This window comes from Scardinius erythrophthalmus (assembly GCF_964197995.2).
Source record: "Scardinius erythrophthalmus genome assembly, chromosome: 1".
NCBI classification, from domain to species: domain Eukaryota; kingdom Metazoa; phylum Chordata; class Actinopteri; order Cypriniformes; family Leuciscidae; genus Scardinius; species Scardinius erythrophthalmus.
This window is the reverse complement of record NC_138221.1, coordinates 37,250,381-37,322,469: the sequence shown is the minus strand read 5'-3', so window position 1 is coordinate 37,322,469 and position 72,089 is coordinate 37,250,381. Positions and strand designations below refer to the sequence as shown.

The window sequence follows — 72,089 nt, the reverse complement described above, 5'->3', positions numbered from 1 at the left end:
TTATATCCTAAAAGGCGCATGTGCACATTTGTGTTAAGCCAAGAGAGTAAATTACCTTGTGCTGTTCCTGCCACTCTGAGATCAATAACAACAGCTCAGCTGAGTCTTTCTGGTGACCATGTAATCCATCACATAGCATGTGCAATAAACACTACCACATGTTGCCAGGCACACCCAATAAAACATGTGATTTAGGGGACAGTTTCTAGGGTCACTTCTTTGGATCTGATTACCATGGAAAGAAGCTGAATATGCATTCTCATCCTTGGGCGTCATATACTGACGTTTTTGACATTTCGTCTACATCGAACGCACATGGCACCCTTTAGCGTCAATATGAGACGCACAGAGCTTTGTTCGGTTATGGGTAGGTTTAGGTCTGGTGTAGGGTTAGGGTTAGACCGCTAGGAGGCGCCTTCTGGCCCATATCTATCTGCGTCTCATACTGACGCTAAAGGGTGCCATGTGCGTTCAATGTCGACGAAATGTCAAAAACGTCAGTATATGACGCCTTGGGATGAGAACGGGCTGAATATCTGGCTCTTTTGCCCATCTTCAGGTGGATAATAACATTTCCTGAAATGGATGGAAAATATCTACTGTGGAAGATAGTTATTTGCATCTGGGGACAGAGTGAGAGATTTTACATCCTCCATCATATAGATTCGACCCTACCTAATGATAACACTTTCAATATTTAATCATTTTAATATTGTTCCTCTAATTTGCACCTCTTGATACATGATTAAATGAAACCTGCTCTCTTTTCTTTCGCTCTGTGCATTTTAATGTAGCTCAAAATAAAGCTGGATGCTGGCTTAGGCATAAATTCAAAAGAGCTCAGATTCCAGAGTTCCAGAGTTTCTACATTTCTCCCCTGTGTTTGTTCATTAAACGTGATGGACTATTTAACTGGCTAGCAATTATGTTCTCAGCCTCACAGATCCTACACTGCTGGTGCGTCAACTAACGCTTTTCTCTCATTAAAACCAGGTCATAGCTTTACACATGCCATATCTGTTCTCTTAATGAGAAGCCACTTGCTAAAAACATACTATGTGCGTATATATAGCAGTTTTTACATTTTTGGAGAATGGGGGAAGATTCGTGTGAAATAACAGTTTATCAACGGCTTCATGCTAATAAACTTCAATCAAAGTCCTACAAGCCATATCATCAATTGTATGACTGTGTAAAATGTCGCACTCTTATCAAAAATGCCCCAAAATGTCAGGACGCGTTCTTCTGATCCAGATCCAGACTAGAGACAGCTCAAGTGTGCCATGACAAAGTAGGGCAATTTTTGGCATCATCTTTTGCTCTATCAACGGCTGTCAGGCATGCCTATACAAACCCATTCCTGCTCTCTTAATGAAGCATAGCCTGTGGGAGCGTGGAAGGGCTTTTGTCACAGTTTCAAGGCAGCGGAATCAGACAATCGATTCAGAACGTGGGTGTGCATAAGTGATAAAGAGTCTATTGAAATATAACCAACTTTAAGTAATGTCTTTTTTGTCCAATTCAGCTGTACAGAGGATGTGATTTTGCTGATGTAGAATCCTGCTGATTATTAATAGGGCTGAAAATCACAACTGAATGGAGTCATTATTTACTGACTGTAATTATATATTTGCTAAAACAGTTTTTCACTAAACATAAGCTTATCACTGGCCTACAGCTTACAAACCAAATTAGTGATTTGTAAGCTATCTGGCTCTGATTGTGGTTTGTTGGAGAGGATATGCTTTGTAATCTTTTCCATGCTGATAACAACTTTTTTTTTATGATGGTCTTCAGAAACTTCCTTTGTTGATGGAGCTACAATCACAATGCTATCAAGTTCACTCTGAAGGTGGAATCACGCCATGTCAAAATTGAGATTCTGACTTGTAAAAAGTGGTCATGTCCTTGTAGAAATCGAAATTACAACTACAGTACATTTTGAGACAATACAGGACAGTACATAGCCTGGTAATACCAAACTTCACTTTGCTTCGTAGACAGAGTCTGGAATGGCATAATAGAGAAGTGTTTTCTCTCTTGCTAGGGGGCGCTTGTCTGAAGTTTAAAATCATTGGTTACCCGTAAGCCAATCACATAACGTTTGGTTATGGCGTGTGTTATGCGCATGCTCAGCCGCATCTAACTTCCACTGTAAACACATGTATGATGCGAAAACAAAACCATCAAGCGAAATACCGGAATAAACATGGCTGTGAACGACTTTTGCAGATTATGTGAAGTAAATCTACGCATCCACGGTACAATCAGCATCTACGTCACGGCTCTCAGCCCGCCCTCTGTTCGTTGATTGGCCCGGCCGTCCGAAGGCCGATGGAAAACTGAAAGATAAGCTGCTATCTCAGACTGACTACAGAAGCGAAATGAAATTGAGCGGAAGTAGGAAGTCTGACGTAGTCAGGCTAGACAGTACAGACAGTTCACCCCAAAAAATTAAAGTTCATTCATCATTTACTTACCCTCAAGTTGTTCTAAACCTGTATACATTTTCTTTGTTCTGCTGAACACAAAGGAAGATATTTTGAAGATTGTCGGTAACCAAAACAGTTGATCGACCCCATTGAACATGAAATACAAAAAAATACTATGGAAGTCACTGGTTCCCCTTAACTGCCCCTTTGGTTACAAACATTCTTCAAAATATCTTCTTTTGTGTTTAACAGAACAAAGACATTTATTTGGAACAACTTGAGTAAATGGTGACATAATTTTAATTTCTGTGTTGTGTTATCTGTCCATTTAATGTCTTAATAATGCATGAATAATCTGTAAATAAATTAAAGGCAAACAATACAGTTTACTGTAGCTATAGCAAAGAGTTGTATTATCATGTATGTACAGTATGTATGTATTATTTTTAGTTCACCTAAAAATGAAATAAATAAAAATTCTGTCATCATTTACTCACCCACAAGTCGTTCCAAACCTGGGGTGCGTTTCCCGAAAGCATCGTTAGCCAACTATGGTCGCAAGTTCCGTCGTTATCAGCATAGTTCAACGATTTGGTGTTTCCCAAAACCATCGTTCCAACGAACGTTCGCAAACAGCATCGCAAACTTGTGTGGTTGGAACGACAGCTCTTGAGCTGTGGTTAGAAGCATAGTTTCTAGTTTACATGAGATGTAGACTGAATAAATCCTTATCTTTAGCAAAATAAGCAAGCTGACATTCAGTACAACCCGTGTTATTTATTTAGAATACATACAAATGTAATTTACGTCTTTTAGTTTGTCAAGAGATTTAAAGCACCGTTTTTGAAGACTGCGCATGTGCGAACGTGCTCTAAGAACGAGCCAAATATTGAGTCTGGTAATAAAGCAAAATAACTGAGAAAAATTAGAAATGGTCCTCAGATGCAATGTCTGTAACTTATATAACAAAATCTAGCGTTAATTCGATCACAAACAGATTAATTAAAATAAGGTATTACTCCACCACGTGCGAGACGTCATAAACCAACGTGGTTGAACGATACTTTGCGACATACGGTTTCGGGAAACAGTCGTGACTAGCTAGTTGATTTCTCCAACGATGCATCATACTATGGTAGTTAAGCAGCCAGCTATATAGTTGTACGGGAAACGCACCCCTGGATGACTTTCGTTCTTCAGTGGAACATAAAAAGAGATATTTGGATGAATGGATGACCAGATAATTTTGGTTCTTATAGACTTCCAGTGAATAGTTTTGTCCAAACTGTTTAGTTACCAACATTCATCCAAATATCTCATTATGTTCCACAAAAGAAAGTCATATGGCAGGTCCCACTAAATAATTTATAAGGTTTGCATAATGATTGTTACTTGCTATGTTGTGGTTTTGTCTACTGATTACTCAAATTTCACTGATTCATTTTGGCATTAATATTTTGCAAACAAATAATTCTGAATCAGATGAAGCGTACAGAAACTTCCTAGGTTGTCATCTAGTAATTACAGTAATTACAACACTGGCGTAAACGCAGCATGTGTGTAAGGGCAAAATCATCAAAATCAATCAAAAAACCCATATCACCGATTAACTCTTATACATGGAGTTGGGCACACAAACGCTTTTTTCAGATCTGAAGACTGCAATAAAATGCAAACACACACAACATTAGCAATGTGCACAAGCTCTGTACATCCTAAAAGGCATGGCTAACAGTTCGAAACAGAAGTTACAGAAGGTGTGAATTTAATAAACCTGAAAACACATTTTACGAAATGTGGCATAGACACATCATTTCAGACAGGCTTTAACATTTTCACATGCCGTAAAAAGCTGTATAACTGCCTTTTCTTATCAAATCTCAAACACAAGTTTGTCTCCAATGTCTTCCGCAGTCATGCTCACAATTTTGAGACAGCTAAACATGATCAAAGCCACACTCTAGCATAAAAGCAATTAGCCAAATGTAATATTGAGAATAATACATTCTCAAAGGGCATGCACTTCACAAGATGCTACTTCAAATCTGAAAGAAATGTATGTATCCTTTCCATGTCTCCATGTTTTATTCATCAACAATTAAGGTAAAATCAATGTAAATCTGTCTGAAGGTTTTTTTTTTTTTTTTTAGCCTGGCCACATGGCCTTTGCACAAGTTATTGCATATTCAAAGCTGTGAAGAAATATTTTTTTTTATATTCATTATTTATGTTAATAATTCAGGATGCGTCTAGTGCTTCAGCTTGATCTTTCCCTGTACCACTTTCCACAGGTCTTTGAGAGCAAAGATCAGCTCAGTCCACCATTTATTTTTTCTGTCGGCTGATCTGCCTTACTGAAAATAGTTTGCATGGCTCAACTGTTTTCACAATCCTCCTCCTCTTGAACAAAATTGTGCAGGTCTTAGGAGAGAGGAAGCAGATGGCCTAACTCTCTTCAGTTGCTCGTACCCCCATTTACCTATGCTATTCCCATGAAAAACATGTTTTGTGATATAATGAATATCCAGTTCTTAAGGGTTGATATATTTGCATTGCTGATGAGCAATCGCTTATGGGAGAGTGAGTAATTCAAAAACAAAAAGATTATTATCAGGAGAAGTTTTTTAATAATAATTGTTGTTTCCAAACCTACAGACAGTTACACAAGGCTTTGAATGGAAAAATATTTCACATATTCCAAACTTTTTCCATCACAAATATTTTTTCTTTATAGCAGCTTTTTGCAACCACATAATTGTTTTTTTTTTTCCTTTATATAAATATTTTCAATTATTGTACCATATGCAGCCATTTCAGATAGAATGCAAATGTCTTACCAACACCATTTCAATAGCATGGTTATGCAACATGAGCTCTATCATCTGTGACATGCTGTCAAGGGCTTGGTTTTCCATGAGGATTGTGCAATGCAAGGATGTAGAGGAAAAATGCAAGAGTTGAGCACATTCTGGCGTAGGAATCCATTGACCAATGTGAATTTCATTTAAGAGGATTCAGCTGTGCTCTCAGAAATCCAATTCACTGCATGTATTCCCCCTTGATTTCAAACTGACCCTGCTCTTTCTACACCTCCAAAATGGACCATATGCGTTCTTATCCATCAAACTCTCAATCTGAGACTTCTCTAGTGTGAAGTGCCAATGGCATTTTGACTAGTGTGAATTCGCTTGGCAACCTTGTGCAAGGCTATAACTGAATTCATGTCATGACCAGATCAACTTGTTAAAGGGGTCATATAATGTCATTTTTGTACAAGCTAATATGATTCTTTAGGGTCTAAATTAAAAGTTTGTAATATACTTTAATTAAAAATTCTCATTAGTATTGTAAGAAAACACTAATTTTACCTGGTCAAAAACAGCTCTGTTTTCAGCACGCCGTTTAAGTGCATGGGTCTTTAAATGATAATGAGCTTTGCTCACCCCGCCCCTCTGTTCTGTGCGTACACCGTTTGTAACACAATTTAACACAATAACCATAACGCGTTGTTTATTATAAACATGGGATTATGAATTATATTGAGAACGTCATACATAGAAAACATGCCATAATGTACCCTGAGTGTAAACAGCCGCATTCATTGTGAAGCGTGCAGCAAGCGATTTGCAAAGATTAATATAAAGATTAATATAAAGGTTAATAAAACGTTACACTCACTCACTTCTTCTGGAGGTGCAGCAGGAACACGAATAGTTGGTACCGATCCTTTTTTCAGGAGCAGCTTCTTAGCAAAACCAGCTTTATACTGACCCTCGTTTGTAAAGCAGTCTGGTGAAATGATTCGCGCAAACATGAAAGCATTGACGTTGATCGCGGGGAATTCCCTTCGAAAACAAACTCAGCCACTGCATCTTCAGCTGTACGGATTTAGGAACATCAATATGACTGCTGTGTTCGTTATTACCATTACACCCAAGAACAGTACACCACAATCGCTTAGACGCCATTCTACTCAGTGCTCCAGCTATCAGCAATGAACGCGCCGGTTGGCGCGGGCTATGATTGACAGCTCGCTCACGAGGGCGGGTCTGTGTTGAAACGCTGCTGTCAATCAACCATTGTGGGAGGAGCGTCGATTTTGTGACGTCACAAAATCGAACAGCTTGATTCAGGAGAGGGGGAAACATATAAGAAGATTTAAAAGAAACCACTGGATGGATTTTTATCATTTTATGATGGTTGTGTACAGGCACTGCCAACACACATTTCAGTACAATCAACTTGTAAAAGTGCATGTACCATTATATGACCCCTTTAAACTCTCACAGGAAAGAATCAAGAAGAGGCATAACTATCCATAAAGTATTATAGTTTACACCAAGCAAACTCCACTCAAATGAATTATGTTGGAAAAGCCGTTTAGTCACGTGGGTTTAAAGGGATAGTTCACCCAAAAATGATTTACTCAAACTCAAGTCATCCTAGGTGTATAGACGTTCTTCTCTCAGATGAATACAATCAGAGTTATATTAAAACATGTCCTGGCTCTACCAAGCTTTATAATGGCAGTGAATTGCTGTTTTTGTTTTGTTAAGTCCATTAAAGTGCATCTATCCATCATAAAAGTGCTCCACTCAGCTCTGAGGGGTTAATAAAGGCCTTCTGAAGTGAAGCGATGCGTTTGTGTAAGAAAAATATCCATATTTAACAGGTTACAAAGTAAAATTCAAGCTTCCGGCCAAACGATCATATGCAGTCTTACTTACGCCAAAAGCGCAACTTTCGCAACTTATGACGTCGGAAGTAGCGTAGTGCGTCATGGCTTAGCGTAAATATCAGCAGTACGTTGCATTACTCGAATAAGTTGCGCTTAGACTTAAGTCGAATCAGTATGTTTGTTTGGCCGGAAGCTAGTTAGTAACCCCCCTCGGAGCCATCATGGAGATGCACTTTGATGGACTTCAAAACAGAAACAGCGATTCACTGCCATTATAAAGCTTGGAAGAGCCAGGACATTTTTTATTATAACTCCGACTGTATTTGTCTGAAAGTCGTATGTCATATAAATGTCATATACACCTAGGATGACTTGAGGGTGAGTAAATTATGGGTTAATTTAAATTTTTGGGTGAACTATCCCTTTAATGTTCGCTATGTCCAAATTTGGTGGAAACATATTTAGTTAGGTTCTCATCAGTTCCCACTGCTTTTTAGTCTAGAGTGGTTCAAAGATTAACACTTTCTTTTGAGGAATGATGCTATAGAAGACAATGTTTGCTTGAACTCTATGTAACACAAGGTCTCCCTGCAACATGACTCAGTTAAACATACTATTTTGTATCTGTTTAACATGATTGCTGTCATGTTTCCAAGATTTTCGTATATTTAATTCTTACACAGGGCGGTTTGCACGTATGAGAGAGATTTTAACAGACAACTTGCATTGCTATATACAGTCATACATCTATGGATCTACATTCCTAAGTGCACAAATCACATTAAATAAAGAACAAATTTGTTGTGAATCTAACATTCCATCCTCACCAAAGCTCAAAGTTGTGTCTGATTTATTTCCAAGGTCACCAAGCATTTACACATGGCTCTGTATTCAAAGAGAAATGCACGTCTAAGTAAAGGTGCATTGCATACTGCTCATTATGAAAAGCACTGAAATCTCTCTGCAGGCTTTCTGTGTAGGTGTGAAAGTACACCGCATTTCTCAGAGATGATTCTCTTTGAACAGATTAGATGATAAGCAGTAAGACTGTAGAGAAGATTCTCATGGGAAATATATTTCTCTAATTATTTGTGGAAATAATGGAGGCTGTGTTTTGCTCATGTTTTCGCCACCTGCCACTTGACACATCTGTGAATTTTAAATAATAGACAACAAATCAATGGAATGAAGGCTTATTGCGTTGTGGTGTGCCTCAATTAAAAATATACATTTATATTCTAATTAAATCTGTGCAAATGCACATTTAAAAACAGATTTACATGAACAGATTCAGAAGCAGGGTACATGAAGACATGCCGTGTGTTTGTTTATCCCTCTCACTTGTTTGTTTGGTCATTTTTCATTTACATGTGTTCCTTGAATTTGCAAATAAATCAATAGCAGAAAGCAACGTAGTTCTTGAAAAATGGATGGGGAGGAGTTAAGACCAATTCACCACACTTCCCACACTCTGTTTCTCTGTACCTTAGGAATGAAAAGTGGAAATAAATGGTGCACTCTAGTTTGGATGGTTTAATTAAGGGGACACAGGCTGACACATGAGCAGAATTTGGTTCAATGCTGAGGGCTCTAGATTGATTTTCTCACTATACAGAGAGCTGTTGAGAATATTGGAAACCTGCTAAATAAATAATCCACAGCAATAATGCAGCACCACCGATATACCATTCTTCTCCCTACCTGGTAATAAAAGCTAGGTTAAAACATTTGCAGTTTGATTTTTGTAATGCAGTCTCATTTGTCAAAGAATCAAATGTGTTCATGCGTTTAAATGTAGTATTTTCTTTAATCCATTAACTCCAGATTATTGATTAAATTCTTCACTTTTACACTGAAGTGTGATGATGTAATTAACAGCGAATACATGTTTGAGAACAAAAACTCAAATTTACATTTATATTTGGCAGATGCTTTTATCCAAAGCGACTTACATTTCAGTTCTTGCTTTCCCTGGGAATCGAACCCATGACCTTGGCGTTGCAAGAGCTACAGGAAAGTTCTAATAATTCTAGACAATAATTGCAAACCTTTCATATGGTCAGGTTAATGTTATGCATATTTATATGGTGCTATATTTCAACAAAACTATTCTTGCAAATAAGCCTTTCATACAACCGCTCTGAGCCATGCAACAAATGTGTCCTAACCCAAAACCCTCAAAAGCAAACCAAAACAAAGCAATTCCCATAGCTATAATAAAACCATTCAATGCATCTTAAAAGTGTTGCCACAGTTATGTTATGAAAGCAAATCATGTTCCTGTAAATTCTGGATGACAGCCAGAGGTGGTGGGCTATTAAATATTATATTAGCGCCTGCCAGATCTGAACAAATGACACCAAGTACTTGAAAACATTTACTTGCACATTTCATGCGAGTCTGGCTGTAAATCAGAGTCGCCTGACTCTTATAATCTTATATTGGCCACCAGAAACATTTTTGAACAGTAGTTTATGGTCAATACTAACAAAGTCACAAAGAATTGGAACTCACCAGAGAAATTATGCGGGTAAAAGGGAATGGGGGGCACATGGTTGTTCAGGCGGGTACCAGTGGAAAAAAGGTGCGGTTGGCATTAAAGATTGGAGAATGTTGCACCTGTGTCTGTCAGCTGATGGGCTGTAAATTTGTAAATCCAGAATTTGGCGAGATGGACCACGCGTACTCCACTGTCTTTCTCCTCTGTCAGTATTAGGTCGCTTATTTGTTAAAGATTTTTAAGATTTTTCTAAAACTTTTTAAAACTTTGGCGGACAAATTCGTTTAGATATGCATACTCACTGTATGTAAAACTTTAGCGTATGCGCAGTCTAGTCGCCGAGTTTAGACACAGAATCTACCACCATCAATGAACAAAAAACAAAAATGAATAGATGTATGGTGGTGCACAGCATTACAAGAAATGATAGGCTATATTTTTTTTTAAGTCATGCTCAGGCTTTTTGTTTGATTTTTCACTTTGCCGTCACAGGAATGTCCAATATTTGTAAAAAACTACTGTAAAGTCTTTAGAGTGTTTTTTGTGAATTTTTAAAATGACTTCAGAAATGCCAAGCTAGCAGTGTTTGCTATATAAACTAGCCTTTTTTTTCAATTGGGGAAATGTACCTAATTGAAATGAACCTATTCTGCGAAGATTAATTTAGATTTTTAAAGAATACATTTCTGAAATGGCATATATGCGAATGGCTTGCTCTGATATAGGGCTGATGAGAACTTGCAATAAGTATACTGTTACTCTCTTTTGAATAGGTTACAGCCAGTCATAACAGAGTTTGTAATGTGTTGTAAACAAATGTCTCTTTAGTTGATCATAGAGTGGGTGGACATTTGTCTTGTAAAATTTCTGGTTCCCAAAAGCTTGACTTACATTTAAAACGTTAAAGCTTTTGAAAAGCAAACTTGAATTTAATTTTCAGTCCTGCCTTTTTACATCTGGTATTCTGTATCCAAGGTCTTCTCTCTTTAACTTTTGAATAGTCAATATTAAAGCTACAATCTTTTGTGGACTTGAAATGAATGTCTTCTACTTTTCAAAGGGCAAATGAAATACTAGCTCTATTTTCAGAGAAACCATCAACAATCCCACTAATTTCTTTCTTGTTTTATAAAGGGAAATATAAGTATATGGGAAGTCTAAGACCGATGTCCTCAGGATGCATGTGCATATTGAGAGGCCAGGCAATCAATGACAAATGACTTCCAGAGTTGACCTTCAACGGCAGCTGTTTATAAGCAGTCTGGAGTAATCAATCACTTCACTCCTCCATCATTTTGGAGGTAATAAAAATAAGCATGGACAAGTTCAATGTCTCCTTGAACTCAACTGATTTAAAAAAAACATCTTGGTCTAATATGTTACTTTAATAGCACAAACATGCATCTGAAACTGAATATCTGAAGCATTTCTGGCCATTTACTGTATGAGATAGGAAAAAAGAGAGATGAAAAAACACATGGAGCATTGCTGTAGAGTTTCAAAGAGGCCCATGTAATAGTTGGCTGTATTTGATAGACAGTTTGACAAGTCGAGTGACAGCAGTTGTCACATTGCACACAGATGGTGCGTGTGTTTACGATGGCTTGTATACCACCAGTATGGCTCTCTAGGTTGTACATCTCCTGAAACTCAAGCACTACTGATGAAGCTGTCATCAAGCGCAATGGCAAGATCAGTAGATTATTAGGCCTACATGTCTACATGGGCTTGAAGATCCTCTTATATGATTTTAGAAAAATGAAAAATAAAATAAAATGAATAAAGTCAGGTGCAACTAACATGTCAGAGAGATGACTAACAACTAATTAGAGAGAGTAACCGGTGAAACTCTTATGACTATATCAAGGCCGATAGGCTGCATACTGTACATATTATTAGAATTATATACTTTTATGATAGCAAGGTTGTAAAATGTCATATGGTACAACCACAAATAAGTTAATAATTCTTATTCATAAGCAGGATTTTCTCTACATAAGGATTTGACTTAATTCCACCGTCTAATGCTAAAGGTATTGACGTGAATCATATCTTAGAACGACCACCTCACTTACAGCAGTGCTGATCCATTAATATAAAAAATGATATGATCAATAAGTTATGACAACATATGTTTTTACATTGCTTTAACACATCAAAGTAAGTTACGCAATTTTCAACTTTTTTTATGAAGATGAACAAGTTGAACAAGATTCAACTCATTTTTTAAGTCAGTTTCATGTAATTTAAGTTAAACTGACTTAAACATCCAAATTGATTGTACTGAAAGATTTAAGGCAGCAACTTTTTTTTTTTTACAGTGGTGTCCTGCTGGTAACATGTGATGAGGCTCAACTAAAATCCACCGTCGTAAAATGCAGTCTACACCTCCTTTTAGTTTAGCACATTATCCTTTTGGATACTTTACTTCATTAACTTTAAGATTTATATTAAGTTTTATTTAAATCACATCTGATGTCACACCCATGTGTCTTCATTCACCCTGTTACAGACATTACCAGAGAGCTGTGTGTCTGCGTATGATGAATTGACGCACAGGTTATAGGAGTCCAATTGCACAGCTTATTTTCTGATTGCTCTTTCACAGTTTCCTTCACAGACTGATAGGATATATGACGTAAAGGCAGAAGTTCTCTTCCTGCAGTTGTGCAAGTACTGCACCATTGACATAGTCATTTGTAAGCGAGGCAGGATCAGACACTTTCATTTCTTTTTACACAAGTAACTGCAGATCTCTTTCCTTAGCAGATCATGCAGCGGCTCTACCAGAGCAGCATAATTGATAACCTTTGAATACCAGATGGTCAGTCTCCAAGAGGGATTGTATAATAGCTGTATCTTGAGGAGGAGGAGCATCTCTGAACACCACCGCATTGGTCAAGGTCTGGGTGAAGGCCAGGAAAAATAGCAGCACGTCAGAGATAGCATGTTATTCTTTCTAAAGTGGTACTCTGACTCTTCCATCTTGAGTATCATCCACTCTCATGTAAAAGTCACCTTTACTTCTATATTACTTTATACAATACAGATTGTTTCAAATCAGCTTTACAGTGGTAACATGAAAATGATTCAATGGCGCAAACAGGTCATTTCTGCTGTACAGCAGCTCTAAAAGAAAAAAAGAATGTGTCATTGTTCAGCTGAAGTCAGTTCTGTGTTCATTCAGTTCCATTATATAGATCATTTGTTAAATGAGTTCATTTTATTTATAAAGCAGTTCTGCAGAAAAAGTTCAGTTCTCATTCAATAGTGTTAATGCAGTCAAATCAATAATATTGCTCAGTATTAAAGGGATATTTCACCGCTGGAAAGATGAATGTGTATTTAAATTGGGTCATTTATGTAGTAGAAATGTGAAATTATTGGTGCCTTCTAGACTGAGAAAAGCCAGAAAATCTATTTTTGGCTCATGTGGATGAAAGACAACAACTCCCAGAATGCACTTACTTCGCTGCCCTACGAGGCCACTCCCAAGCCACGAATACCGGTTAGAAGAAATGATACAACTTGGCTACTAGTTGACTCGAAACTGAAAAGATGGCGTTTTATCGTGAGATCCCCCTATGGGCGGGTTGAAAACATGCGGAACGAGCTCCTACTACTGGCTGTAGTCTCTAGCCTCTGGACAAAAAAGCCTCCGATGACGCAAGGAGGGTTTTTTCCAGACACACAATACAGAAATCTCTCGTCTCAGGGGGACATGAGGAAGGGAAGCGCGGTCATTCGAAAATACTACCGGGTTTCTACTGATACAAAGCTTGATGCTAATCTGTAAAGTATTCCTTTAAATGAAAATGAGAAATATTGCCTTGGCAACTAATTCATATTCACTTAGTTTAACTTGATGTTGTCAGCAATGGGTTACAAAAAGGTGGAAATCAAAGAGCTAGATATATTCGCAAGCAATTTTCTTTTTAATCTAAATAAACTCAGGAACACACTTCTCAGGAAAGATCTAAGAAAGACTGAAACAAACACAGGGCCAGGAAAATTAGGGACTGAATGAGATAATTATCAAGACACAGGTGTAACACATGAGGGCCAATCAAAAGCCATTGCAACAGAAGAGCATGAACAAAGAAAACAAGGGAAACTGAAACGAAAACAGTGCAAAACTAAGGGCCTGTTTACACGACAAAACTGAAAAAAAAAAAAAAAAATTGTGTTTTGGTCGTACATTTATACAACAATTATATTTTGGGAGCCTGAAAACACAAACTTTTGAAAATGTGTTTCAAAGTGCACATTTTTGAAGACGACATCGTTATCTTCTCTATGTGTAAACTACAAAAACACGTATTGTGAAAAAGACTTGTTCAGTCTATAGGCGCATAGTGTTTCTTTACAAAGTGACATACGCCAACTACTTTTTTTGTCATTTGATTTATTTATATATATTTTTACACTTTTTTTACTGAAATTTTTATGTGGACCCAGTTTGAAACCCCCTGTGATATGTAGGCTAATATATGATATGTTTAATGAAATAATGTTAATTTATACATTTTAAAGATTACATTTTTCCATAATATTATTTACACATATAGTTTCATAAATAGTTTTACAATTGCTTCCAAACTCACTATGGTGTCTAAAGAGAAACTGTTTGAATCTGTTATAACATGTTTTAATTAAGCTCAGGAAAAGTGGCATCACTCCAGTTTGTTTATTTCTCCCCTAATGGGCATTAAAAGCACATTTATTATACAGCATTTGTTACACTTGTGTTGTGCAAGGACGTTGCAGGGGCTCCTAAATGAATCCATTGTTCCATCTACATTTATTTTTAAATAATTAGTCTGTGCAAAAGATTGAGAAGCTCTAATAGTCCCCATGGGATATGGGCTCTGTTACATAAATCACTGATCCAGGCACTTGTATTTTCCATAATTAATTCTCTTTAGATCTCCAAGCGCAAACATGACATCTCACCACAATTATTTCGAGCAGAAAGACTGATCTGATGTATCAGTATTTAAAACATGACTTGAGGAAATGTTATGCATGTCTTTCTCCATATCCTGTGTTCAGAAAGCATGAGTTTTCCGTGTGCTTATTCTCATATCATTGATCCCTTCAAGGTTAGTGGCCTTGCAGAAACCTTCCCTGACTCCCCTGCGATGAGACAAGAGCAGCATCAATGCTGCAAAAAGCACTAAAATGGATGTATTTTTCCTAATGCGCAAACTATCTAATCAATTCACAGGGCCACTGCTGATCCTTTGCTGAACGACAAGGATGTGATTGATTTTAGGCTTGTTAGCAGCACAACAGAGAGCTGATCCATGAAACGTACAGCATGAACCAAACAGAATTACTCTATTATTACAGTTCAGTAGTTTCGTCTTGTTAATCAATCAGAGATTCAGTCATTAGCACGTGGTTATGAATAAAATAAGGCCCAGTTCTTGATGTGGTGCTCCCCGTCTGCATAATTAACACATAATTTCCCACATGAATTAATGAGCAGGGATTATTTAAAAATTCAGACAGAAATGACATTTCTGGCATTTGCAGAAAGGAAAACCAAGACTTAGTGCAGGTTGTGTTGTACTTTTTGTGTTAAGGCAGAAAAGCACACTTTTCTGAAGGCTGTTAAATTGTTTGGAGCCAACAAAAACAGATCTGAGAGAACAGACAATTAAGAAGGGATTTTTAATACATCTATACATCTCATCTTGATCTGTATCTGAAAAGCATGATACAAATATGTGAATTGGTGCTGGCTGATGGAGAGTGTCACAGACGCTTCTTTCTGAGCAGGCATTAATTAGCATTTGGTGGTAACTCAAGTCAAGGGAAAGGGCTCCTTAATTTCGTGGAGAAATTATACAGGTCAAAAGAGGGTCAGCGAAAGGTCATGATAGTGCACATTACAAATTTAAATATAAAAACACAGCCGCTAATTTGCATGGTCCAAGTACCACTGGCTTATAGTGTGATTTTATGGCAAAGGCAGTCTCCATTGATAAAGGTTTGATAAAACAAAAGTTTGCTTTCATAAAGGCATAATAATTACAAAAAAAAAAGGATTTGAAAAAGATTATACCTAAAAGGATTTATAATAGGCCTAATGTGTACAGTCTTGCAGCCCATTATCTGTCATTTACATTGAGTAGGCTACACATTTTATACACAAAAACATAGGCTACATTTTGTAGTGCTTGAAGAATTTTAAGAAATAAGGAATTTTTATGCTAGCAGCTGATGCAGGGTTATTAAAATGTGAGTATTATAGTGCCACAGAGCTGCAAATAACAAATGCTAGGACAAACACAATATTACAAAAGAAATAAACAGGGCTTTAAGTATTCAGGTACAATACGTATATATTTACCAGTAGCATTCAAAAAGGCCAACTGCAGAAATTGAATAATGAAAATTAAACACTGAATAGCCTTCAAAGTACAAATTTCATTTTAATTCAATCTACTAAAGTTGTTCAGTCAAGAGCGAGTGATTTTTTATTTTTATTTTGTTGTTTGATTAACATTACATTAGGCTGCTGTCACTTGAAGAACTACAATATCGTTCAGTAATGTTCACTGAAGATATAACCGATTGTGTTTACATCAATATGCTGGTCAAGATGGGGGTTTTTTCGCGGTTTATTGCACTTACTCTTTTTAACATCAAGCAGTTTGCGTGCTGCATTTTCTCATTCATGCAAGTTTCTTTAAAGCGTGGCGAAAACTTTAAGCAGTCGCTGCACTGTTATATTTACATACCACCATATAAAGTACACAGCAAATATAATTAAATATGAATTATATCATTCAGAATTACCAGGTATGCATTCTGTTTTTTTTTTCTATTCTCATTCTCGTCAGCACCTCTGCTCGAGCCTTTATGACGTCACAAACCTCTATGACAATTAGAACGTGTTGCCCAGTATTTAAAGGCGAGAAAGACTCTTGCTCATTTTATAGGTTGACGTTTCGGGTTATTTGGAGTGACAAACAGTTTTATCATGGGGCAGCTAAGTTCACGCCCGAGCAAAGCGCTTGATATGGAGTGTGTACATGAACCTTGCACACTACTCAAATACACCACCAACATGGCGGAAAACCATCCTCATGGGCTTGATGAGACCCCTGTTGGTGCTTCTGAGATTGATGGAGGGAGAGAGGAGAAAAAAAGCAAGAAGAGTTTCTGGAAGTGGTCCACTCTCCACTTCCCTCAAAGCAGAGCTGCCAAATACGACCTGGCTGAGAAGGACTACCAGAGGGATGCTGGATTATATCGGAAACTTATTACAGATGGTAAAATAATTCACATGAACATGTCATTATGATACAAGTATTTGATTAATGGCTTATTCTTCAAGTCAAAAGTGCCCTTAAAGGTGCAGTATGTTATTTCTCAAAGTCGTTGCTGAACATTGTTGATATTTGAAATCAACCTAAACAAACATCTCCACCCATCTCTCTCCATTGCTCCGCCTCCAAAGCTCACCCTCCAATCCTAACCCCCCGCCCGCTAAACAGTAAACACCCCATTGACTATCAGTCATCAGCCTACTACACAACTCTCACTAGCTGGCCTCCGTTACACACGTAATGCTAGGGTAGATGACATGTCTATATTTATTGTAGCAGAAGCGCAACAAAATAATGCTTCACGAAAAATAAAGTGAACATTATGAACGAACAGCAAGGAAGCACAGAAAATTGACACTCCTACCACCCCAACAAAAGAAGTACACTCAAGAATATAGCAGCCTTTATATCCACAACAATTAAATTCATTTAAATTAATCAAAATGTATTTGCTCACGATTGTATATTTTGTGGATCAGACAGGGGGCTTAGGCTAGGTTAAAAGAAATTCCAAACCTTTTTTTTTTTTTATAATCACAGACAAAATGTTATACTTATTAATAAAACATTTGTACTGCTTGAGGCAGGGATTCATGAGAAAGTTGATGCAAGTATTCACTGATGCACAGCCATTGGCAAAAACGTAAATGTATTATAGCACCACCTTGTGGTGGATTCTCACAAAATGTTCAGTTTGACACTATGTACAGACATGTCAAAAGCATCTCATTAAAAATGATTTGGCTGAAATGATTCCTATGAATGGATCCCCAGCTGCAGCAACAGTAATGTATGGTATGGTTGTGATTAGAGGCCTGTTCTTTCACATTTAAATACAAAATGAGCTGATTCGTTTGGATCAGATAACTCATCTATAGAGAAATGCAGTAATCGTTATAGAGGTTTAGCAGAAGACACTACTTGGCCACTTAAGAACACTCGCACACCTCGTCTATTAATTCATTTGCTAACATTAATTAATAAATAACCTTGATTTTGAATGAGGAGAACAGTGACAGCAGAGTGACAACACATATTAAAGCACTACTGTAAATTTATGAGTTTTTTTTATATCCATGTGTTTTATTATTATTTTGGGGTATTGCATGTTAAATAACACAATATTTCAGTTTGTTCCATTTCCGCAGAGGTGCCTATAGGTAGAAAACCGAGTGCAGAAAACGTTTTGTAAAGAAAGATGTGTGCAAATTAAGTAAGTGCATATCAGGCTTCATAACTATACCAGCACCTAAGGCTAATCTCAACCTAAATATTTTCTGAAGCAAAAAAAAAAAAAATTATATATATATATATATATATATATATATATATATATAAACGCATATAAATAGCAGTATCTAGTTTTATCTCTGGTTAGATGGCTGAATAAACCTTCTTTTTGAAGGCAGGCACTGATCAACATCTGAGAGACATAACAATGTACAATCCAACAGCACTGGGACTTTTTACTGTTTCTATTGCTCATTCCAGACAAACTATAAGTGTGTTGAATCATCCATTCAACCAATTAATTCAAAAACACATTCATTCAGGAATGAAACAAGTGGTTGAATTTATGAATGAGTCATTGAATCACTCAGGAACAAAACACCATTATTGTGGTTCAAATCTGAATGGTTTTATGCAAAACCCAAAAGAATATTTTTTAATAACATTGGGGTTTAACATAGGACCCAAATACATTTTTCAAAACGTCTTCTTTTTTTTTTTTCTTCTTTTTTTTTTACAGAATAAATAAATTCATAGAGGTTTGAAATGACACAAGGGTGAATAAATTATGACAGAATTTTCTTTTCTTTTTTTTTTACTTAGATCAGTGTGGTGTTTTCAATATCTAACCTTTTAAAAAATATTTTTTATACAGTTATAAAATAGAGATGTGAATGAATTTATTGAATACAACAAATAACATATTGGATTTGTTTGCATTGTTAGTACTGTCAGAAGAATTGAACTGCTTGCACACATCTTTGATTCCTGCGGGAGAGAAATTTACCGTATCTATTTTAAGTGACACCCACATGATTTTCCTTTGAAGATATTCTTCTGTATAATCATTTCCTATCATATTCAAAGTGAATATTTTCAGTAGTTGATACATCGCCACTTGAATGACGAACACGGTCTACATCAGTGGTAGCAAAATTTATGCTCATCTTTTTGTACAGCATTTAAGGCATCATGATCAATGTACAGTAAAAGAGCAGTGGCACCCCACAGGTGTTCGAACATTTCTCTGAACAGTTCTGATGCTTTCATACTTGCACTGATCTTAAAACTGCTTTTAAAGCAATCAGTCACAACAGTTGCAGAAAATGGGCCAGAGCAGTTTCTAGGCTGAGTGCAGATACAGTACAGAGTAATTGACAATGTGCCGTATGTGTGAAAAACGTGAAATGGGCAATCCTGCTGCTGAAGAATGAACCCTTTCTGAGTAAGGTTAACAATGCAAAAGTGCGATCGTTTTTGATTCAGAATTGAGCGCTGACAAAAGCTTTCAATCTTTAAACGTTAGTGATCATATAACCCTTCTAAAGTATATTAAACAATATAGCCTGTGATGATAATAATAGACTATTGAACACAAACTCGTTTGAAGTGGGATTAACTTTATATTCTCTATATATTTATGCATTATGTACATATATATATATATATATATATATATATATATATATATATATATATATATATATATATATATATATATGTTTTGAAAGAAGTCTCTTATGCTTATCTATTGCTATCTCAAAGTTCTGGCCTATTTAGCTCCTAAACTCTGGAACAGTCTTCCTAACATTGTTCGGGAAGCAGACACACTCTGTCAGTTTAAATCTAGACTAAAAACACATCTCTTTAACCTGGTACACATAACACATTATCAATTTCTATAATTCAAATGATGTAAAATGATTATTAGGCTGCATAAATGAGGTCAGCAGGAACCGGGAACACTTCCCATAACACCTGATGTACTCGTTACATTATAAGAAGAACGGCATCTATGCTAATATTAGTCTCTGTTTATCCCGAGGTTTACCATAGACAGTATAAGAAGTGGACAGAGCCATCTCATTGGAACTCAATTGAGACAAGTGAAGCCCATTATTAGTGAATTTTTAGGACTTCCGTTCCTGACGCGCAGACTCAAACCAACTCAAACAGAGCTTGACGATGTAGAGGTGACATGAGCAACCTGTCTGTCTTCTAGTGGCTGTGCCAAGAGAAATCTGAATCATTCCCTTCCGAATCTTGCAGAGACTGAGAGTGTGAGTAGGAGGTGTCCATGAGCTATGAGCAAGAGCAACTTTTGCTAAGTATTCTGATTAATTATTTTGACATTTTGACTCCACGTCCCCCCGATTGCCTGCGAGCTTCTCCTCCTGTCAGTGTCTACTGTGCGACAGAGTCGCGTGGTTATGATGCAATCGTTAGCCTATTTTTACAAAAACTGCTTCTATGGGGCCATAACATAAGCTACAAGGTAATGGAGCATTTTATACATTGTCGTGTTTCTTTAGAAATAAATAATGGACAAATGGAGTCTTCAAACGCCTCAGATGTAAAGTTATTCGCTGTCAAAGTGACGCCAAAATGAATGGGAGTCAATGGGATGCTAACAGCAGGTGAAGTTCTGCTACAAGATGGTGGCATGCGGCCGGCTTCAACTTCCGGTCGACTTCCTTCCCGCTTGGGTTTACTGGATGATGGACCTGCGCCTGGACATGACCACATCGCATGCAGCCCTGAAGTGTCAGCAGAAACTGTGTCAACTAGACTATCCCCTGCGAAGGCCTCATCGACGCGATAATTTTTTTTTGTTTTTTACGACAAACGTTTTTCCTCTGTACAGATGAAAAAGTTTATCAAAATGATTCCCGTTCACACGGATCCGTGGAAATGACGGATGTCAAAAAAACGCTGTATTATGCATGCCAGACCAGTAAATGGCAATGCCACTTTGAAAAGAAAGACTACGCGCCCGCGCACATACGCATTCATACGCACATGCCTATAGACTAAACACGTAAGCTAATACGCGCGTATATGCATGTTTTTGAAGTTTATACGGGTGTAATGGTTTATAATGTATTGCTTATAATGGTATCGCTTTCAAAACTCATTTTCAAAAACTTGCACTTTGAAACCTACTTCAAAGTTTGCTTCTCAGGCCACCAAAACACCGATGTTGTGTAAATGATCAGCCAGAATGCATTCAAAGTTTTCTGTTTTCAGTTGAAAATGGTGCTGTGTAAGCGTGTGTGATGATTTTTACAAAGGAAATTAATCAATAAAAAAAAAAAGTACTTAAGCTAGACAATGACTTTCTTCTAGAGCTGCTGTACAGCCAAAACAATCTGTGTTGCATTATTTTCCTGTCATCACTGTAAAGCTGCTTTGAAACAATCTATATTGTAAAAAGCGCTATAAGGTGACTTGACTTGACTTGACTTATAAAGCCTGCATTTATTTGATCAAAAAATACAGAAAGAACAGTAATATTGTGAAATATTATTACAATTTAAAATATTTGTTTATTTTATATCATTTCTATTATATTTCTATTTTAATATACTTTCAAATGTCATTTATTTCTGTTACGCAAAGCTGAATTACTCTCATTAGCCATGCAGTCTTCAGTGTCACATGATCATTCAGAAATCATTATTCTAATTTGTTTTTTTTTGTGCGTACTTTCATCATCTGAATCACAGGTACAGACATTTGAGAAATGATCTTAGATCAAATGTACGCAAATGCACGGTTTCTACGCAACATTTTATAAAATGAGGCCCCCGATCTTTAAAAGGCAGTCCATAATGAAGCTTAACCAACCATATTTACTTTCACCCTTTCAAAGTCAACAGTGAGAATAATTATGCATACATTTCATAAAATAAACATTAAAAAACTCTACAGATTAGTGCTTAAAATCTGTCTCCACTGTCCAATGAATGAATGTTAATCTTAATTCAAGTTTCATATTAAGAATTCTTTGCTTATGGAGCAAATAATAGGACTGGTCCAATTGTTTCTACTGTTTTCTGTACAAAGATCAAATTTCCCTTTAAAAAAACAAATCAAATTTGGTCAACATCAAGGTTGGTTTTAAGTGCTGCAAAACAAAGACATGGAATTTTTATAGCCATGTATTGGAAAGACTCTAGCTTCTTTTGATTTGACATAACATTATTGCTTTATTGTTTTTCTACCCAGGAAAGCATCAATATATATACATTTTTTGGACGTTTGGTATTGGCTAATCTGTTAGTGACACACACACATATGCTTAGACTTGAGCTTTCTCTCAAAAATAATTAAATTCATCACTTATCACAATCATAACCTTCGATTTTAAACCTGCTAATGAATGAACTGCATAAATGTGGCTTTATTTAAAATAATAATATAAAAAAAAAATTCAATTAGTTTAGATTTAGTATGCATGGAAAGAACATCCATTTTAACATTAAATATTTTTTTTTTCTTCTTAGCGATCTACTCTCAGCCAGGAAAGAGTTCTGCTATTAGTGCCATTATGCAAACAGCAGTGTTGCTAAACCATGCAAAAAAAAAAAAAAAATTATTCACATATTCTAAATGTAAATGGGACCTATGTGTCCATCTGATTTTTTTTCTGACGTTCTAAATATTCAATTTTGCACTTTCATCATTGAAGCTATTAGAAACCTATGTGTATTTCAGTGCTGCGGTAACCATGGAGACTGCAGGATCCACTGATGTTAGGCCAGTCTTAAAGGGTTAGTTCACCCAAAAATGAAAATTCTGTCAGTAATTACTCACCCTCATGTTGTTCCAACCCCGTAAGACTTTCGTTCATCTTTGGAATCTGAGAGCTGGCTCACTTCTTCATAGGCTTGTATGGGATCGAAACTTGCCGGCCAAGAAAGTTAGTAAAGACATTGTTAAAATAGTCCAAGTGACTACAGTGGCTCAACCATAAGTTTATCAAGCGACGAGAATACTTTCTCATTTCACATAAGGGTGAGTGATTACTGACAGAATTTTCATTTTTGGGTGAACTAACCCTTTAACATTGTGCTCTGAGAGACAGCTTTATTCCTCAGGATTACACCTGAGATTTATGGATTTTTTTTTCTTCTTTTTTAATAATAGGAACAGAGACACTCAATTTGTTCTTCTATTAGACGATTATAGTCTCGTATTGAACATTGTGTGCTAAATATTTTATGGATGTAATATGTGAAGAAAAAGTCTGAGAAGTATTACCGGTATTACCTGTCCCAAATTTATTTATGTGAATGTTTTTTCTGCAGAAGTGTAACTATATAACCCTTTTTTATTATTTGTTAAGAGTCTATATTTCTGCATGGACCTGGGTGTTATCAGATTTTTCTGGTGATATAAAATATAACATATAGCCTGGCTAACGTCAGACCTCTTCTCATTGAGACGTGGTCTGGGAACCACATGTTCATTTTCTCGTATTTGCGGCGTGGTTTACGAATGCCCAGAGCCGTTTATTGGGCGCTACGAATGTCTATCAAATGCGCCTGTACGTAGCTCATAGCCAATCGTTTCAATTATACCAGATGACGTATGTAGAGCGACAGAAATTCGACGAGGAAGAAGACGAAATAAAGTTGCGTTCTAAACTACTTAGAACACTATCTAAGGCTGCATCGAAAGGTAACTTCGCGTCTGATGCCATGTTGGATCCATAGATATAAACAAACTGCTTCGGTGTGTCGCATAGACGTCATCATCGTCTTGCTGCTCCCTCCCCGTTCTGTGATTGGTCCCCTCGCTGAGGCGAAAATCTGGTCCATGGTGTCCAGGCTGCCTAGCAGTGTGAATAAAATCGTGCTGCGCGCAAGGCAGCATGGGGAAACCCAGGCTATATAACATCATGAATTTTGCAATTATTTTAATATGTCTTAATTGCAGAGTTCTTGTTAGTATGAGAGCATTACCCTGTAGTCAATAATTTGATCCCTTAAAACTCATCTTTGATCACCAAAATGGCATATTTAAACTTTTTTTTTTCTTGAAAAAGGTTTTTTATGCCTTAAAATAACTTGAATGGAAAGTTTTTTAAATTTGTTTTTTTCTTTAATCAAAGCTACATTTATTTGCTAAAAATGTTTTCTATGCTAATATATGTTAACATGTAGATTATATCAGAATTTTCAGCATCATTACTCCAGTCTTCAGTAAGACTACATGATCCTTCAGAAATCATTCTAATATGATGATTTGATGCTCAAGAAACTATTATTATAAATGTTGAAAACAGTTGCGCTGCTTAATATTTTTGTGGCAACTGTGAAACTTTTTTTCTGTATTATTTGATAAATAGAAAGAACACCTTTTTATAATATCATAAATGTCTTTGCTGTCACGTTTGCTCTGAAAAAAAAGTATTAATTTCGCTTTTAAAACAATCTTACTAACCAAGCTTTTGAAATGTAGTTTATCTTCAGAAAACACTACAGTTTAAACGTTTAAGGTAAGATTAAAAAAAAGAAAGAAAATAAATTAATACATTTGAGCAAAAACTGTTTAGCTATATTGTGCAGTCCCACTTCCTACTTCGTTTACCTCCTGAGCTTTGTGTGCTCAAGTGTGAAAACTGTTTTTCGGTGGTCGAGGTTATCACAAAATGGGCACACTGAGCACAACTCATACAGCACGACAAAATCAGTTTCTCACACACAACCACAGGGAGCCAGAGAGCTCAAAATCGTATTAAACCTGCCACAGCGGGCATGAGTCATCATTACTGAAGCCGAGACAGGTCCGGTGAGGATGAGAGAGGTACAGGTGGCCTGATCCGATCCAGCTTTAATCAGAAGTGTGAACCACAGCATCAGATCAGTATTTGATGAGTGAGGGTCTTAAATCAAACATTTACCCAGCAGCTTTGATCACAGAGGGCACAGTTGAGAAAAACACTGCATATGTATATCCTGGAGATGTACCATCTGCTAATGAAAGTCTTTTTGTTTTTATTTGGTCCTTCTAGGCTTGGGTTGATACTGCGGCAGGACACCCTAATGATCTTTCCTTTTCAATTAAGCATCTCAGTGTCCGTAACCTGAGCTCAGCACGGTGTTCCAGAGTTAATTGGAAGTCCAATACGGGAGAGTGACCTAAATCAACAAACCTCGAGGTACTGAAGAAAACATGAAACGGAACAGCACCCACACACAGCCTCTCGTACAAGCAAAGACCTAAGCATATGTTAGGGAACAGGCTCGATCGTTAAAAACCCCTTTGTGTTCCTCTTCGATGGAAGCAGCAGCAACCAATCAATTAAAAAAAAAATTTCATGCTATATCTACGATGTTTTCAAGTTAAATAGAGTCCATCAAGGTATGCATTTTTGTGGCTATTTTCTCCAAGGACCTCTTTAAAAACCCATTAGGTCTCAGAAGTGCCGTCTACAAAAGAAAGCCTCTTACCAAAGCACTCAGAGTTCCAACAGTGGCTGGACTTACTGGATGTCCACAAAGACCCAGATCCTATCGTATTACAAAGAAAAAAAAAAGGGTTTTGTTTAAAGACACCATGAAATAATTTTTTTTTTTTTTTTTTGGAATATTGCTGTAGGCCTGTTTATAATAATTTATCCATGCACATAATTTTTTTTTTTTAAATCACATGCCCTCAGTCTTTAATCAAAACATCCCCCTCCCTCTTGCAGCAACATCTCTTCTCTTCTCTGATGACGTGTTTACTGGCGTGAGGGCGGGGCAACCTGTCACTCACATGAGGTCGACCAATAGCAAACCACAACCATCCAATCAATTCCCCATGGACAAAATCAAGTCTCTCCCTATATATTTTCTTGTTCAAGAAGCCGTTACACTCATATATACGTCGTCACTCACAACGGGGAAGAAAAGACTATAGAAACTTCTGTTTCATGCTAAATTTAAAGTTGAAGTACACAAAAGTTAACATTAAAGCAGTGCGGGGAGGCAAGAATAAAACATTGCCAACCCAAAATTGTCTTTAAATGTTTAAAAGGCAGGAAATGTGGCATTCAATTCAGATCAATTTGAGGGGTGCTGGTCTGGTCTTGACTCTGTCCCACCCTGTCTTGGTCTCGGTTTAGGTGGTAAGTTAGGTCAGAACAAATAGATGTTCTGGGTGTTTGCTAAAGTGTTGCTGGGATATTCTGCGTGGTTGCAAGGCTGTTGCTATGCTGTTGTCTGGGATTATCTGGGTGACCTTCCGTAACATCCACAGACAGACATTTTGGTTTCACCTTATTTTGAACTACATTAAAGCTACACTATGTAGGATTTTCTCCCATCTAGCGGTGAAATTGTTTATGACTACCAACTGAATATTACTTTCTAGCCCCTCCCATTCCGAGGGCGTTTTAACTCCAACGGTGGCCGTATGATTTCAAATCTGCCGGCAGTCGCGAGTAATCTCCCCCTCGCATTCGTCACGGTGCCACTGAGTGTAAAAACACGAAAGGCGAAGCTTGAATTTCCAGGTATGTCCCTCTTTGGCTAATGTATTTTCAAGATGGAGGCGCATCATGGCTGCCACCATTCGAGCGACTCGCTCGTATGTATTCTAAATGGCAGAAGTAATTACACATTAATGAGTACATATCATTTTGAAAGAACAAAGTGTTTTTTGCAAAGAATCAACTTAAAAAATTACAGTGTAGCTTTAAAGTCACTTGTATATTAATACCCATTGGGCGCTGAACAAGTACACTTAACGTAACTTGATATTTTAAACAAAATTTGTGAATTTAGCACATGAGGTTGTACCAGACAGTCAGCTCTCTTTTATGTCATTATAAAATCTCCCGGTCCTTTATACCCCCGGTTTCACAGACAAGGCATAAGCTAGGCCCAGAGACTAAAATTAATATTTCAAGGTTTAACTGAAAGCAATAGTGTGACTAACATATTATCTTAAAACATGTCAGTGCCATTTTTTTCTCCCTCAAGATACACACCAGTAATGTTTATTTTTCAGTATTGTTTTAGTTTAATTAAACTAAGGCTTAACCCTGGCTTAGTCTAAGCCTTGTCAGTGAAACTGGGCCATATGGTTACCTTTGATGCAGCAGCGGCTCGCCCATAGAGGGCGCTGGGGCGCCGACCTCCCTGCCAGTTTTTTATTTTTATTTAATTTTTTATTTAATAATAAGAAGTTTTTAATAACCTCTCATTTTGAAAAATAATCTGTGTTAATGACATGCTATTAATGGTTTTACTTTAGAATGTTTTTATTACTCTCCAGAATGATATTTGCATTCACTTCATGTTGGTGTAGTATTAGCCAATAGGCTGTCTTCCCTGGGCTCCAGTTCGCTCAGCCCTACAGTGCTGGAATTTAAGCCAATGGTTACCCTGTTGCTACGCAAAAAAGTTTATATTTTGCCAATCATCGTCGTCGAATTTTATGGTTTGGGGGCTCTGAAAATATCGCCCGTAGTACCAAGATTAGATCAGTGCACCTGCTGCACCACGGACGGGACATTTACCTCAGAGGAGTGCGAGTGCAGTATGGCAGCGCCGGCGACATCGAGTAGCATTAGTTGAGTAAAGTTGGCAATAAATTCACAGATTCGAACTTCCCGGGTCAATAACTGGTGAGCTAAACGTTGTTACTACACAAATAACACCTCTTTTTAATCGTAGTAATGTAGACAAGCAGCAACCTAATTTTCCTCAAAACGAGCTTTCCCTCGCAGAACCCGAAAAGCCTTACTACGAAAACAGTCAATAACTTCACTGTCACACACTATAGTGTCAAATTCAGTTCACACATCACTGCTGTCCTGATGGTTATACTACAACACTTATTTTGTATAAATATCTTTTTGCATAATTTTTATGATTATTATTTATGAAAAATATTCAATAACTGCACTGTAATTCACTGTATTGTTGCCAAATTCAGTTCACACATCACTGCTATCCTGATGGTTATACTACAACGCTTATTTTGGAAAAAATATATTTTTAATTTTATATACAATTGTAAATGTATGATTCTTATGAAAAATATTCAATAATGCATGTTGCAATGCATTCTGGGTTCCACCAATCAAAACTCATTCATGGCTCCCATCATGCATTGCTGCATGAATAAATAATGAGCTTGTGATCAGAGGTGATCTGTTTGTCACCATTGCTGAGATTCATATGCTAAATCTTGATGTCTGTGTGCCTACATAAAAAAAATGTAATTTAATTGATCAAATCAATAATAAAAAAAATAAAATATATATATATATATATATATATATATATATATGAACCCAGAATGCATTGCAACATGCTTTATTATTGTCACCATTGTTGTGATTCACAGGCTGATTCTTAATGTCTGTGTGTCTCTTTTTTGTATAAGAGAAACTTTTTAGAAGTTATTTGGATTACATTGTAAAGGCCCTTTCACACTGGACGCGATTTTTACGCACGAATAATTCGCGCGATGGTTTTATTTTTTGATCAGCTCATTGTGTAATGAGTGCTTTCACACCGAACGCGAATGTGTTGTGGCGAAAAAACGACTTTTTTTTTTCGTTTCGATGTCGATTTTTTTTTCCCTTTTGCAGCGACAGAAAAGACTTCAGCCAATCATATACTACAAGGACAATGATTGTGTGGCGTAGCATTGCCAACCAACTCGGTTATCTCGACTGTGAGTATGTTATGTGATAGTTTTAGTTGTTGTGTAGTCCTGTGCTGTGTAGGCTAGCAGGCTAAACTACATTTGGGATAGAAAGCTAATCGTCAAAGATAGAGATAGAGACCGTGTTTACGCGGCTCATGTGATGGGTTTTGACGCGAACTATTCGCTTTTTCGTTACGCATTCGGTGTGAAAGGGCCTTAAAAGCTAAAAATATTATGCCGTACAAGGCCAGTGCTGCTATAATTAATAAAGTTAACCTAACTCAGAAATTGGACTCTATATGAGTTCAGTGATTCAGGTCAAATGATTGTGAAATAATGATTATGTTAAAACACAACCAACACCATCAGATCACATTTTCTATTTGTTCATCCGGCTGTTATAACTGAATTACAGCAGCCGAACAAAACTTAAAGTTAACTTAAAAACTTAAACTTAAAAACTTAAACTTAAATCATGGCTTTCTCCTTCAGTGATTCTGCTTGTTAACATCAGTTGTCTTCAATGTTGGCAATAAAAAAGAAAGAATTCTTAATTCAGATTTTTTTTTTTACATTTTTGTCATTTTAAATGGTTAACTTTTAAGGAATTATTTTAATTACTCAATTCTAATTTGTTAAATTTAATTAATAATATTGCTTGTAATCTGTTGCCACAATTTTATTGAGTAAATATAGTGTATTCATTTTTATGCTGTCATTCTCTTACTCACTCAGTCTCTCTCTCTTATGCCGAGTTCAGACTGCATGATTTTAGCCCCGATTTTGGCTCGCCGACAGGTTTTGAGAAATCGCCGACAAATGCCCGAAATCACAGGCAAATCGGTGCTCGTTCACGCGAGTGACAATCACACAGTGTGAATGAGCAAAGACGCGATCTGAGAGAATCACCGACGAGTCGCCGACGCCCGTGAGATATTTGGCATGCTAAATATCTGGACCTGTCGGCGATTCAAAATCCTGCTGTGTGAAAGTGTTCTGACTGAAAACTACATCGGCGATGACCGACAGCCAATGAGAGAGCCAGATACAGAGCAGCGGGGAGTTCGGGGAGGAGTTATAGACCACAATATCAGTATTTTAATAGATATATTTACAATTATATCAAACAGAAACAAAGCACAAACATTTGCTTGACCAGCAGCAACAGCAGCACATTGCAAAATTATTTATTTACCCCAAACTCTCTTTGCAGAACACACAGTCCTTGCTCCCCTTGTCTTCCCAGCCATTTCCTCATGCATAATGTTTTTCTTTTTCCCCTTTTCGCTGCAAATCAGTGCACAGGTAATTTGGATCGCAAGCTTCTTGCAGGCTATCATTTTTAATAACAATTTAAAACTCGCGCGAGAACTGCGGTCTTACGCACGCAGGATTTTGCGTTACTTCCTTATCACTTCTCGCGTGTGTTTGGTTGCGAAACGTAGTTTGCGGACCAGACAGAAGTTGTCGGCGATTCTTCCTCATGAAAGTCATGCAGTGTGAAACCTCCTGTCGGCGATGCATCGTGCAGTGTGAACACACCAGCAACTGAATGTTACCCTGGATAGTCATGCAGTGTGAAAAGAACAGTTACCCGACTACTTTGAAAATCGTGCAGTCTGAACTCGGCATTACTCACAGTCACACACACCACGTTTCACACACATTTGCCATTAAAATAGTGATCTCAATAGGAATGTAACTGTATGTTTGCTTTGCTTTTTTTTGTTTCGAAGTTCTGAGCTGGATTACTGTGTTTCTATCTGGAAACGGAGCATAATAAACATGCAACTTGTTCATTATCATTACCTGTGAAACTGTTGATTTCTACATGGCAGTTCAATTCATATGGTCTTTTTAGACCATTGGTATTGACTGGTTTGAGTTATTTTATTGGTATAAGCAAGGGACATGGGTGGCCTAAAATGCACCAGAATGCAGGAAATCACATATATGAAATTAAAAAAATTGTGGGGGAGAAGCCCCCAGACCCCCCCGCAAAACCAGCCCCACCTAAAATATTTTTCACCAGCAGCCACTGCTTTGATGGTAAAATTCGTAGACCTTCCTTCGTTTCGTTTTATCTTCCCGGCGCTCTTCTGTGTGATTGTCCCAGGAACTTTTCCCCCCCTGACCTGTTGCTGTCTGCGTTTCCATCGTGGTCTGAAGTACAGTGAAAATTAGGCAAATTAGTCCGGTGACGTAGGACTGCACGCGACTTCACGGTTTCCGCTGGATTTCGCCCTCCTTATTTTAGCTTAATAAAGCCTGAAGCTTGTCGTCGGTCCATCGGTCATATTTTTTAAACTCCATTGTTTATTTGAATCGCAAACCACTCTTACCGCACGCACGGCAACAGATTTAAAAAAAATGGTGGTTAACAACAGTGGTGTAGTCTAGTTTTTTGCAGTGAGTATACTCTAATACCCCCCCCCCCCCCGCGCCGCATACTCACCCATCCCAGAGCGTCACCCCATAAGCACCACCACTCACTAATGCATACAGTATGCATCGACATGTAATTGAGAGCATTATAAAATACTAAGTATCAATTTATTATAAGCAACACAAGATTTTAACAGCCAATGACATTTACAGCTGGGGAGACTGGACTGATTTTCTACTGTTTAGTGTTAATCACCATCTAACTCAGCCAGTTAAGAGCTACCTTTAGCCTTAGATGTTCTATGAATATGGTCCCTGAAGCACAGGTTTTATCAGCTGACAATTAAAAAAAAAAAAAAAAAAAAAAAAAAAATTATAGGCACAAATACAAATTTACTTTTAGAAATGGTGTTTTTGAAAAAAAAAAGTGTTATTTTAAAATACATTTTACTGTGCAATTTCTTTCTAATTAGTTAGACCGAACTTTTATTTTGGTGGGTTGTAGATATTTGAGTTTCTGTGTGTTTTAACTATTATTATTAGTATTATTATTACAATTATTATTATTATTATTAGGCCTGAAGTATACTCTACTGTGCAATAGTAATATATTTCTGTTATAATTTCTTCAAGTTATACCGAACTTTTATTTTGACAGGTTGTCGTAAAGACATAACAGTTTCTGTGTGTATGAAACGAATGAATGACGATAGTTTTATCAAATGAAATGGTGAAATTCTCATCAAGTGACTCTCATAGCTCTCTGCGATGAAATGCACATGTGTAGCTGTAGCCTACATCATGTCTCAATACTGTGAAACGCTGAAAACACAACGAGCGTGAGTCACCCGTGCTTCTGTGTGTGTGTGTGTGTGTGTGTGTGTGTGTGTGTAGTGGAGCACACATTGAGCGCTCATTCCCAGAGACGCGTAGTTGCAGTCTCTTTTAGCTTTAATATTCATAGACACTAGTCCATATCGAGATTTGATTCATTGTACAGCAGCTACTTTTGATTTATTCGTTCAAAAATAGTCAAAATCCGTGACGTTCTGTATTATATAGCAAGTTCCATTTGTGACTGGATTCCGCGATTCGATCCGTCGCTTCGCAAACACAGACGGGGTGAATTTATGAATGAAAGTGAAAGTTCTGACACAAAACGAAGTTGATACGTATCATCGCGCTTTTTTTAAGTGGGTATACGCAAATCCTTGGCCTTTTCTAGTGGGTATACGGCGTATACCTGCGTATCACGTAGACCAGTGGTTCTCAAACTTTTTTGGTCGCGCCCCCCTTTAAACCTTTAAAGAAATCTGCCCCCCCCCCCTCCCCAAAAAAATAAATTATATATATATATATATATATATATATATATATATATATATATATATATATATATATATATATATATATATATAAGGGCTGTCAATCTTCCTCTATAATAGGCTACTATTCGAATTCCATTCCTTATTGTAAATAATATTCGAATATTAAATGCTCAAATTCATCCTATTAATAATATTTACGACATTACACAGTCTTATGGATCGCAAATGCGTGATATTGATCGGTCTCATATCTTGAGATAAACCGTCAGTTTGTCTGTTATTGCCTTTTGGCGGACAGCTGGTATCAGAACAAGCCCCGTGATGAGGAGAGGCAGAACATAAGTAATTCTTGCCTGTTTTAGCGACGGTTCAAAAAAAAAAAAAAAAACGTATATTTTTCTCTCCGTTTTGGCCTTCCGTCCACAATGAGATGGCGTTTTTATTAATGAAAACGCACTCCAAAGTGGATACATTTGAAAACGACGTTTTCACGTTGTAGTGTGGAATGTGAATCAAATTGATCTCCGTTTCCGTGGAGACATTCCTCTCCGCGATTTTTGACAGTTATGATGATACAGCGTGGATAACGTGTTATGATTCAAAAACTTTGTTTATCAGACGAAACAAAAGCATTTAATATAAGCGGAACGTTTTTTTTTACAATGAAATATGTGCAATGATAAACTTACAAGTGATTTAGGAAATTATTGAAGGCCTGCTTTCTCTATTTCTCCTTGAAAAATAAAAAATTACAAAATAAAATAAAAACGTGCAATGCAAACAGGAATAGTTTTAATTTGTCATGTCATTGAATTAACAGTAGGAGAGAATAATAAACCAGAACTTTAACTTTTAATTCATAATTAAAAGTTAATTTAGCAGCTTTGGAGAGTGCTTCACGAGCTCAGCGTCTGGTTGGTCTTCTCACCAGAGCGCGCACGTCCGCTGAAGAGTTTTTTTTTCTTTGGCGAGCAACTTCTAGGTTGGGCTTGTTCCAACGGTCTGAAGAAGAACGATTCAGTGTAATTGCCGTTCATTGCCGATTTATAAAAGAAGAGCGCTATCACTACCGCTTTCACGCACTTGAACGCCGTAGTAACGTAACGGCTGTATTTTTTTTATTTATTTTTTGCAGATCTCCCGCGCCCCCCCTGCAGTAACCTTGCGCCCCCCCTGGGGGGCGCGCCCCACACTTTGAGAACCACTGACGTAGACTACACCACTGGTTAACAATCAAAATGCTGCTTGAACTCAACCAATCAGCATGTTGAGCGCCCAAAAAAGTACTACCTCACGAGCAGGGACTTTGGCCCGGTCCCACATGGCACACTTCGTTTGCAAAACTCAGTGCTTTGATATTTCGCCATTTCTTTCCAACATTAGCAAATTCAGAAGTTTAAACTTCCACTGAAACTTTAGATTTAGCTAGGCCTATATCATCCAAGTAATAATGATAGACCTACTCTTACAAACCTAATGACAAATTTGTTGAGTGTCCAGTGTTGATTCAGAACTTCCCAAGTTTATTTTACCTGAGGGAATAACGCCATCTCTGGGTTGGCTTTAAATCCTTTCATGTCTCGGAGTTGTCACCATCTCTGAAAAGCAGTCGGATCTTGATACGAGTTGTATAATGGGCTATAATTTTTTTTTTTCTATTTAGCTTGTAGCTCTTCGAAGGAGGGTTCTTTGTTTTACTAACGGATGATTCCTCAGGTGGTTGCCTTTTTGAACGATCAATTGTGTTAATTAATGATTCTCATTAGTTGTGGCTATAAGCTGTCAGAACTGACACGCATCACATGGCGTTTTCTTTTCTGAAAATCTGACATTTCCCGCAAAATCCGTCCCGACTGCTCAAAATTATAAATCATTATAATTATAAGCGTACCGGTGTCGAGTCGGTGTTAACTGACTACAATAATTGATGTTAATTTTTATCAAAAGGAAATAGCTTCTTTTATATGATCTGTCATAATTCATTGTTTATATGGCACCTCAGCCATCGGCAGCTGCATGAGATATTGGCAAAGCTCATGAAACTGTTGCTAGGAAACAAGAGCGCCATCGTCTGTTTAGTCTTTGTAAAAAAAAAAAAAAATAGGAAGTCTTAATAAACTTCAAATTATTGGAGAAAAAGTCAAAATAAGCATTGAGAAAACAACCCAAATAACTGCAAACACAAATATAATTTATAAATAAATTAATACAAAAAGTAACAAGAGAACTACACATTTCTTTTATTACATATCTTTATTGTCCAAAGTACCATAAAATGATAACTGTACAACTCGGCACACTTAAGCAGAACCAGGGCACTAAATATCCAAATTGGGTTGCTGGTTGTAGTTGAAGACGCATTAAAAAAAAAAAATGTACATATTTACAAAGACTTTTAAGTGTGTTGATGCTCTTCGCATAGGAATCTAACAAAAAAAAAGTTCTTAAGAAACTTAAAAACATAATGCAAGTCCCTGGTACTGGATACATGGAGTGAGGAGAGCAGACAGTGGATCAGAGATGAGAATGGTCAGAAAGGCACTCTGTGATGTCTATGTACAGGTCATCCATCATTCAGTGAGAAGAGCACACATCCAGGCTATTCACAGTAGTTAACTCTTTACATCCCAGTTGATAATTACACCGTAATTAAAATGAGTCAAAACAAACATGAGAAATGTTCCACATTTTGCATCAAGTACCCATATTGTTCAAGTTGATGGAGGACCAAAATAATTCCAATTGAATGAAGGTCGAAAAAACACAATCACTGAAAAAAAAAAAAAAACATTGACGACAATGGCAACTTAAATCAAACTACACCGGGAATTTTAAATGTTAAAACTAGCATTAAGATGGGACGCCAGAACAACAACAAAAACATTCTAACGTTACAGCACCACGTCTGGCTCGGTCTCGCCAGGCCTTCCCTAGCGGTTACAACACTTCTCAGTGTTTCGTTACAACACGCAGCCTGAAAACTCTACAGAGGAGCTTCATTTTTGTTGCTGAAACAACGCAAACGGATTTAAACCGGCTCCTGTGATAGATTGTTCTCTTTGGTGTTTCATGATCTCAACGAGGCAGACCACGTTAGGCTAAAACTACATTTTTTTTTAAAACCATTCTCGCCAGGCACCACGTTTAGCCGTGTTAAACTGAAAAGGCTACAATTCTTGATTCGTTTCTTGTTCTGTAATACATTAAGGTAAGTGTAAACATGATCATTATATTGTCCAATGGCACTCGGTAGACGATGGACCCCAGGACGACCGGAGCGTCGTGTCCTCTTCCACAAGTCTCACATTCTCCTGCTCGTAAACAGGCGTCAGTGCCGCTGTGGGTCTTACACACTCGCGAGCACCTGGAAAGCAACCTTGCAGATTTTGGATATAAACTACAGACCTATAGTTGTTCCACTCAAAAATCTCAAGATATTTGTTTTGTAATGTCGGGACATTCATCCTTTGCCCTCGCATCATGGTGTGCGTGAAGAGGGGAGGGATTATGCATTATGCATGTCATGACATCACCGAAAGACACGGAGCAATGTGAAGGCATCGTCGTATAGGACTTTCGCTCGGAGCGATTCCCCTTTGACATCAATGCATAATGCAGTGAAAAGTGCAGCGCCGGCTGACTCCTCCCTCTCCGATGTGGACTGATTACAAACCGGTTTTATGAGTTAAAAGCACTTGGTAAAGCGTGGGTTATGATTTCCTCTCCTCGAACAGCCTCCGTAACCGCAGCTTCGTGAAATCTACCACCGTTTCGGGGTCAGGTTGATGCCGCAGCTTTGATATGGGTTAACATGATTTCTCTCTTTTTTTTAATGTTTTTTGTTTTTTTAAATATTTAAATAGATATAAAACTTTCTCTTTTTCCTTTTAAACAGACAGTCTGTACATATCTGGTACCAGTACATATAAAATTACAAGAGTTGTTAAATTAGAAAGGATATGTTCCTTCTGATACGTCATATCAAAAATATGCAGCTTTAGTAAACATATTCTCATAGTACTTTTTTTCTAGGCTAACTTTACATTGCTACATTACATTTTTCAGAGTTAGAAATATAGCAAAAGTGAGAGAACGCTGCCTTGCGCTTTCGTCTCTGTGAGTCCAAGGGCTCTCTGTGCACAATGCAGTGATCTTGAGCACTGAGCAGCTGTTTGACTCGACTTTAAAAGCCGTTTGTGCAGAGGTAGAAGCCTCGGAGTAAATAGTGTACTTTCCACAGCAACCTTCCCTGTTTCTGCACCTCTCGCTCTCCCGCACGTCCACGTTCGCTGTACCAATCTCAGCACCTGCTCGCTCCTCTGCAGACCCGATTCCCTCTCTTCCCGTCTCAGTCGATCTTCTCGACTTTCCCGATGATCTTCTCCTCGAAGATGGGCAGGATGGCGTCGTCTTCGCGTACCTCCTCGAACACCACTCCGCAGTCGAACTCGTCGCTCACTTTCTTGAAATAATACCTGAGGTGTGGTGAGGGAGAGGGATCGTGATGGTTTAATTTCATCTATGTCAGTCAAATAATTCGGTTTCATTGACAAAAGTATAAATCAAAACATTGTATAATTAAATGGTATTATACAGCCAAAAGTGATATCTGGAGGAGATATTTGTTTATGACACTACAAGTTCGATTAAACCATAAAAATGAGGAAAATTTCATATTTTTAAAATATAAGATGAAGAACAAAACACTAATCTTGGTTAAAGTATGTAAACAGGCAAACTACTGTTACAGGTTTTATTTTACTACACAGAAAAATTGCATGGTAAAGCAAAGAGCTCACAGGAAAAGCATACTCTGACTGCAACATAATCGGTTATTAATGTGTTATTGATTCTCTCGTTTTTGTGGGTGTTCATTATTTCTTTGTTTGTCCAAAAATGATGTATGCACAATTCATCATAAATTAAAGAATTAACTCCAAGCACAACTACACAATATATTTCCAAAATCTTTAACAAATGTTTAATATTTGAATAAAGGGTGAAAATGTCAATTTTCCTAGGCTGGACATCACTTTTGGCCACTACTGCATATAGCCATTTGATACTGGAAATAAGTTTAAAGAAATAGTTTGTTATCTGTCATGATTTACACATCCTCATAACCGTTTTCTATTTGAATATATTCTAAAATTCAATTTATTTCTGTGATAACAAAGCTGAATTTTCAGCATATACATTTCTGATTATTATTATTATCAATGTTAAAACAGTTGTGCTGGTTAACATTGTTGTAGAAACAGTGATGCATTTGTTTTTTTCAGGATTTGATGAATAGAAATGTCTTTAATGTCACTTTTGGTGCATCCTTGCTGAATTAACATATTCATTTCTTTCTTTCTTTAAAAAGAGTGATGTAAAAGTGGTATGAAACCATTCTATGATACTTTTATACTGATATGTGATGCGATCTGGGAAAACCCACCACATAGTGAAATTTTACCTATTACAGGTTTTGATATCATGTGGAAGCTGGTATCAAGCCCTTTCCAAATCTGTTTTTATTTTTATCATAGTTTGTTGGTAGCAAAAGTTATGTTTATTTGAAGTCGGACGTTCGCTATGATTTTCTGGAACGGAATTTTGAGAAAAACAGGTTTAATTAACTGTCACCGTCGAGACGCTTCTTGTCCATCTCGCGACTGTTATAAAACTGCGTGACGTTATAGTTTAAACAGGATTGCCGCGAAATGGGCACTATACACATTCACTGTACATGTATGTGGTTTATTTTAAAGGTAAACTATCTTAGTAGTGTTAAGAGACGGACAGGTGGCGATTGTTTTTTTTTTTCACCTCTGCCGGGCGTTAGAGAAAATGGTCGCATAGAATGCATTAGAGAAAGAGAGTATTTTCATCTTGACACTATAAATCGCTGTTTTTCTGCACTAAACAAGGGAATTTTGCCAAGATATTTTCAGAGATAAGAGAAAAGAGATGTTATAGAATAATAATTTAATGGAAAAAAAAATTGACAAAAAAAAAATGACATTCAAACTATTTTGGAATTTACTGAAAACGGCCCAGCGCGACATCCGACGGGTTTTCCCAGATCGCATCACATATTTCATCCTTTTTGAAAGCTTCAGTCCAGGAGCGACCCGCACAGCGTTAAGAATTTCTCTTTTTGTATTTCACAGAAGAAAGTTAGTTTGGAACGACATGAGACCAGTAAATGACAGAATCTTCATTTTTGGGAGAACCATCCCTTGATCATCTGAACTAAACACTACAGACGGTCCTCAAAAACCTACTGATGCTAAGAACAAAAAGTGTAGAAGGTTTACCTGTAGCTCCCTTTCTTGGTAAGCAGCTCCTTGAACTGTCCCAGAGTGACGATCCTCCCTTTGACGGACGTCCTGTACGGGATGGGCTCTCCGCAGAAGTAATAGGCCACGGTGATGTTCTCACAGGGCTGCTTCTTCATATTCTTATGCCTGCAAATGAACCGAAAGGCACTTGAAAAACAAACCAAAGCATTTATTCCATAATAAGATGGGATAAAATGGTGTGTTTTAGCAACAAAATGAGAATGTCCTGAAGGCCGTATCTGAAAGCCCTTGTTCGTGCTCTACTGGGTTTGAAGTGGACACGAGTGCTGGCGGTCAGCAGAGACTCGGTTTACTGTTGCCAAGTAAAATGAATTCCAGATGTCTGAAAAAAATGTTCCTCAGAAGAAAAAAAAAAACATTTGCACTGTTGTGGCGCTTTCATCTCATCCACACCAAAGCTTTGATGTCACCGCATATCTGCATTAGCTCTCCTCGAGCCGATCAGTGGTTAATACACTGGAACCAACCAAATCTGTGAGGAACTACGCGCTAAGACTGGTCAGTCTATATTATACTCTTGAAAGCGCTACACACAGAAGCGTTAGTGAACTACATGAAGGCACAGCCCTGACAAACACATGCAAGTGCATGTATCGGTAGCATGGGATGGTGAAAGGAAGGGCTACGCTCTATGAAGAAGTACTGGGAACATACTCTGACTCGGAGAGCTCCGTGTCGGAGACGGCGGGCACCACACTGAGCGTGGGAAACAGAGCGGGCCTGACAGCGGTGCGACCCCTCTGGATCACCTCCATCACATACCTGAGGAACAACCCCGAGTTTAGACACACCGGCTGCGTTTGCAGGCTCACGCCGCCTCATTACACGCATGCACCTCAGCCAGCCACAGTGTGTGCCGGAACAGGGCGGGGAACAGCCTTGCATTGTGCATTATGGGTAATAGATGGGTCACTGACAAACGTCCAATAGAAAGAACAATTTTAAGTTTAAATTGCATATGCAAAATGCTTAAAAACAGTCTCTGGTTTCATGTGGATTTTAAAAACGTTAATAGCATTTTCAACAAAAGAGTTGATTTACTGACCTTAAAAATGTCAAGTGGTGGAACCAGCAAGTATAAACTAACATTTTCCTTACACCTCAAATAGATGCAAGTCTTGCTTAGTCAGTTTCAATAAAACTTTACAAAGGTAGAAAGTATTTGAGGAGTCACACCACATGACCGGAATAGGCGAACCTTGCCTTGTCATAAAAAGGTCAAGTTATTTGACTTATTGGCCTTGACACAGTCATGAGGGTCTAAAGGGGCCCTTACTATGACATCATTTCCGGTTTGGTTTTCCGATTGTTTCAGAACATTGGTCTAACTAGTTTGATTTGGCAGTAGTTTTTCTTCAAATATTTTAACAAATCCAAAACAATTCAAGATTAAAAACCGAATTAATTCTAAATATTATTATTATTATTATTATTATTATTCAGTATTATTATTATTATTATTATTAATGATTCTACCATCATTACTACTAATAATAATAACAAAGATCATAACAAACTACTTAAGACTTTCTTTTCAAGAATCTCATTATTTTAGGATGTTTATTTCCATACATTATGATATTAGGAAAGTTTCACCCTGACATCTTTGATATTATGCTCCCCAAAAAATGTATTTAAGCTCAGAAATTAAAAACTCAAAGTTTTAGTAAGTGCTTTTGATTTTGAATAAATGATCCAAGTCAAAACCTGAGTGTCATTGACCCACAGCCAAATAACGTGATTATTTTAAAGGGGTGATGAACTGAGAAATCAAATTTTCCTTGATATTTTGACATATAAGAGATCATAATACTATAATAATATCCTGTAAGTTTCAGAACTGAAAACTACCTTGTTAGTCCAATAAAAGCTTTTATAGACACCAGGCTCAGCAAACGACTCCTTTTTCAAAGTGGGGAACTATGACGTCAAAGAGGATAAAACACCGCCTCCACAAAAGAAGATCAACGCCTACTTCAACACGGCCTGTTTAGCCCCGCCCACCGATTCGCCCAAACATGCTAAATAACATAGGACGACATGATGATTGCTAAACCGGATCGAGCTACTTCCAAGCAATAAACATGCTGTTTACTAAATATTGTGCGTGCCTGTTTGTGGAAGAAGACAGTCTGCATAAGCTTCCTTCGGATTCCAGCATGGTTAAACTTTATTAAATCAGTCAATCACAATTTCCCGACGGATCTGCCAGCAACATGTAAGTAACCATGTGTATTCTAATGCCTGATCTGCGATCAGTGATTTCTGATGTGTAATTATTCAAGTTCAGATATCTTTCTCTTAAAATCGTTCAATACTGTTTATGCATCAGTGACTAAACGATCAACTTCACATAATTTCTCGTAGTATTATGAAAATAATCTTTTTTAAACTGTTATTAAATTATATACAGAAAGCGATCAAAGAACGATCCCTTTCCATTCGCCCAAGCTGTCAAACAGCACAGCGCGAGCCGCGAGAGCTTATCTGGACACTTACCAAACTCGTGATGAAATAATGACACTGTTACACTACACAACGAAGCTCTTACTGTGTATTCACATCGTGTTTGCATTGTGATTTGGTGTAAGCATTTGTGAGAGTGCAAAAATTGCGTTGCAATGATAAGATCTTTATTCACGCGATCAACAGACTGTCTGTCATCTGCTCAGTGCTCATCATGCTGCAACCTTTCATGCGATGTAATAGATTTAAATATAATGCTTTAAACGATACTTTTCACGATTTGTTAATCTCGATAGCTGTAATAGTAAAAACGTAGTAAAAGTTTTCGAGAGAGTTCATGTAATACTAGCTATTTCATATGCAAGCATGTCAGCCAATCACAGCAGTGGGCGTTTGCACTGCAGTCTCACAGCAGACACGCCCCTTAAAACGGAGCTTTCAAATCTGAGGCTGAAATCAGGCTTGGAAAAATGGCTTTTATTTATAAATTATGACAATTTTTGATGTAAAAATCATACTAACATTATAAGGGCACCCCAGGCAACATTATAAAATAATAAAACAATCCAGTTCATGACCCCTTTAAAGCAATAACAAATCCGGCCACTGTGTTTCTTCTATGAATTATGACCTTCTGTGGACGCGTCCGCTCACCTCTGCTTGGCCTGCAGCGTTCCAGACTTCCTCCTCTCTTCCTCAAGCCGCCTGCGTGCCTCTTCCAGCTGTGTGAGGGGGTTGGGGGCTGGGTTGGGGGGCATGGTTGGGTCCTGGATGAAGGGATGGGAGGGCTGCACGCTGTTGCGGAGCTGAGCGGTCACCCAAGGGTGCACAGCCCCCGGCCGCTCCACCGAACTGGGCCTCGACACCTCGTGGCTCGGAGCTTTCTTGGAGCCGGAGATGCTGCTACGGAATATGCAAGACCAAAAGAGCTTTTACATGATTCCTTTTGAAAAACAGTGCTTTTTTAAATTTTTGCATAATTTCTAACAACTAATTGAATAGCTGGTCAGACATCATTATTGAATAATGTCTCTAGATTATACACTAAGAAAGGCTCTCACCCGTAAGGGCTCCTCTTATAGCGTCCAGCTTCCTTCTCACCCTCCATCATCCACTGCAGTATCTTCTGGTTCCTCTCCATATCATCCAGGGGCAAGGGCTCTCGCATCTCATAGTTTCGACCATCTTCCCCTTTTCTGACCGGCCGCTTTGACAGAGTGCTGCCTTTACTGCTACAGTGAGACACAAGAACATCAAAATCACTGAAGATAAACGGCTTCACTTAATGATCCCAATATACACCGTAGTTCAAATGTTTGGGGGTAAATGTATGAGCAAATGTATTGCTCATTGTTAGTTATTCATTAACTAACGTTACCTTAATGAGCCTTATTGTAAGGTTACCTTACAATTTTACTGTTTTTGATTTATCATCAAGTAAATGCAGCCTTGGTTAGCAGAAGTGAGTGTAGAAACATTAAAAAAGTCTTAACCAACACCAAACTTTTGAATGGCAGTGTATATGTATATATAACAAAAGCCACTGAGACACATACCCGTAACCCATGGGGTCCATGCCGTTGGGACCGACGCTCATTCCATCTGCATAGTTGCGTGACTTGGATCCATAGTGGTGTTGCTCCGTGTTCCAGGCTAAGCCCCCGTGCACCTTCGAGGGTTCCACCTCCACCTGTTCTTTGGGCTTCCCCCCCGCGGCATAGTGTGTGTGGTAAACGTGTTTGTGATGGTGCATGTGCGCCGCATCAGCCTTCGGGCCCAGCCGAGCCTGGTGCTTGCCTTGGCCACCAGACAGTGGCATTATAAGCCCGGGATTCTTGCCCGCCGGCAGCCCGTCTGGGGAGCGGGACTTTGGAGAGTGACGGCCCGTGCCTGGAGATTGACAGCCGGGGGTTTTCATGACACGCTGCACATGTTCATCCAGGATGCTCTCGGGGTTTTCCTCGTGTGCATCCCGTAGCTGCAGCCCGTTGTAGCTCGTTTCAGAGTAGCGACCGCCATAATGCTGCATGTGGACCGCGGGAGGAAACCTGTGATTGGCCAGGGAGGGAGCGGTGGAGACGTCTGCATCGTCACCTTCTTCTTCCTGCATGACACCGAGATTATTCAATGATGACAAGATACTTTTTCAAAATCTCAGACGTTTAGTATAATGGATGTGTATATATATAAAAAAAAAAGTTACACACACACATACACATTTATGTGTGTGTGTGTGTGTGTGTGTGTGTGTGTGTGTGTGTGTATTTATACATATAAAAGACAAGGAAATCAGCCAGGTGAGCAAGTCGATTATAGAAAATAAATAGGCTGAAGAATCACTGTGCAGTAACATGTTTGAGCCAGCAGATGTCGCCCTCTCAAGCATATATTAATTGGCATCTGTCATGGTCACATTCAAAAACGCACAATGACCTGAAACAGAGCCATGAGAGAATTCTCTTATCACTCAAAACATGACTTTAATATTCATTTTAATCATGATAATATTTCTGGACAAACACAGACCCTCTCTTCATCAAATTATAAATGATCTGATATGTCAGTTTTCTGTCCTAACCCTGTCAGTTTTAATTTAATACTTAATATTTTACTTGCTTATTTGTTCTGCCATTCTCTCTGATTTTTTACTGGCAAACAACACTGAATCCTGTTTGACAAATTTAGTTTCAGTCAGTCTGGTGACTAAATTACATATATTAGTCACATTCTGTATTGTTAATTTTAGACAATGAAATGTGTAGTTTTGTCTATGAAAACAGTCCTAAATCTGATTAAACTAATCGTGTTTCCACCATACAAACTCTGCAGTGTTACAGGCTAATTACTGGATATAATATCTTTAATCTGCATAGTATCCAACATATTGTAGCTTAAGGTTGTTTCTGACTGTTTTTCCCCATAAAATGAATAATTTGTGTAACTGTTTTAAGCAATACTAATTTAATAATAATTTCAAGTTATCACATTTTGTTAGTTGTATTGCAGTGTTACCATCATTACACTTTGTTAATGTGGGTTAAACTATGCATAGCTTTCTTCACAGAGTATCTTTTCTGCTAGTTACTAATTCAAATAAATTTTATATGAATAGATTATAATTTATCAGTCCACATTACAATATTTCACAAATTGACTAGTCATACACATTTCACTTGACTGTTGAATTGTACGAGTTGAATTGTACGAGTTGAATTATACAAGTTTTTTTTATTATTATTATTCTATTTATCAAGGATGCATTCAATTGAACAAAATTGACAGTAAAGTTATTTATAATTGTTACAAAATATTTATTTTTCATACAAATGCTGTTCCTTTGACATTTCTATTCATCTAAGGATCCTGAAAAATATATAATTGTATTACCTGTCCACAAAAAACATGAAGCTGCATAAATGATTTCAACATTTATAATGTTGATAAAAAATATTTCTAAATAGAAAAGTTATAGAATTTCTCACAATATTACAGTTCTTACTTTATTTTTGTTCAAATAAATGCAGCCTTGGTGAGCAAAAATGGTGAGTTTTGAATGGTAGCTTGTGTATTATTTAAAACTATGTTAACAACACAAGTACATTTTACTTCCAGCAAATTTCCTTCTTCAAACGTGCCTTTTCATTTGGTTGTCTTCTCATTTTCATAATGGAGAAAGTCAATAAAACCAAAGCCTCAGCAATGCTTTGATTCTCTCTCCAGGTAGCGAAGTCCAAGGAGAGAAGGAATTCTGAGGACTTGGCCTGAGCATCATTTTATTTTTACTGAACAGCTGTGCAGGTCAGCGCTCTGGATGATCTTTGACAGATCATGCCAAAAAAAAAAAAAAAAAAGGTGGGAGACAACACAAATCCAACCGCAATGCACAAACCATCCAATTCCCATTGCGCCGATTCAACCTCTAAAAACTGAACCATCTGAAAACGACCAGAAAACCCTGAAATCATCTTTCTGGGGTGTTATGCACACTCGTCAAGGCTCAGTAGCTGGCAAAAGCATGTTTAACTGTCAGAGTCCTTCCTGCTCAGTGGACCAAAGAGCACAAGTGCTGTATATAGAAGACAGTCGCTCAGCTGATAGGTAAAGAAAACTTGAAACAAGTTTGCTGAAAGCTGAGGCACCGGTGAGAATATCAATTAAGAGACAAATGACATTCCTCCTTCGGCTCTTAACTCAAAGTCACTGTTCTGTGACGGAAGTTCCTCTTACAGGAGGCCAAACTACATAAATAATCTGCCTTGAGACTTAACACCTGGCTTTGAGTCGGGAAAAAGATTCCCATTTGCGGTGCGCGCAAGCATTTCTTCACGCCCCGACTGACTTCAAACAAAGTCATTACACTGAGGCAGACTAGCAAGCAGCTCAATCTCGGCAAGTGAATCACCTGACACTGAAAAAAAAAGACGAAAGAAATGAGCGGAGTCCCCTTGATAAGACAGGGAGTCTTTATAACACATCCGCCTGGTTCACTCGTGATGAGAGGAGGCACAGGCCTCAGTGTTTGATCTATCTGCTAAAGCTCGAAGTGCAGTGGAGACGTGACGATTCCCTGGCATGTTTGGATGCACTACTCACCAGTCGAACCCTCTTGAGCCGCTCCTCCAGTTTTTCTTGCGCCTCGCGTTCCCTCAGCACCCCCTCCAGCCTGCTGATCAGCTCCGCCGCAAACTTCTCCGGCTCGACGTGAATATCCTTTGGTATCCGGTTAGTGCGCTGATGGGAAGACAATGCGTGTCAATACTCAAGGTCACCATTAACATTTAATGCAATGCCCTTTAAAACAAAACTTCAGCTGCTGATTAAACAATAACACAACAGTGTAAAATACAATATTGAAAGCAGGAGAACAGACAAATAAACACATTTTTGGATAATGTGCTATTGAGAATTAATGCACTGATTCTGTACACACACACATACACACTACAGTTTCAGTGTAACAACATCAGCTTAAAAGGACAAACAAAAGATAGCAGATAATATAATACAATATCGTTGCTATCACTTTGCTCGAAAACAGATCCACCGAATAGGTTAAACGGTTGCAGGCATGTGATCAGTTAAAGACAAAAAATAAGGAAGATGGTTTAGAAGATGGGAAGATGATTGGCAAATTCGTTCCCAAATGCAAATTATAAGCGACTCAAACACACAGCACTTGCAGAGTCGCGTTTAATGCAAGTCGAACCTGTGAATGAAAATGAACACAGTGCTGTGATTTGGCTTTACTCTGAAACATGCAGCGCGTGAGAATATATATATATATATATATATATATATTCATAGAATTAGATCATAACTGGTGTGATTTGACGATCGTCAAAATTCATTCAAAAAGGTTAGTGGGCAACTTGGAGGCTGAATTTAATGAATTCTTGCCTAAAGTATTAATATAAATACAATTACATTATTTTTTTATTATTAATAATATTACTGACTCCAAACTTTTAATGTTTAGTTAAGTTTACTTTGAAAGGTAATGTACATTTCTCATAGTCTATACATGTCGTCGGATAATTTTGGGAACTTTCAAACTGAAAATAAAACTAAGTATTAAGTAGTGCTGCACGATTAATCGTATCGCAATCGCGATGTCAAGCCTACGCGATTATATGAGGCAAAATGTTGCGATTTTATATTAAATAAACAAATTAGCGCTGTTAACGCACTTATTAATGCAAATGCTTTTAAACCATTCATGCGCGATAATACATAAAAGAACGAACCGCCTGTGAATGTCCTCCACACACACACAGATAGACACGCGCCAGTATCAAGTTCTCTTTCGCGGTAGAACGAACAACACACATGTATGCCAAAATGAACACGCTGCCTGTGAATGTCCTGACTGTGACAGACAGAAAGACTCGCGCTAATATCGTGCGTGCGCACAAAACAGCATGACAGAATACAGTTCTCTTTCGAGCTTGAACGAACAATAACACGCACAATTATGCCAAAATGTCTTTTTGTCGAGTGTCTTCATAACATAAGAGTAGTCTTATGATGAACATGAAGAGTTGTGATGACTCGGGAAAGAATGAGGCGCGTGTGAGATCCGCGTCTCTGACAGCGGCTGGTCTTAAAGGGACAGTACACAGTAGCCACTAATTACATCTGTCGCTAAAGTTATTCTATTTTTTTTTTTTTTTGCTTTTTTTTATTATTATTTTTCTTTACCCCTGACATGTATGGTTATATGTACTCTTGTTTGTAAATTATGTTTTGTTCTTGTTAAAATGCAATCAAAAAAAAAAAAATCTGTCGCTAAAGTTAATCAAAGAACAAAGGGAACAGGGAAAAACACTCACTGCTCTTGACTAAAGAACTTTTTTCTTTAGGCTGATTATCACTAATCTGTGTGTGCATTTATTTTCCTTGAGAACCAAGCAAGTTGACTCATGAAACCATTTGTTTATTATATCGCATATCGCAATCGTAATCGCAATATTGACCTCAATTATCGCAATATGACATTTTCCCCAAATCGTGCAGCCCTAGTATTAAGTAAACTACACTCAAGCACTCTTTCCGCCTCTAGTGTCGACTGTGACAGCACAATGATCCGTGCCCTAACAGAATGATGCCCTATTTGAAACCCCATGGTAAAGAACGGGGCAGAGGAAGCAGTCAGAAAACATACAACTGGAAATGAGAAACGGTGAAATGCACCAAAAATCAATCCACCTTCATATCTTGCACTTGCAACATGAACCCAAAACTTGTAACAAAGAAGAGCTGCCTATCAGATAATCACTCTTCATCTGAGCAGATCATGTTGCACAGGGGAAAGCTGCATATAGATCTTTATTGTACCATTTTCTCTCCTAAAACCAATGAAACTCCAAACAACAGACATCCAGGAAATGTATTATTCCAGAAGTCTGGAAGGAGAAAAAGAGAGACGGGGGAGGAGGACAGACACATGAAGAAATATAGTTGCAGGCAGTGCCTGGACAAGGTCTAATAAAACCCTTACAGGAGCCGTTAAAATTTTGATTACAGGGCCAAATCTGATCTAAAGTCTGTTCCAGCTTTCTTTGTTCTGGCCTTCTGTTTGCTTAAGATTCATCAGTCTCCTCCGCAGCCCACACGGTTACATGCCCAGTGGAACTGCAGAATCTGTCAAGTCTTGACAAGGCGTTTTGGTTACTAACACTGCTTCCCTGCCGCAGACCACGCTTACAGAATATAAGAGAGCCTTTTAAACTTAGAGACAGAATGGGAGAAGACAACCAAAGGAGAAAAGAGAAATCCAAGCGAGATAGTGTTAAAGGTTTAGAACCATAAACATGTGTGAATGCAATGTAGCAAGATGTAGCAATAGGAATCAATGGTCAACAGTTCAGCTAAAAATGAAAATTCTATCATCATTTACTTACATAACGTTGTTCTAAATCCATATAAATGTTCTTTATTTCTTTGAACGAAAAAACGCAGATGTTAGTCAAGTCGCTTGCTCGCTCTTAATTGAGGAACAGGCCAAAATTTGTCATTATTCACTTTTAAATCTCATTTGTGTGATTTGAATAAACACTACTATTGTTGTACCATCATTGGATAAGGGATGTCGCCAAAGCCTAAATCTGAATTCGAAAAGGCATGGAAAATGAGAAGTGCATTCTACGGAGCCCCTAAAGGGACATTGCTAGGGTTGCAGCGGTCGGTTACATTACAGTACATCAGATTTCATGTGACGACAGTAAGGAGAGATGACTGACAGGACAAAGGTGGAGGACTTGGTGTGCAACTTGTTAAGCATCAATGACAAATATCTTCTCTTGTAAAATGTGAGGTCAGTACCGCCACTCCCTATACACAGAGTACGTGTGATCGCAAATTGGGAAGTAAAAAAAAAAAACCCGCGCGTTCAAAAGCAATTCCAATACCCTGCATATTAAAAGCGGCTCACTGATGCCCACAAGTAATATACAATAAAATTACCCAACTATGTAATTGTGAGAGAAAGCAAAAGCATTGAAATGTTATATCACCATGTCCCTTTAAGGGCTCTGTAGAATGCGTCATTTCCTTTCCAAACATAGTATTCGCTTCAGGCGCATCTCTAAAATAAACTGTTATTTCCGGTTCTCGAATCTGATTGGCTGAGAGCCTTTTTTCTACTAATAATCACACGGAAAATTTGGCAAAACTCCGCTTGTTGCCGGATCTACACTGGCAGCATTTCTCACAGAGAGGGTCAATGGCAGAGGAGCAAACCCACTGTAATTATGCAAATACTACTGTTATTGAGTCACATGAATATCCTTCTAAACTTCATTTTGTGTTCAATTAAATAAAGCAAGTCAGTCATACAGGTTTGGAACGACATGAGGGTGAATAAACAGTGACAGAACTCACATTATCAGATGAACTCTCTCTTTCGGAAAGTTTGTACAATTGTGGTTTTGATAATCAGATATTGGTGCACATGCAGAAAAATTAGTCAAGAGCTTCCCATACGTCATGCACGTACGAGCTGAAGTGTCTTCGCTGCCTCCACAGCTTTCAGTCTCTATAGGATGAGTGAAAGGCCCCAGTGAGGGGAAGTGTATGTTTGCTCTGTTAAATTGGGCTCTATCTCAGAGGCTCCAATTATGCTGGAGCCGGTACAGTGGGAAAGCCGAGCCATCAGACGAGGCGGCTTCACATCTGCTGGGGCAGAGCAGGCAGAGCTGACGAGAGCATCAGGAACGCTTTAGACAGCACACTCGCGCTCTCTCACTCTCCATCAGCTATTCGCCGGCACATGATCAAAGCTCCCCAGCCACCGCTGTGCATCTTAAGAATGCACATTCATTTTAGGGGCGATGGGAGAGACAAGGCAGGGGGAAGAAAAGAGAGAGTAAGAATGACAGGGAAAGACCAGAAGATGATGGACGGAGACAAGGCACAGAGAAGAAAATAAAAAGAAGGAGTGGGGGTGGGTGAGAGAGAGAGAGAGAGAGAGAGAGAGAGAGAGAGAGAGAGAGAGAGAGAGAGAGAGAGAGAGAGAGAGAGAGAGAGAGAGAGAGAGAGAGAGAGAGAGAGAGAGAGAGAGAGAGAGAGAGAGAGAGAGAGAGAGAGCACACACACAAAAAGTGTTGTAAAGTCAACAAGGTGTTCTGGAAATCCAAAGCATACTTACAGGAATATGAGGTAGTGGCACTCGCCCATTAACTTTGGCACTTTCGTGTATCTCGCGTCGATGCGGTTTACGATACCTATAAGGTGGGACCCCATCTCTGTAGGGAAAAAACATAACAGGATTTTAATACTGAATCTGTGTCAATATACAAAAACACCGTACATGAAACCATCGTCTTCTACATTACACATTTTGATGGTCCAATGGTGGATGGTGGAGTAAAGAAATAATCTCAAGAAAACAAAACAAAAACAGATGTCAATTTACTCACCTGTATGACTTTCTTTCGTCCGTGGAAATCAAAAACATGTTTAGCAGAATGCCTAAGCCAGTGTTGTTATAGTTAAGCCTAAAACTATTACAAATCGTTTTCGGTAACTGAAATAAAACTAAAATAAAATATAAATATTAGTTTATTGTTTCAGTTAGCAGCCAAGGCAACATTTTTCCTTCAGGTTTAAGATTAAGTACTTATATGACAAATATGAAAGCAAAAAAAAAAATATATATATGTTTATATATATATATATATATATATAAAACTAACAATAAGCAATATATATGTCAGTATTTACTTATATTTGTTAATGATAGTTAAAAACAACTCTGTTACTTCATGTTAGCTCAGACATGCCCATTAAAAAAATATTAATATATCTAACTTTTAATCTTAATAATGTATTATTAAATGCTGAAAATAACAGTGACTGATGATAAATGCTTAGTTTAGAAGCATTTTTACTGTTAACTAATGTAAACTATTGGAATCTTATTGTAAAGTGCTATCGCAAAAACTCATAGAAATGACAAATGACTAAAAATGAAAATATAAAATGTATATAAATATTAAAATAACAATAGTCTAAGCTGCTCTTTTCCATTCAGTTAAAGTAAATGGAGACCGTGGCTGTATAAGTCTAAATTTCAGTGAATATTTCAGTCTGTTTAAAACGCTTTAGAAAATATGACTTCAGAAGCCTTATGAACTTATGGATGGTGCTTCTAAGGCACTTTTTTTGCCCTTTTGGAGGCGTGACATCAGACTTAGACATTCGGCTAAAAAAAGTCTCAGTTCCATATAACACAGAAAGTCATACAGGTTTGGAATCACACGAAGGTGGGTAAGCAACGACAATTTTCATTTTTGAACAACCATAGTATCGTTTTTCTAATCTCCACAATATGTCAGTTTGCAAAGCTGGCACTTGGTGAAAGCTTCATCATTGTGTATTTTGTGATGGTAAGTAACTGTGCTTGCTAAATACAAAATGTTACCTCACTAGCATGTGTTACTTATAAAGAAATGTCAGTTTTACAGGGAACAAAATGGTGCTGTTGATTCGTAACAACAAATATGTGCATACAAGACAGTCCTTGTGTGAGAACAGACCCCAGACTGCAAAGCTAAAGTGATTGCAGGTGTTTACGTTTTTGTTGTGGGACTGGATATGCGAAAGCAGCGTCCTCCTCCTCCCATCTAACTGAATCCCTGGGGCAGTGGCAGCAACCGCTTCAGAGCAGAGCATGTTTGGGGTCCTTCATTGACACATGCACAGGGAGTCTTTAATCCCCCCGGGTCCTGCTGCGGACCCCCCTGCATCTCTGCCTGGCAAACAGCTGATAATGGCCTCTAATCTAGCCCACTTCAGACACATGTTTTTGCCCTGATGTGCCTTTAATGTGTTTTTTGTATAACAGCCATCTCTGAACTCGGCACACTCCCTGTTGCTGCCTCTCCAATCGAAACCCTCCCGAAAAGAACGAAAATGTACGATTCTGCTAAACGACAGTCTGAAGGTATGGTCACATTTACCATTGTCCGGTTAATTTTTCAAGGGCAAAATCTAGTTATTTCCACATGAATGGGAATTTCAGGTGAAAGATTTTCCCATGCAGATTTTGCAAGTTGGTCATGTGGATTCGTTGGCCTGGGGTGCGTTTCCCAAACAACGATGTAACTCGCTGCTTAACTGCCATAGTACGATGCATCGTTGGAGAAACTAACTAGCCAGTCACAACTGTTTCTCAAAACCACAGTAACTTTGTCGCATATCCTCGTTGGAACCACGTTGGTTAGAACTGTTGTTGATGACGTCAAGCACTTTACAACACTTTACATTTTTTGACAAAATAAAAGACGTAAAAATTTAATTTGTATATACACTCCTGGGCAAAAAAAATGGGCCAAGCCCAAAATGGCTAAACACTAAGATTAACCACAGATAATTGGTCAGGAAATTAGTAAAAATTTAAGCAAATGCACCGTTGCGGTCTCAGAAAAACATCAAAGACAGAATTAAATTTTGGCAGAATGAAGCACACGTTGCATTGTGACGCTCCAGAGCGGTGTCTTTGAAAATCTGGAGAAAAATATAATAATAAATGCATCTCTAGCACAGTGAAGCATGGAGGAAGAGTGTCATTGTGTGAGAGCCTTTTTAGCCGCTAGTATTGGTGAGATACTTCACTGTCAAAAGTAATTTAATGCTTTGGGGTACAGGAGAATATTGCAGAATGGCTTGCTTCCCACAAATGAAAAGTTGTGATCTAAAGAGGAATGATCAGATGTTATTTTTCATCAAGAAAATGCTCCGGTCTAAACTGCAAAGACAACCAAGAAGTGGCTTGAAAACAAGTCTATCTGGCTCATGTTTTGGCCTGGTCAGAGTCCAGATTTAAACCATATTGTGGATATTTGGTCTCACCAGATACTTTATCTACAGTATTTGTGCAACTTGTGCTAATTTCCTGACCAGTGAATTGTGATTAAAATCATCAAATATTTTTTCCATTTTTGGCGTGGCCCATATTTTTTTGGCCAGGAGTGTATAAATAGAATGAAAGATACAAAATACACAGCATGTTAGCTTGCTTATTTTACTAAGAACATGATCTGTTTAAGTTCACATGTCATACACAAGTTCACTGTCATGGCGTGAAGTTTCGTACACAGTGACAAACAGGAGTGCAACATTCTCGAAAAACAATAAGCAGAGTGGACTGCCATAGCATAAATGAAAAACATTACCTCAGTCTTCAACATGGCTGTGTTTACGGTTAGAAATGTCAAACAAATTTCGCCTACGTTGGCGATTGTAGACGCGTAGCCCGAATTTGTATCTGAATGCATGAGACTGTCTGCATACCGGCAGAATTCACAGTTTTGTAGTAAAAAGAGACGCATTATGCAGAAGGATAATTTGCTGTTATGTGTGTTTGTCAGAGCCTGCAGTTGCTGTGTGACGCGCGTTCGCTGCGGGCGTATCGTGACAAGATCGTGACGAGCTGGACGCGCTCCGAGAACAGACCGTTAAAATTGATTCCCTATTTTCGTTTTCGAAACTTGCGCTGGTTGGTCCAATCGATTGTGCAATCGATTTTCGAACGTAAAGTGACAGCCCTAGTAAGGACGCTTTCCTGTCAAATAGCCTATCACATAAGCGAATTTCTAATAAGCCCAAAGAACGCAGGTTAATGTGTTTTACATCCCGGGAGAAATCAGGGTAAGGGGCAAAAATCTAGAGTAGATCGGTATATACTTAAACTTAACTTTTAGCTTTACATTGATTACCACTCCCACGTAAATGGAGGGAAAATCATTTCATATTGCAATATTTTCTCCAGCAGACCACGTCCTCTTGTGTCAGGCATTTAATTGCATGAAACCAAAAATATTTTGGTAGCCATGAAATGAGACAAATTTGATTACACCTAAGGCCAAAGCACAGCTTATTCTTTTATGAGCTCTTATTTTCAGGCCTTGCTTGTTTTCAATATTTCATTTCCTGTTCCCTTCTGTAACCTGCTTGTGTAGGGTACGGCGTGAAGGCCATTTCCTTTGTTTTCAGGGAAAGTTAATTTGAAGGAAAACAAGTCAATGCCTTCAAATTACAGCCTGCAGCGCCTCATACCTCCCAATTTGAAGCTCTATAATTAGCATAAGTAATGACATTTAGAAGCTTTCATTGGTGTGGATAATGAGCAGATGGTCCTCCTCAGAGGAGAGCAGATTTGTTTCTGTTCCCAGAGCAGAGCTGGGGGAAAATGGCACTGATTCTGCATGCACTAGACACTGCTCTGAGACCAGCCTCCACTAACAGCTGCCAATGACGTTACATCGAGCTTTGTCTGCGCATCTTCCGTCCGACGGCCGAAATATCTGGGCTTCTGCAGAACTGGCTGCAAGTTTCTAGGAGGAGGTAAATCCTGCTAAATTGACTCGGGACGACGTGGTGAAATTGAATCGCTCTAAGCTCTCGGACGGAACGTTCCGCCAGCTTGCGGTGGTGAGAATGGATCTGTGTGTATCTGTGTGTCTATAGATGTGTACGTACACACTGCTGTCGGTCAGGGAGAGAGTGTCTGCATCACTGGACATGCTCTGCTGCTCGCTGTCATTGGCACTGGTGGCAGGAGCCAGCGCATAGCCGGTGTTCACGTAGTACGGATTGACTGGCTCCCTCCATGATGCGTGTCTGTTGATGAGAAATGGGACAGAGGAGATTCCTGTTAAACACGTGATGAAGAAAACAATACTGGTCATTTCAGTGAAACACATTCCATTCATTCATTTCTGAGTATCAGACATAACGGCATATGAGGGATGCTCAGCTGATTGTAATCACTTTCTATGGCTTGATTGTTGGTTTCTCAACTTGACCAGTACGATCACATTTCAATAATGCAATAGACACCAGCCTGCTTTAAGAATTCAGCATCACCTTCCAGGGGCAACAAATAACAGAGGTAAAAATATACCATCAACATCAACCAAATGAAAAGGCAAGGGATGTAAATTCAATTTACAATCTTTAGACATTAAATACAATTGGGTAAGTTTAATAAAAGTAATTAATAAATTATTAAATGACAACAATGAAAAAGTTACTGTCTATCATGAACAGTGTGTGTCACCCACATCAAGTGTTACACCAATGAGTTATCAATGTAATTATTTCCTCATAGGCCCATGTATGCTAATATGGATATTTTGCGTGGGCTTATTTGTTCCTTTTAGGCCTGTTAAAAAAAAAATATTTTAAACTTAAAATCATCCGATATTTGCCATATTTTACTTTTCTGTTTGGCCGATGTGTTGGAAGCGGGACTTTTTTGACGAGGCTGAGAACGCCAGCGCTCCCATTCTCAGTCTTCATTAGTTATGATCCGTTTAACAGTTTTGTCTAATAGTCTAGACATGATAGAAAAAACTGTTAAACAAAGAAAGTAACTATAAAAGCAAACGCTAAAACACCTTTTCGTATATATATTATTAGTAACAGACAGGCAAACACTATAATACTTTCTCATTTACCGTCAGCATTCAACAAGTAGAATATGCATTTAATTTAAACAAATCTTTAAATATCAAATTAACATTTCATTTCACAAACCTTGTAGACTTAGTCGAATAAGAGCTGTCAGATATTCTGAACAAGTGAGCATTTGTAGCCTGCATGAATGTGTGCGTCTGTGTGAATTGAATGCAGACAGGAGAGTCAGTTTTACTGGATATGTACAATCGACAAACTTTAATGCCTTTGATTTCAAACTATGCTGTACTATATTCAGTTGCCCACTGTGACATATTCTTGTCATTTTCATTGTGCTGTATGTAAAGTGTTACCTTGTCTTTATTAGAAAAAAATATGATTCCCAGTCCACACAAACCGTATTAGCCAGATTAGCCAACTGAGTGCCCTGTTGGTTACAGTGTTTACTTACTTTGTATTCTTTTTTTTTAAGACAATTTCTTTATTTGTGAAAAATACTGTAATACGATTACAGAATCAAGAGGTTGCCAACTAAAGTCAGTCAGTTTTATTTAGAGATTTTTTAATTCATTTTCAAATTATTTATTTCCAATTGATATGTGCATGTTGTTCTGTGAATAATCGATATTAAAAACACTCATGTTTTTATATATTTTATAATGTAATATTTTCACCGTTAATCTCCAAATTAATGTAGAAACAACATAAAGACAGTGTAGTTAACATACTTGTTTAAATGGCATCTTTTTATGAATGAAGGCCAGTCTCACTGCTACTGATTATCGATGAATATATACATTTCATTTTTATTTTAAATAAGTGTCTGTAAGCAGAGAGCTTACAAAAACATGTTATGACGGAGCTTCTGAGAATAACAAACAAAAACAAATAAGGATTGGTATCAGACTACACAAAACAAGTTTGTCAGCTGTAAAAACCTGAAGCATCCTTACATCATACAATTATAATTACATACAAAAATGTCTTAAGACAAAATGTTCATAAAGACAGCATGTGCCCTACCAGATCTGTCTTATTCTTGAAGACAAAATCCTTTAACAAAAGGACTTGCCTTCTATTAATGATAGCAAACAGCTAATCAAGAGTTTCATCATCTAATTAACCTTAAACATTTTCAAAATTAAGTTTCAGCTGGGTGGAGCCGTGGAGGCAAAATGCAGACAATCAAATTCTCAGAAAACCAAATTATCTTGCGCCGACAAAGAAGAATAACATGCCACACAGTTGAGGACACCGTCTTGTCATGCGAAAACTGCAGCATGAATAAGTGTAACACTGTTTAAATGCTCTTAAAATATTACCTGGTTAATGCCTGATCTCTATAGCTACAGGGTTCCTGCACATTTTCTATTTCAAAATTCCATACTTTTCCAGACTCAAATTTTCCAAACCTCTCTGTAGATTTTCAGACCACATTTCCTCACAGAATTACCTTTTTAAAGAACAATTCATAAACAGTTACTTACATAATTGCCCATTTTATTTTATTTTTTTACTTGGACTCTGATCAGCTTTGTAGAAGTAGTAAATAAGACTTCTGAGCTATAATCCTTCTCTTCTGAAATGGTCACATTTATGCATTTTGGTAGATCAGTGCTCCAAACTGCGACCATTTTTCCTGCCGGTGCGACTAAATTTGTTAAAGGTTGCATTGGTCTGGTGTCACCACCACTAGTGTTGCCCAACTGATAAGAGCTGCACATTTTGTTGCATATAAGAAACATCAAATGGCAAACGAAAGGTAAGCAGAACAAAACCACGCTACTCGTTTGAGCTGTGCAGCGCAGACCTCTTATCTCGCAGCGAACAGGTTTACTCGTGGGCCGATCTCGATCACGCGACACCATTACTACGCAGCGCTGGGAGATCCAGTGATAAAGTGTTAAGAGTATTTACATCTCAGCGAGATCTAGTGAGGAGCATTCAAATTCTGTTATACACCACAGATATCAGATTAAATAGCGCTGACGTGGAAACCAGGAGAAACATTGTGCCATGAATTAACAAGTTAGAGATTGCTTTTCAAACCACAACGAAACGACGTTAGTCTGTTATAGGACAACTTAGTTTGAATAAACGAACAGACACTGATTAGGTACTTGATCACCTAAATAAAAAAAAAATAAATAATAATATTTGTGTAGTATTCAATGTTGTTATCGATAAAGATACGCGGATGGAGTATTATTTCATCCGCAACCTTATCACATAGGCTAACTCATCATCCGCACCAACGTTTTTTGACCAGATTTCAAAGCCGCACCCGCCCGCCATCCGCTGATTGTTTTGCGGTCTATGGACGATGCAATGCTCTGCTGATGCGAGCCGCAAGAAAGCCCTTGTCTGTTCTAGAAATGATGCAGCAAAGATATTTAATGCTAATGTATTAGGCCTACGCTGAGTTTCATTCATTTACGATGAGATGCGCTCTAGTTCACAATGCAATGCAAGTGAACGCGGCGCACCCGCGCCTCCATGTCACGGTTATTATATTGTCTGCTATAGGCTATTTGCTTTTTATTTATTAAATACATTCAATTGGTTGATGAAACATTTATTAAAATTAAGATACAATTTGTACAAACCGAAATTCGCATTAAAGAAAGGCTTTCTACAAAGCAAAACTTAAAAATCATGTCTGACGATTTACAAAACAAAACTTCATTAAGTGGTAAAAACCATGTCTCCCGATTGCAAATGTTTATTGCTAATGTTTATTATTGCAAATGTTTTTCATTTGTTTCATAAATCTCATAATGATGGCACATCACTATATCATAGCTGTTATTTCTATCTCAAATGATTGGCGGTCGGTCAAGGGGTACTTGGCAAAGAATCAAATACAGTTGGAAACGACGTAGACCATTAATAACAGACTGTTAACAATTGTTTTTAATTAGTATTTAAACATTCTCTATGATAAAAAATGTTTGTAAAAAATATTTTAATAACACGGTTTTGGCGGTTATAGAGTTCTAATGATGGTGTTCAACTATAACCGTCGGTCTCACGGTTATATACTAACCGTCACACCCCTACCCCAAACTAAAAGCTAAGATGTAGGAAAACTAACGCTTGGCAAGCAAACACTTTTGTTTAAAAATAAAAAGACATGAAATTACCACTATAAGCCAGTATTGTTTTAAATAGCTTGAAATACAATTGGAATCACTCCAAAAAGGAAAATACAGTTAAGTGTGACATGTGCAGCGCAAGCCTGTCATATAGGCTACTTACAATTATAATGAGAGCACTACTGTAAAAGAATGTTGTGTATTCTTTGTACCGCTTGTGCAATTGTAAGTTGTAATGTTTATTTTACACGATTTCTTATATAGGATGCATTTGGTTAAAGGAATATTTCCCCGCTGGAAAGATGAATGTGTATTTAAATTGGGTCATTTATGTAGTAGAAATGTGAAATTATTTTAAGTTGGTGCCTTCTAGACTGAGAAAAGCCAGAAAATTTATTTTTGGTTCATGTGGATGAAAGACAACAACTCCCAGAATGCACTTACTTCGCTGCCCTACAAGGCCATTCCCAAGCCACGACTACCGGTTACAGAGGGCAGTATCGGAAGAAATGATACAACTAGGCTTCTAGTTGCCTCGAAACTGAAAAGACGGCGTTTTATCGTGAGATCCCCCTATGGGCGGGTTGAAAACATGCGGAACGAGCTCCTACTACTGTCTGTAGTCTCTAGCCTCTGGCCAAAAAAGCCTCCGATGACGCAAGGAGGGTTTTTTCCAGACACACAATACAGAAATCTCTCGTCTCAGGGGGACATGAGGAAGGGAAGCACGGTCATTCGAAAATACTACCGGGTTTCTACTGATCCAAAGCTAATGCTAATCAGTGAAGTATCCCTTTAAGTTAATTAACGTGGTAAAAAAAACACTTTAGTTTACCGGTGATCATGTAGTTTCAGCGCATGCAGCTCAGACAGCAATGCAAGACATTAATAACTTTGATTAGGACTGTCACATATCACAACATTATGAGAATACTAGGCTATTGTTACAAAACGCTGTGAATTATTTGGGTTTAGTTATCGTGTTTTAGCGTGTTGTTACGGGAAGAGCGCATCCACCCCAGGAGATCCACACATTCTGACTAGCACGTAACTTCAAGTTCAATTGTGCATACGCATCATTTTGTGCAGATATAAGTTGTAATATTATGTTATGTTAAACATCTGAGTAATCTCATATAGGATGCATTTCGTTGAGTTAGGGTGTGTTCACACTTGTAGTTCAATTTGTAGTTGCCAATTCAGGAGCGGCAGTTGCTTGATTGGTAGGTTCATTACTCTTAATGAAAAACACAACAAAACAGTACAATGACAAACTCGCTTAAATAGGCGCTTTTCCATTTCGCTTTGAAACCAAATCTTCCGCCATCGTCTTGTCGGTCACACGTGATAAATGAAATCTGACTCCTGCTACTGATTTGTGCTGCGACTATCGGCTCACGCTGCATTGAGCAGACACGTTCGGTTTTTAATTGTAGTGTCTGTTCTCTCTAACTGAACTAAATTATTTTTTATTTCTATAAAAAAAAAAATTAGCGACGGTGGGTGACGTTGCCACGGTGTGCAAGTTACAACTGAACACTGGCAACACCAACTATTGCAGCAAGCCTAACACCTGGTAGAACTGCCAGTCCGGAGAATGTTGTGGAGCATTTTTAGCTGTGCAGAACAACTGTCCAGCGAGTTTTACATCATCTGATCGGCCTTCATAGAAACCAACGATCAAAACTATAAAGCTATTGGCCAATAGCAATCAGAGCCTGACCTTAGTTTTATTAATTCAATTGATTGAACACGGTTTTTGATTATTAAAATGATTGAACATTAACACTACCATAAAAATGGAACGTAGAAAAACTAAAAAGGAGATTTGGAAAAAATAAAATAAAATGGAATTCAGGGGGGTTTATGATTTCATAGGTCCCTTTTTCAGTAAATATTGTTTTAATTACTATTATTTAATGGTTCTTTTTATGGCACATAGCCAGGTTTTTCCTCATACATTTTTTTAATATTAATATTTCACTTTTAAAATAAACAAGTGTGTTCAAAAGCACAGTACTTTCTGCTGACATATTGAAAATGTCATACGAAAGAATATAAAACTATTCCCTTACATCATTGTAATATTAATGACAGCATCCTCTGCTCAGAATGAATTCCCCCAGCTAACACACATCATGCCAACTGAGGACTGAATCCAGGATGGCCAATATGAGCATGACAGAGATGATGTAAATAACAGCAATGGAAGAATGTAGTCAACCATGCAATACGGATTCCTTCTAGGAAGAACAGGTATGACAGAAATGAAAATGCTTCTCTAATTATTCATTACTGCCCGCATGTAATTTTAAAGCAACCACAAAAGGAGCAGGATGTGTTTTGAAATGTACCAGACGATATTATTTCAGAATATGGCATTCTCACTGTGTATATAAGAGCGATACAAGGCTTGTTTATTGTGTGGCACTAGGGACCAGCTAGGCGCTGCTTGAACCTCTCACAAAACGAGACAGAAACATCTCTTTATGACCAGCCTAAGCAGAGGGGCAGAAAGAAACCGACAGAGGCAGATAGAACAGGAAAAATGGAGGGGGGAGAAGAGAGGGAGAGAGAAAAAGAGAGAGTGAGAGACCCAGGCTCTCTGCAGTCTCCAGTGATTATCCCTCGCTCTCAACCCATCCACAGTCTTCTAATGATTCAAGCAGCAGCAATGTCAATATTCACCGTATAAGAGATACCCAGAAGCCTTCAGAGACGATCCCGAGCCTTCAGCAGCTCTCTCCACATGCCCAGCATTCCCCATTCCATTTGATTCTCCACAAAACAAAGGCTCTAAAACAGGCAGGGGGCATCTGGAATCTCTGTATCATTACTGCGTTTCAAAACGAATCGATCTGCTTTCTCTTCCCCTCAATAACATACACATGCCAACATCCAACTGAGCGAACACATTAATTACTGTGACATCTCCTACAAAGAAAAAGCAAGCTCTCTCTAAGGTAAAAAATAAAAAGCACAGACACATTAGGATTTAACTGGCTCCCCTCGCAGCCCATTACCACTTAAAAATCCTTGCATCCAAAGCCAGCTTCACTGGGACAAAAGCACGATGCGCATTTGAAAGGAGCCATTACCTAGGCACAGGTTACATTGCTGGAGCCATTACCTAGGCACAGGTTACATTGCTGTGCCTAAGATTTGTGCACCTCCCCGCACTCAGAATAATTATGAGCTCTTTGTCATCCCATTTTACATGTGATCACACAGACTCCTACAGATTAAACCCTCAAAGGCAGATCTGCGCTCAAGAGTACAGGTAAAAGAGAGAGGCTGAGATTCAGATTACACTTTCCCTCTTAGAGAGCCACGTATCACACAAATGAAAGAGAAATCACTGACCGGCTAATAAACAACTGTCTTTGAGATAGTGCTGGGCGGTTTGACCAAAAATCAACATCACGATTTTTTTCTAAATTATACCGGTTTCACGGTTTTTACCGTTTTTTTTTTTTTTCAAGCATGATGGGTGTTAACCACATTTTCTACTGAGTGAGAGAGGAAATACTGCAGTAGATTTACTTATAATGCCATATTTTATTGTCATGAGTGAATATTATAGAAAAAATCCACACTAATATTAATAATACAGGTTTGCAAGGCTGTTTACAAAGAGGTGCCAGCAGGACGCGCTTTAGGAGCGGCAGAAACAGTGGTTTCCCCGGTAACGGCTGTACACAAAGCAGCAACGCTCATAAACACTGCTTTATCAGGAAAGATAAAGAAAGATTCAATCGTAATAACAAAGAAACTTTTCTAAAGACCGTCAGTTCACTTCAGATACGTTAATACAGTATAAAAACACGCGCGCCGCGAGAAAAAAGACACTCTCACCCCCACACGTCTCGTGCCCATTCTAGTCAATGCTTGTGTTTCAGATCGAAGCTTCCGGCTCTCCGCGCCGCTTCGCTAAATATAGGCGCCTAGTCTATTTTGACGCACCGCGTGGAGGACGGAATAAAACCTTGTCGCAGCTGTAATGCGCCGCCCGCAGACGTGTGTTGTAAATGAGGGGTGAGACTGTGTCGCGCAGCGCCGCGTTCCGATTAAAGCGACATACACCGGTATTGCGGTATATTAAAAATTCATATCGTAACAAAAATAAACACCGGTATTCGGTATGAACCGGTAAACCGCCCAGCACTACTTTGAGACTAACCTGGACATATAAAAATTACAATCTCCCTAGTAAAACACATGGAGACAGCTTGACATTCCACTTGACATTTCATCTTGATATTAGATGTAGACTGAGTGAAATCCGATTCATCAATTAACAAGAACTAACACCTTACTTATGACCATATTAATCCTAAATGCAAATTACAATTAGATTTACTATTAGGGATTCACAGATATTAAATTTTGGCCAATCCGACACTTAACTGTAAACCCTAATGTTGTCATTACTAAAGTTATCATAACATTACTCAAAGGTGCAGTATGTAATGTTAACAGCTAAAGGTTGAAATAGGTACTGCAGTCGCCTCCCCCTCCACCTTGCACGGGTTGCCAGATTGAGGACGTGCAAAAGCAACGAGCGCAATGGACGATGGAAAGCCACAAACCTCACACAAAGATGATCAGCTAATGTATATGTTCACATTGTTTATATTGTAGAGGCTTTTTAGGTCGGGGAGAATCTACGATCTCTGACCCAGTTCATGTACTGGCTTTCATGGCTGCAGTACGCTGTATTTTCCACCAACTGGCAACCAGGGGTGTCAAGACTACTGGGTAACTTGGCAGTGGACCGGATCACACACATCGTAACAAAAGCAGACATTCCTAAGAAGATTGGAATTTCAAAATAGAATAATTGGCTGTAACATTGTTTTTCAGATAAACAAGTATTTGAACTTAGTATATTTGCAGAGATTTGGGAAACATATGGTATTTGTATGCTTTAGTAGTACAGTCAAAAAACATAACATACAGCACCTTTAAAATACCATGTTTTGACATCAAAAGTCAAACAGGTGTGTTTAACTTATTTGGCAGCAAAATCTTTTGAATTAAAAAAATGTAAGTGTTCAGAACTCAAAATTGAGTTCTAAATTGTTATTATTAAGTATTATTATTATTACTTCCAAGCTTTATAATGGGAGTTAATGGGATTGAGATTTTGAAGCCCAAAAAAGTGTGTTCATGCATCATAAAAGTAATCCATATGGCTCCAGGGGGTTGATAAAGGCCTTTTGAAGCGAAGCCATGCGTTTTTGTCAGAAAAATATCCTTATTTATAACTTCATAAACTATAAATCACTGGCTTCCGGTAACGGCCGTATGCGAGTCAAGTTCTGGAGGAAGACTGACTTCTGACTCGACGTAGGATGTAGGAGTAGCGCAAGCTTAGGTGAGAGTAGACGTCTCTCATGGTTAAAACAAATAGGGCTGGACAACAAACTCAAGCTCCTCTTTTTATATCGAAATACTCAGACGTTTCTCTTTAAAAAAATCTTCTTTTAGACTTCTAATTTGTGACCGGTGTTTTGTTTTGATTTGTAAGGATTTTTGTTCCTCTGCGCTTCTGTATTCGTCATTAGGTATGAGTTCACTCTTCACAGTGATTAAAGGTTATAACTATATAAATCTATTTAAATATATCTTTTTTCATACAAAAAAGCATCGTTTCGCTTCAGAAGGCCTTTATTAACCCCCTGGAATCGTATGGATTACTTTTATAATGGATGAATGCACTTTTTGGGGATTCAAAATCTCAGGTAACATTCACTTCCATTACAAAGCTTGGTAGATATTGCCAGGATATATTCTTTTTTATATGTCTCAGATTGTGTTTGGATGAACAAAGAAAGTCATATACACCTATGATGGCTTGAGGGTGAACTAACCCTTTAATATGCTGTTAAATCACTATTTTATTCAAGTTTGGCTATGAAATGCAATAAAACTTTAAAGCTGTTGATGTGGAGTAACAACTTGTTTTAAGCAAGACAAACAAAAACATTTTCATAATGAGTCCTGCTGGACCAAATTCCTCTTAAAATGTCTAGACTTAGGTTTATATTTTGATCTTGGTTGGTATAGCCGAGGAATTATTTCTAGAGTTAAAGATGCACGTTACAGACAATCACTGTGGCCTTATTACCAAAGAAACTTCTGAATTCCCTCACTTCCTAGTTTTTGCCAGCAAATCAAAGACATATGACTCCTGCAAAATTTACATGCATGAAACCCTAAAGCATTTACCTAAAAGGCTATTTAAAAAATAAACGTGATGTCTTTCTGTAATTCCAGCCAAATACTTCATGTAGGCCTAATGAAAAAATCATTTGAACACAGCCTCACAAATGCATTGCTCCCGCTAATTAAAAACACATCAGGTCCAGAGGCAATGGAGAATAGGTTGAGCTGGGTGGAGTGTAGAGGGAGTTTCTGCAGTTTAACAATATCTATCCGTCATTGAGTCTTTCGTTTTGTCATTTAAAATTATTATTATTTTTTTTTTAAGTATCCTTTAACAACATCCAAAAATTAAAATGCTACACAAAGCCCTCCGAATGCTAAACAAACTGTCGGGAGAAGATGCGAGTCAAAAGGAGGAAAGGAAGAAGATGCTGCAAAAACAATCTCAAAGAGAGGCGCATTTCCTTTCAGAACACTCCTGGGGATGTTTCTCATCTTTATACCTCACCTGAACATCTAAAGCTCTGAGGTTTTGGACAGAACAGGGTTACTGCACCATCAACAGATGTCAAGGTTTGTCTCAGACAGTTGAGAGAAAACTGGGTCAACTTCTAGGGGTAGATTTCCGCAATTTTCAATCTCTTTGCGGGAGGAGTGCCAGCAGTGAACACAGTGCAGTTGAGCACATCAGAGCACAATGTATGCTTGAGCATTTTACAGAGGCTAAATCAAGCTGTGTAAATCCTCCTCCTGCTCCTCCATGCCTGCTTAGAATTTAAGCTTTAGCTCCGAGAGGGGAAAAAACATGGTGTACAAAATAAATAAAAAAGAGAGACTTCAGGTTCAGTTCCTTATAAAACACCACTTTTAAAATTAATGTGGTTACTAAGTTGTATCACATCTGCAAACAGACAACAGTATGACTATTTATTCTGACTGTTATGATTAATATGATCTATTTTTCTGATCTCTGTTTTACTGTATCTTACAGTCTTAGTTTTATAAAAGCAATAAGCTGCTCAAAGCTGTGCATTACAGTAAATGCATTTACATCAGTGGCCCGGGTCCACTAGGGTCCTCAGCAAACTTCCAAGAGGGCCTCAAGAGGCCTTAAAACTTATTTAAAATGAGACAAAAACAACCAAAAATCAAGACATTTCTTATTTTAATTCACTTTCTCAAGTTTTTGTTTCTTTCTTTCTTGAAAAACCTATATGAGGTAGCCTCATTTTTAATGCGTTATAAAAATTTTTATCACACAAAGTGTGATTTCTAGACTTGTATAAGTGATCCATGGGCATTTTTATAATTGGATATTTTTCTAGTTATGCAAACCTGCAAAATATTTTTATCAGGTAGAAATTTAGACTAAAAAAAAAAAGATGTAAAAATTATTATTCGTAATCCTCATCCAGTAAATCATGAACAACTGAAAAAAAAAAACAAAAAAAAAAACAGGGCCTTTGAATATTGTTGTGGACAATGGCCGGGGCCTTGGAGTCAAAAAGGTTTTGAAAACAGTTGGACAAAAATAATAATTTGTCTTTTTAAAATGTCATGCAAGCACTGCAGTCTGGCTGAAATCGCACCAACCCGGGGATAGTTTGCCCAAAAATGAAAATTCTGTCATCATTTAACCCTCATTTTGTAAAAAACCTGTATGAATTGCTTCTGTGGAACAAAAAGGAAGATATTCTGAGGAAAACTGGTATCCAAACGGTTTTGGTTACCATTGGCTTCTATTGGAGGGACAAACAAAAGGGCCATTTCTCAAATCTCTTCTTATTTGTTCCAGAGTAGAAAGTCATACAGGTTTAGAATGACATGAGGGTGAGCAAATGACAGATTTTTATTATTTTTGAGCGAACTATCCCTTTAAGTTGGAATATCAGAGCTGGATAATGCTATTTTAGCTCAGCTTTGTCCAGCATGTATTCAAATTGTACTACAATTTGGCCTTTTGTGCATGCTCTAAAAGATAGAGGTCATATGGCAACATGCATATCATCCATCAAATACTCAATTATGCAATGCATCATATGTATAGCTGAACAGCTAAAGCCTGTAGCTTGACTGCACAAAAAATTGCTGTAGCTTGATTACAACACCGCATGTAAATGTAAAAAAAAAAAAAAAAGTTGTTTTACCATGGTAAAAGCCAAAAAACAACCCATACCTGGAGTGCCTTGTTGCTTTGATATCTCATTGTGAAAGCACCTGTCGATATATTTGCTTTTAAATCTAGGGCGGAAAGCTTTGTAATCTTCAGCAGAGGCTGTTCAAAGGCCCACATGCACCGCTTTCTATTCCAGCAGGACAAGGATTAAAGTATTTAGCAGTCACATCTCTAAATCCCATTTTGCTCATATGGAGGGACTCGAGGCTCTGATGCATCAAGTGATTTGCTGTAAATTTCACAGCACGGCTTAAAAAAAAAAAAAAAAAGCACGTCCTCCAGATTAAACGATGTTGGTGCGATGCACGATATGAACGAGAAAGATAAAAGAGCACAATGGGCCGTCACAACTGGTGGTGAGGAATGCCTCGGGAATATCTGAGCACAAAAAAAAAAAAAAAAAAAAAAAATGCATTGCAAAACACAATACCTGAAGCATACATTCCAATACGCTCGTTCGCCGAGCAAACTATGGGTGGTATGAGAGATAGAGATCTAAACATTCAGAAACACAACAAATCCATACGCAGCTATGGACTTCAAAGGGCATTAAATCAGATACATAAACCGTCCCCGAATGCATCTGTTAAATCTATACCGCAAAACTTTTTGGAGAGTGCACATTCTTTCTTTCTTGCTTGCAAAATATTCAATGCAGTTTCTGCTTTTGTGCACATTCTAAAGAGAATCCATGTTGTGGTTCTCCTGAAGAAACCTTTATTCTGCTCCAAAGCCTGCCATTCAAGAGACACCTGCATGGAGAACACAAAGAACACCCACTTGCACCAACTCGCAGTAGGCAAAGACAACGCTGCGACCCAGTATCTGTCTTGCTACCTCAGTCGCAGCTACTTAGAGGTTTCTGCCTATACTGCATTCCTCTCATCTCCTGTGGAAGGCTGTGCTTAACTCAGATTCCCTTTTTATCTTTTTCTTCTGACTGCGATTGCACCACGAGGGGGGGAAGGGGGATGGAAGAAGAGAGACAGGCTTTTCAAAGCTGCAGGGATTTACCTGTACTCACGGTTGTCCTGATATCTTTTACTGTTGGCCACCCGTTGAGGCACGGTTTCCATGAGCAGCTTCTGGGTCAGCCTGTTGCTGGGAGTGGGGTCGCTTTCAGAGTTCTGCTCCTGCTCCTGGTCGCACCTCCATTCCTCGTCTTCTTTCACAGTTGGCAAGTAGCCCGGCAGGATTTTGCCATTCCCTGACACCGAGCTCTGGTCACTGAACAGTTTGGGACTCTCTCCGCCCGTCCTAGTGTATTCCAAGTATATGTCGGACTTCAAAAACAAAGGGTAGGTGTTCTCCTCCATCATAGTCTGAATTTCGGTTTGAGCCTGGTCGAACATGGCGGGATCGATGTGAAGCTTCATCACGCAGTCTTTGATGAAGCTCTTGGTGGCTGATTTGATCTGCCTCGACACGATCCCGTTGTTATCCAGGATGTACTTTTTGTAAATGGCTTTCGCGAGTTTCAGCATCTTCTCGTTGCCTTCGTTGTTCTCCTGCTTGCGGAAGCCGCTGCAGGCGAACCAGAAGTCCAGCATGTCGGCGCACTCCTCCTGTTTGAGGAAAGTCCTGAACAAGTGGATGCCGTCTTGGTCGTCCAAAAGCGAGTGCAAGGACTCTGCCCACTTCAAGTAGGGCGGCGTCGGGGAGGCGCTACCCTCTGGCTCGTAGCCCAGATCCAGGTCGGGTCTTCTGGGTGTAGCTATGGGGGCTTCGTTCTTGAGGCTCTCGCTCTTGGAGGAGTAAAAACTGTGGCTGTACTGTGGCCGTCCATCGCTGGACACCAGATCGCCCTCCTCCCCAGGGACCGGGGGTCTGGGGGCATCCTCAGTGAAGCTGCTGCCCGGGTCTGCTAGATAACACAAGTTCTCGTTTAAGCTCATGCTCACAGTGTCCCTGCACCCTGTCCCAGTACAGCCCACAAGGCAGAAAGTTTATATCCAGACTTCTATTAATGCCACTGTGAAAGAATTCCTCCTATAAGAGAAGTAAAGAGAGAGAGAGAGGCATGGAAAAACATTCAATGAAGCTAGACAAGGTCAGTTCAGCAAAGTAATACTGCTTGATGCAGAATACAGTGTTGCTAATGTCAAGAATCACATAATTGACATAACTTTAACCTGAATTTGGGTACTTTATATCAACAATCAATCAGATACCTATAAGAGAGAATAACATTAAGGAGACCACAGTCTCATCAATAACTAAAACTGACTGGGTATCATAGTGTGTTATTGAGGATTTTATGTGAAAATATAAAGATGTATAACATTATGACCAACTGTTGCAGATGTATCAAGTAAAATGATCATTTTTGTATCATAACTGAGCTTTTTCACATAAAGGGTCCTTGTTACAGAGTAAATAGTCAAATAAATACTGGCAATATTAAATTAACCTAGTGTACTTAGTATGGAGTTGGTTTCATGTCATAATGCATCTGTTATTAATATAGTAGTGCATATAAGGAGGACGCTAAAATAAAGCGTTCCCGTAGAAGACATGAACATTTCCAACGTTAGAGAGTCAATTACACTGTAATAATGGCTCTAACAGTACAGCTTCTGGCCATTTAAAACCTGCACCATCTAAGTTTAATTAAACGCTCTACAACCCCTATCAGACTTGCATGTCGGCCTTAGGCATCTATCTTAAAGCAAAGACAGTGCAAAAGGGCAGCCATCATGGCACAAACACTCCTGAACTCACCTGTGACACGATTTACGACACCAACCATAAATCCAACACTTTCAAGTTCCGACCTTAAAACCTGTGACTGCCTGCCAGCTACATTTCGTCTGATGTTCTTGATGAAGCCAGCTAAGGAGGAGAGAAACCTTGAGCTTTCCTAGTCAATAACTTTAACAGCGCGAACTTCAATGGCGATGAGCTAGCAGGCTAATCCAGCACAAGACGCGAATGTATAAACATTTTACGCACACAAATGCTGTTAATTGAAAACAAAGCCCCGGTAAACACCACGGGTGTTAAACTGAAAGAGGCTACTAACTAGCTAACTACAAAACGAGCCGTGATAACTTAAAAACATAAACGCAGCGAACATCCACCGCATCAGAGAACGGAACGCGCGAGGATAGGAAGTACGTGCGGCGCGAGACCTTCCCGAACAAGTGAGCATAGACGGTGAAAAACACTTTCACCATCTTTGAGTGCACGAGCCGACATTTCTAGTGAGCTTGTTCTGCTGATCCACTCAACGGTTCAGACTCAACTAGTGTGAGAACACGTTGTCACAGCACGCTAGCCATCTTTAACCACTAAAAACGCCAATATATCCGATCATCCCACTTATGCACGGGGGGGAAACGGCCATCTAAAAAGGGATCGCGTTCGCTCGCGCTGCGTTTTTCCTTCGCTGACGACATTACAACACCCCTTTCGCTGCCCTCGCGATCTGCTTTGAAGTGAGCCCCACATTCATCGCATTCATGTGTCGGCCTCAGCAGCAGCAGGAGCGGATGGGGGAGGGGAAAGTAAGAAACAAACTCCACACACACACACACATACACACACAGCCAGGCCCTTCCGCAGCCCAGGGACTAGTGTGCAACTTTGCAACACTGATTTTCGCACTCCAGCACGCGCTGATAAACCGAGCGCGAGAGCGTTATAAGCGCGCGCGCTCGACCTCGCAGAGGATTCGACGGCGAGCAGCGAAAAAAGCGACGGTGCATTTCATCCCTCTCTCCCTCTCTCTCTCTCTCTCTCTCTCTCTCTCTGCTACCGCAAACCCCCATTACACCCAAGCCAGGAGGAGGAAAAAAAGTGCTCCGTACTGTACCTGTGAGAATCTACTTTCCGTTTCCGAGCGCATCGGGAATAGCGTTGTATGCGGCGAGATATGAATCGTGTCATCGATGCGGATCTCGGAGTTTAAAAATAACAAAGAAAACAGTCGCTTCTCCACCTCTCCATGGCTGTCTCTCACACTCCTGTGCCCGTGTGCGAGTGAGAGAGCGAGTGAGAGAGGAGCAGGAGATGTGAGCGCCGCGCACGGCCAGAAATCACACTGCCGCCTGGAGAAGAAGAAGAAGAAGAAGAAGAAGAAAAAAAGACTCTGGAGTGTGAAGAGAGCGCATTCAACCCACGTCCATTGCACTTTAAAGGTGCTCTCGTGAATGTTTGCTGATTAAACGGGTTCGAGGTGAACAGCACTTCAAGAAATATAATTTAATCGGTGCACACATACTGAGATAAGACAGCAGTCTTCTAGAAAAAGCTGTTTACTCTACAATGAGCAGGTCGCCCCCTCATGGACGCCGCCATGTTGACATCACATGACCAGCCGTGTCATGCGTTTGACCATTAATACTAATATATTGTTTACTTTCCACTTTCAATAAGTGCTGATCTAAACAAAACAAGCATACCAAATAGTATTAAACAAAAATCATTTACTCATTTTGCCAGGACAACGGGCATTTCCTTTAACCCTAAAACACAACACAATGCAATGTGTAATTTAAAATGCAAATAAAACACCTGTGAACAATATGGAAACAATTCCTTAACATTAATACAGTACATATATCTAAATTATATATATTATTTTTGACAGGACTGAGATTGATGCGGTGAGGGACTGAAGTACATTGTGTTCAATGGATTATACTGTTGTTTAACAACATAATTATTCAGCTAATGAAACATCTTTCCAAAAAAAAATAAACTTTCAGTAGACAAAACTACATAAAACAGTTTTGAAAGTTGTGAATTTCGAAAATCACTATACTTTTATAGAGCGTGTAAGTCCATCCCTCACAGCCTCATTTTCATCCGCATAGGATTCAAAATGGCGTCTACCCTGGCTAGGTCTATTGGGTCCTACATTTTTACTGACTTTTCTTAGAATATGTATGTATACAGACACAGTATTACACTAGAGCGTGAGTCAACAGCATAGTCTAGAGTGATCAACGTTTGCATATCCAAACAAGCAATCATTCCCTGCTATAGTGATGAAACATATGCAATGACCTGCAGCTTCTACAGACTAAGGATAAACAGCAGGAGATCAAGCACCGCGCGCAAACACACAACGGCCACAGCTGCCACACCA

At 38.4% G+C, this 72,089-nt stretch overlaps 1 protein-coding gene across 2 annotated transcripts; it reads right to left on the bottom strand.

Moving 5' to 3' along the window:
- Positions 1-34,544: 34,544 nt before the first annotated feature.
- On the bottom strand, positions 34,545-71,227 carry axin1 (axin 1). 2 transcript variants are annotated; one of them, XM_081383693.1, is made up of 10 exons: positions 70,812-71,227; positions 68,012-68,986; positions 54,620-54,760; positions 50,286-50,382; positions 45,734-45,871; positions 42,697-43,244; positions 42,202-42,372; positions 41,795-42,043; positions 38,630-38,779; positions 34,545-36,799 (listed from the first exon to the last, which is right to left on the bottom strand). In XM_081383693.1, exons 2-10 carry the CDS (start codon positions 68,890-68,892, stop codon positions 36,673-36,675), a joined length of 2,502 nt encoding a protein of 833 aa, XP_081239819.1. In that variant the 5' UTR covers positions 68,893-68,986; positions 70,812-71,227; the 3' UTR covers positions 34,545-36,672. The 2 variants fall into 2 exon arrangements, with proteins under 2 accessions (XP_081239819.1, XP_081239820.1); XM_081383694.1 differs by having other exon boundaries at positions 42,202-42,369; positions 70,812-71,029.
- Positions 71,228-72,089: the final 862 nt, after the last annotated feature.

What these genes read in the sequence shown, in the direction of transcription:
- axin1 (XM_081383693.1), bottom strand. Translation starts at nt 68,892, where the DNA reads ATGAGCTTAAACGAGAACTTGTGTTATCTAGCAGACCCGGGCAGCAGC. An exon ending in TGCCACTACCTCATATTCCT is followed by an intron (nt 45,872 to 50,285) that starts GTAAGTATGCTT and finishes TCTTCCCATCAG; the next exon opens with CGCACTAACCGGATACCAAA. An exon ending in ACCAAGAAAGGGAGCTACAG is followed by an intron (nt 36,800 to 38,629) that starts GTAAACCTTCTA and finishes ACCACACCTCAG; the next exon opens with GTATTATTTCAAGAAAGTGA.